General features: G+C 33.5%; 4 protein-coding genes, 1 long non-coding RNA gene and 1 other non-coding gene across 7 annotated transcripts; 3 read left to right on the top strand and 3 right to left on the bottom strand.

The window, feature by feature from the left end:
* The first annotated feature begins 25,434 nt into the window (after nt 1-25,434).
* On the top strand, nt 25,435-33,798 carry LOC107920941 (uncharacterized). Its single transcript, XM_016850774.2, has 4 exons — nt 25,435-25,662; nt 31,538-31,713; nt 33,392-33,517; nt 33,607-33,798. The coding sequence occupies exons 2-4, from the start codon at nt 31,551-31,553 to the stop codon at nt 33,675-33,677; spliced, it is 360 nt and encodes a 119-aa protein (XP_016706263.2). The 5' UTR covers nt 25,435-25,662; nt 31,538-31,550; the 3' UTR covers nt 33,678-33,798.
* On the bottom strand, nt 28,376-30,293 carry LOC121213632 (uncharacterized). The gene is made up of 3 exons (XR_005908995.1): nt 30,056-30,293; nt 29,784-29,839; nt 28,376-29,558 (listed from the first exon to the last, which is right to left on the bottom strand). It is a non-coding gene; the product is annotated as an uncharacterized lncRNA (long non-coding RNA).
* Nucleotides 33,799-35,639: 1,841 nt separating the features above from the next.
* LOC121214325 (small nucleolar RNA R71) lies at nt 35,640-35,745 on the bottom strand. Its single transcript, XR_005909908.1, has one exon. It is a non-coding gene; the product is annotated as a small nucleolar RNA R71 (small nucleolar RNA).
* A 4,560-nt stretch (nt 35,746-40,305) lies between these two features.
* Nucleotides 40,306-42,831, top strand: LOC107921198 (uncharacterized). 2 transcript variants are annotated; one of them, XR_001690968.2, is made up of 4 exons: nt 40,306-40,440; nt 40,645-40,882; nt 41,851-42,026; nt 42,317-42,831. XR_001690968.2 is itself a non-coding variant. In XM_016851080.2 (3 exons), exons 2-3 carry the CDS (start codon nt 40,661-40,663, stop codon nt 41,962-41,964), a joined length of 336 nt encoding a protein of 111 aa, XP_016706569.1. In that variant the 5' UTR covers nt 40,306-40,440; nt 40,645-40,660; the 3' UTR covers nt 41,965-42,182. The 2 variants fall into 2 exon arrangements, 1 of the variants encoding a protein (XP_016706569.1); XM_016851080.2 differs by lacking the exon at nt 42,317-42,831 and having other exon boundaries at nt 41,851-42,182.
* A 9,277-nt stretch (nt 42,832-52,108) lies between these two features.
* LOC107922615 (ATP synthase subunit d, mitochondrial) lies at nt 52,109-54,353 on the top strand. The gene is made up of 5 exons (XM_016852727.2): nt 52,109-52,410; nt 52,632-52,713; nt 53,672-53,736; nt 53,834-53,920; nt 54,018-54,353. Exons 1-5 carry the CDS (start codon nt 52,240-52,242, stop codon nt 54,117-54,119), a joined length of 507 nt encoding a protein of 168 aa, XP_016708216.1. The 5' UTR covers nt 52,109-52,239; the 3' UTR covers nt 54,120-54,353.
* Nucleotides 54,354-62,442: 8,089 nt separating this feature from the next.
* LOC107922131 (mitochondrial substrate carrier family protein C) lies at nt 62,443-69,298 on the bottom strand. The gene is made up of 8 exons (XM_016851983.2): nt 68,870-69,298; nt 67,321-68,546; nt 66,482-66,902; nt 65,918-66,062; nt 64,938-65,053; nt 64,768-64,846; nt 63,619-63,852; nt 62,443-63,029 (listed from the first exon to the last, which is right to left on the bottom strand). Exons 2-8 carry the CDS (start codon nt 68,492-68,494, stop codon nt 62,691-62,693), a joined length of 2,508 nt encoding a protein of 835 aa, XP_016707472.1. The 5' UTR covers nt 68,495-68,546; nt 68,870-69,298; the 3' UTR covers nt 62,443-62,690.
* Nucleotides 69,299-72,089: the final 2,791 nt, after the last annotated feature.

The raw sequence follows: 72,089 nt of genomic DNA, 5'->3' as shown, positions 1-72,089 counted from the left end.
GTGTGTCCGCCCGTGTAGGTATTCAAAATAGGGCCACACGGCCGTGTCGTAGGCCATGTGCCAAACCGTGTTACATACTGACTTGAGACACACGGTCGTGTCGCAGGTCGTGTCTCAAACCATGTGAAACCGACACCAAAAACAATAATGACACACGGCCGTGTGGGGTGACCGTGTGTGGCACACGGCAGTGTGCTTCTCAAAATGACCCTAAAATAAGCCAAAGCATTAACCTTTTCTTGCACAACAAACCATACCATTTCCAGTCATTTTCACATGACCAAAACACTTTAAAACATACAAAAAAAACATATCAAAACCAACCAACTTAGGTGCCTAACTAATATGCCATCAATTGACACCACAATTCAACACATCAACTTGACCCAATTCAACATTTCAAGTTCATTCATTAAGCATAATTCATAAATATCAAATAACCATTTCAAAGCATACCATTCAACCATATTTTACCTACTTTCACATGAGCATACATAAATGTCACATACCATATATTTACACTTTCATTCGCAATCTATCAACTAAGGACATTAAAACACATATAAGCTTGGCACAAACTCAAAAGAAACCAGGTTATCAAATCAACATTCAAGCCCTATTACATGTCAAAACATACACATATCATTTAATCCAAATGTGTATCAACTATACCCTTATTGGTACCACAATTTAACATCCAAATCAATTCAAATCCAATGCCATAAATTCATACCTTAAACTTACATCACACATTTACCATTTAATCACTTCATTCATATTTCAATGAACCAAAAGCCATCTAAATCTCAAGACATCTAAAAGTGACCAAAACACATACTTACATATTTACATTTACAAGTTAACATCAAAGCATGTAGGCAAATAAACTTAAACCACATCACATTGGTAAATAACATAAAAACTCCTATTGCATGCCATTTATTATCATTAGCCGAAATAACTAAAAACTACCAAAATGGTTGACGGATTGTGTGAGAGAGCTCCGACAAGATTCCAACCGATCAAGCTTTCCGATGATCTACAAGATAGGGAAAAAAAACTATGTAAGCAACTAGTGCTTAGTAAGCTTGTATAAGGAAACTTAAACTCACCAAAAATTTTAAGTTAAACAACCAAACATAATTTTATTATGTCATAAGCCAACTTTCCTTTCCTATACACACCACCTCACAAGGTTAGTTGGTGTAACATTGCATCTATCATAAAACATATCTAACATTTCACTTTCATAATTCATCACTAATACATATACATTATGTTGACACCATTTTTTGGATGAAAACGAGGTCGACTTGGGTTTTGAAAAATGAAAACGAAAACGGGAGTCGCCACCGATCCTTTTTGATGAGGTGTGATCAGATCACCTCAAAAAGTGGTTGTTTTTAATAAATGATTTAATTTTATTAAAACAACGATTTTGGTCCACGAAATTTAGAAAAACGGGTTCGGGAGTCGGTTACGCACGAGGAAGGGTTAGCACCCTCGATACGCCCAAAATTGGTACCTAGTTGATTACTTAATGTCTTAGTGTCAAAAAACTGAAAACTTTAGAGAGATTTAAAATACGATCCTTAAAAAACTCGGATGACATGGATTGAAATTCGAGAGGATATTTGGCTATTTGGTTAAACGAGAAATATCGACACCCAGCACCTTAGGGCACGTTTTCTCGAATTTCCCAAATGCAAAACATTGCCTTATTTCGAAAAAATTTTAAAAGGATAGTTACCCATTTGGTTGAACGAGAAAAATCGACACCCAGCACCTTAGGGCACGTTCTCTCGAATTTTCCAAACGCAAAACATTGCCTTTTTTGAAAATTTTTAAAAAGATATTTAGCCATTTGGTTGAATGAGAAAAATCGACACCCAGTACCTTAGGGCACGTTTTCTCAAATTTCCCAAACGCAAAACATTGCCTTATTTGAAAATTTTTGTTTTTGATGTATGGTGTTAATATGTGTGACGATTTTATATAAAATGTGGATATATGTATATTATAAAATATACATCAATATTACAAAAAATATATGTATGCATGTACATATTTTAAAATGATAGAACATAAAAATATATATTTAGGAATTATAAAATATATGTATAAAGCATAAGAATGTATATATGCATATATATTTTTTAAGTTATAAAGTATAGAAGACGTCTGTATATACATATATGTATATAAAAAATGCATATTGATGATAGAATATATATAAATATATATATAAGTATGTACATATATTGATTGTAAAAAATATATACGTGTATTAAGAATGTATGCATGTATATGTATTTTTAAAGTTATAGAACATAAAAAAACATATGTATGTAAAAATATATAAAACATAAAACATAGGTGCGTATGTACATTATATAAAAATATGTAAATGTACGTGTATAATAAAGTTTAAAATAAAGATATAAATAAGCAAAAAAAACTAAATAAATAAATAAATAAGATAAAAAAGGGTTTAAATGTAGCTTAAATTAAATTAGCAGGATAGATTAAAATAAAAATAAATAAATAAAGGGACCAATTTCGAATGTGCAAAGTAAAGCGGGGATTAATTAGAAAAATACCCATTGACCTCCTATTTTGCGTTTCCAAGGACTAAAATGAAACAAGCAGTAAATCTTGCGGCCCGAATCAAAAATAAGAAAGAATCCAATTGCACTATGTTGCAAAAGCGGAGGGGCTGAACATACAATTAGCCCCTTCTAGCAAAACACGCGGATCCTAGCGTTACTGGGTCGGGTCGCGGGTCAACCATCAAAACGGCGCCGTTTTGGCCACTGATGCTAAGGCCCAAAACGCCGTCGTTTTATACCCAAGATAAATACTCTAAAAAACAAAAATCAGTTTAAACCCACTTTAAAAAAAACCAGAGAGCTTTCAAAGTCTCTCTCTAACAGCCTCAAATCCGACCAAATGGGGCCACCGTCTGCGCCGCCGTGGAACCACCGTAGGCCATTGCTGGAGCGATGTGGGGATCGGATTTTCAACCCATTTTAAAGACCATTTTAAGGCCTAACCTTCTAGGCTCAAAAGCCGAAAGAAGAGAACCCCCCACACCCCTTCGAGGTCCAATTTCAGTGACCAAACAAGGCCACCGGCGATGGGATTTACGGCGAACAAGTATGGCCCTCTTCTCTTCTTCTTTCTATTTATTTTAATATGTAGAAAAAGAGGATAAAAAAAGAAAAATGAACCGAATGAAAATAAGAAAAAACGAATCTGAAATAACAAAAAAAAATCACCTTTCAAAATTGATTTCTGTTTTTATTCTCAGAATTTGATCTATATTCTTTTATTTCAAACTCTCTTTTTTGATACAAAAATCCCCCCTTTACAAAGAAATCGTATTGGCTTTTTATAGCCAATATACAATACTTTTGCTGCTACTTGTTCTTGTTTCTGCCTCTATTCGGTAGTCTTTTCTTTCTCTTTTCTTGCAGGTGGTCAGCAGAGGCGGAGCTTGCTATTTTGGTGCAATGCTTGGCTGGCGATGGCTAGGGTGTCAGGTAAGCCTCGGGATGAGGCGCGGATGGTACGCCCGAGGGAGCGGTGCACATGGGAAAGGCAGGGAACCCTAGGGTTCCCTGATGTTTTTTAATTTTTGGGCCCAATTGGGCCAATTTAGATTTTGGGCCTTGGGCCGGGTATTGTTATTGGGCTTCGAGATTGGGTTAACCATTTGGTTTGGAGGCCCAGGAAAATTTGGGCTGTACAGCTGCCCCTCTTTGCTTCATTATCGTGTAACGGGAATGAAGCAAAGACTAAGAAAGACCAAATTTTCTCGGTCTTGCCGAGTCTTGACTTCTCTTGATACTTCTCTTCAAGTAGCATTCTTCCAGCCCACTGTGTCTTGTTGCTTCAATCCATTCCAATGCTCTTCAAAAAGATCTAACTTATAGCTTCGATCTTCTTCGCAGCAACTTCAGGGGATGAAGTTTGTGATTTTAGTCTGCTCCACTGTAACTTCAAGGAGATAAGACTAGATGCAATCTGCTCTACTGCAATTTCAAAGAAATAAGATCTTTGTTTTTAATCCGCTCAGCTATAACTTCAGGGAGATAGGATTGGTTTCTTCTATCTACTCCACTACTACTTAGGGAGATAGGATTGGTTTCTTCTGTCTGCTCCACAACTGCTTAGGGAGATAAGACTTGATGCGATTTGCTCCACTACTGCTTAGGGAGATAGGATCTACCATCTTTGACCTGCTCCACTACTGCTTAGGGAGATAGGACTGGTAGTTTAAATCAGCTTCACTACTGCTTAGGAAGATAAGATTTTCCGTCTTTGATCTGCTCCACTACTGTTTAGGGAGATAAGATATGTGGTCTTCAGTCTGGTCTGCTGTTAACGCAGGAAGGCAAGATCTGTTTCTATAACCAGCTCCACTGCAACCGGTGGAGGCAAGGCTTTGTTTTCGATCTGCTTCGCTGTTAACGCAGGAAGGCAAGATCTGCTTCTTTAACCAGCTCTACTGCCCGATGGAGGCAAGGCTTTGTTTTCGATCTGCTTCGCTATTAATGCAGGAAGGCAAGATCTGCTTCTTTAACCAGCTCCACTGCAACCGATGGAGGCAAGGCTTTGTTTTCGATCTGCTTCGCTGTTAACACAGGAAGGTAAGTTCCAGCTCCACTGCAACCGATGGAGGCAAGGCTTTGTTTTCGATCTGCTTCGCTGTTAACACAGGAAGGCAAGATCTGCTTCTTCAACCAGCTCCACTGCAACTGATGGAGGCAAGGCTTTGTTTTCGATCTGCTTCGTTGTTAACGCAGAAAGGCAAGATCCAGCTCCACTGCAATCGATGGAGGCAAGGCTTTGTTTTTGATCTTCACTAATCTGTTCTCTGGGAAACATGACCTGTCTAATGAACCTAATTATGCCTAATGATTAGGATGACATGCTCAAAATGAATCAAACACTCCTAACTAGACATGTGTGAATGGTGTTTGCATGAATGTAGAATTTTATCTTTCCGAGAATGCTCCCGCTTAGGTTGTCATTACTTGAAGTTTATTAAGGCTTTGTGACCAACGTGCTACGATGCCTTCTCGCTTGACTGGCTTTTCTGAAGAAACATTTAGCCAGGTTACCCTCCAAGTTTAATTTATGGGGCGCAGAACTTGTACCATCATTCTCCCACTATAATCCAAGGGTAGAAATATGGCTTTTCCTCAATCCTCTCTTATCACAATTCAAGGATATAGGATCTGAATCATTTTGGTTTCTTACACTATTCTCAAGGTGTCGTACCAAATACTTATGCGCAAATGAGGGCTCTCTTCTCTGAGGTAACCTCTTCCTCTTGCCTGGTGATCATCGTTTGCTTGTTTATGTAAGCTTTGTCACCAACGTGGCGTCTTGTCAATCAACGCATTTGACAACAAGAATCCAAAGAGAAAGTCTAAATTTAGACTATTCCTTCCCAAATTTCCAACCTTTAAAATTGGTGTGTTCTAAACAATAGTCCTGCTTCAGGCTCCTATATTATTTAGAAACTTTTCAGAGTAATATGTAAAACTTCCTTTGTGAAAGTTTTATTAGTCAATTAATCATTATTCCAATGCAACATGCTTGCAAAAAGGGTCATAACAATGGATAAGAATAAAGTTGGTTCTGAGCATAGCTCGAAAGAACAAGTTATTCAAAAAATAGTAAAGAAGGATGACAAAGAAATTGATTGGGAATGTATATCTTGGAAAAGAAAAAAGGTATTCCAAGAACAACAAATAATATGAGAATTGGGTGCCTTAAATATCGCAACTTGAACTTCTCTGTACAAACTTTCTGAAGACCATTTTGAGTTTGACATGAGTTTAGGAGATCTACAGTGCTTTGTCGATGCCCCAAGATGTCGCCTATCCCTTCCTGTTGATTCAGGTATAGCAAGATCACCACATGCCCCAATATGATCAAAATTTGAATCACTCTAATCACCTCATGCCCCATTTTGAACAAATATTTGAGCCGCCCTTTTCGGGTTTTCAACTCAAATCCCCATTGGCCTAACGCGCCCTTTCCGGGTTTTCCCCTTAGCCTCTCCATTTTTCATTTTCATTTTTCATTTTTCATTCTCATTTTTCTTTTCTTTTCTTTTTTGACTCAGAGTGCCCTTTGCGGGTTTTCGCTTTGGCCTCTCCTTTTCTTTTTCTTTTCTTTTTCATTCTGATTTTTTCATCTAGATTTCTCTTTTTTCATTCTTCTTTCTTTTTCTCATTTTCATTTTGATCTTGATTTTGATTTTTTCTTCTTTTCCTTTTCCTTTTTCGAATCGGATCTGAACTCTTGGGATTAGGCAAGTCCTTGCTATCCCTTTCAAAGGATCTTCTCTGATATTGGATTTCCTTTATAGAGCCTTTTGGGGTGAAACTACAACTGGAAACTTTTGATCTTTCTTTTCCATCGGGATAAAATCCAACAACATCTTGAAGGGATATAAACTCGACTTCAAACGGGCAAAGCTATGCTGAATCGACGAGAACGGCATTGCCCTGACAAAGAATTGTATCATTCATACAAGTTTTGACATCGTGCTGTTGTGCAGATTTCATTATCAGTGCTTAACCCGGCATATCCTGGTATGATCCTACAAAGACCTCTTTGAACAAGGTATTGCTTCATTTTTTAGGACAAGTCAATTCCAAGCTTAGAATTCTTAATGATTCATTGTGAGGTAAGATCTGTTTATCCTCCTGGTCAACCATCCTCAATAAGTCCGGAGGTAAGCTACAATCTCTGTTATTTTCAAAGTCCTGAGATCCCTCTGAACACATGCCTTGCTCAAAAGGAAAATCTGGGTCTGTAGCAGAGTCATTCACGTCATTGATATCTGAGGACCCATAATAAGCACCGAGGAATATACAAAAGAATGTATAAATTTATGAATGATTATTTACAATATGATTATGAATGAATGATGGTTTGGAAGAAAATCTAAAAGAATGAAAGAGTATAGAATTATTCATAAAGAATGAAAATATCGGCTCAAAAATAATCGTAAAGATGTATTTCATTAAAATAATAACGTTCAGACATAAGCCTATTTCACAAAGGAATTTCTATCATTTCTAGGCTAAGAACAACAAAAATGTTCTGAACATTACTTTAAAAAGCTCTAGAGACTATAGGGTTTTCTTCCGCAGTCGAATTGCTTAGAACACTTCCACGTTTATAAGGGAAAATATCTAACAAGGTCCCTTCTTCAGTTGCTTCTTCATTGCATTCACTCCACTTATCAATTATGATTGGGTAATGGAGTTTCCGCACTGGAGGAATCATCAAATTTAATGACGCCCATACTGATAAGCCTTTCAATCAATTTCTTAAAGGCAATACAGTTTTCTATGGAATGCCCCGTATTTTCCGTATGATACTCGCATTGTGCATACGTATCGTGCCATTTGGGGTACGAAGGCTGTGGAGGTTTCGTGTAGAGAGGGGAGACAATACGTACGTTGAATAAGCTTTGATACAACTCCTTATACGACATCGGAATTGGCGTGAACTAGAGGTTTTTAGTGCCTTGTTTCACATAAGATTCTTGTCTTGACGAACCTTGTTGACTAGCGACCCCTTTACCTGGATGACTTACTGACCTTGGGTAACCTATGTTGTTCACCTCATTTTCTCTTCCCCTTGGGGTTGACCTCTTATCACTCTCTTCCGCCTCAATTTTTCTGGCTCTTATAGCGTTTTCAATCATTTCACCATTCATAACTATGTCAGAAAAGCTTTTTGTTGCGCTTCCTAATATATGCGTAATGAACGGGGCCTTCAGCGTATTGATGAAGAGCATTGTTGTTTCTTTTTCCAGGAGTGGTGGCTGAACTTTTACGGCAATCTCCCTCCACCTTTGTGCGTATTGCCTAAAACTTTCATTAGGCTTTTTCTGCATATTTTACAGGATAATTCTGTCAGGGACCATATCAGCTACATCACTGTATTGTTTCATAAAGGCTTGTGCTAAATCCCTCCAAGAACTAATCTGGGTACGTGTCAATTGATTGTACCACTTAGACGCTGCCCCTATAAGGCTATCTTGAAAGCAGTGTATGAGCAGTTGGTCGTTGTTGACGTATCCAGCCATACGCCTATAGAACATAGTAATATGTGCCTCCGGGCAACTAGTCCCATTGTACTTCTCAAATTCTGGCATTTTGAACTTATGGGGCAGTACCAGATCTGGGACCAAGCTTAAGTCTTTAGCATCAATCCCTCGATAATTCTCAATGCTTTCCATGGCCTTGAACCTTTTCTCGAGCCATTTGCATCTTTCTTCTAACTGCTTTGGCAATCCTTCTGTCGTTTTCTATTTCTCAACCACTTCGTCGAAATCTGGGACGATAGGTTTGGTAGGGTTTTCTCCGGGGTTAGAGCTTACTCCGATTTGGAAGTTCGTTGGCATCGAGGTGCCTGTCGAAAATAGCTGAGGTCTAATTGTAACAGGGGATTTGTGTAGGTACACCTCAGTTTGAGCTTCCGCGTGCGGATGGGTGAAACCTGGGGGATAGAGAGGGCTATCATTATTTCCTTCTTCTGTATTAACCACGGGGTCCTTTCCTTTGTCGTTTTCTCCTTTCAACAACTGTGTCAATTCAGCTATCATGCTTTTTTGAGACTCTATCATTTCATTCCTCATATCTTGTTGAATCTTCTCTAACCGCTCTTGTATTTGTTCTTGCATCTCCTTTTGGAGTTGTTCGAGTCTTTCGAATCTTTGATCCATGGCTTTTGTCTTGCGACGGGTACCGTAGTAATAAACGGTTGGCAAATTTTTGTTAGTTTCCAGGGTAATTCTATCATAATTTTAAATTAATTAGGCTCCCTTTTTAAAAAATTTAATGCATATGATGAATGATGATATGTAGATGCATGAAATGAATGCCTAAAGAGACGTTGATTCTAATTCAATTACATTTAGGAAACTTTTCTAGAAAGCAAATTCCTTTACATAAAGCAGATTCATGTACGGCCTCACCCTTATATTCCAAGAGGCAACATCGATCTTTTTCTTCATCCGCAAGTTTGAGATAACCTCGCCAATTTCCAAAAGATGCCACTACTAGCTCCTTTTCTTGATCTTGGTCGCGATCCATCATCTGTCCATCTTCATAAGGCTCGTCAGCTTCTTTAAGAGAGTTGGAATGTCAAAGGCTCTTGGACAATCGTCTTGAATCTTTAGGCCATGAAGTAAAGGTCACGAACTCTTTCATCATCCTTCTTGTGTTCCTCAGAATATATTCGAGAAGTCGTATTATTTCCCACTTTATCAAGGAATTCGTATTTCATGACAAGCTTTCTAATTTAGTAATCGAACTTGAATCCATATCTCTTTCCTAAGAAGCAAATGCAATGTAATGCAATCATAATCAAAACACAACAAGAAGGGTTAGTACAAAACATAAGCAAGCACAGAAAACAAAAAGTACCTAATCAGGTAGATACTAGGGGTTTGGAGTGGCTCTACCTAGGTTAAGTTCCTAAGTCTACTATATGAGGGTTGGTTCTAAAGTCAAGGTACCCGAACCAGCAGATTCCTCGATCTTCACCCATTATAGGCTCATACAGACCGAGTTCGGTTCAGGGGAATACATTTCCCTATGGCTGCACGGACATGAAAATCTCACGAAGACATAGGTATAGATGTATTCCGGAAGCGATCCATTATCCTGCACGGAGGTGAAAACCTCACGAAGGACTAGTTTCTCACTCCCACTTAAAAGGTGTGACTGACGGTCATGCAGTGCAATGTGCAGAAAGATATAAAAATTTAAAATACAAAACATGATGAAAACTATAACTCAAAACAAATGAAATGCAATGAGAGGATCGTATATTTAAATCACATTTTCAACTTTCGACAAAAAGACAAGAAATAATCAACTCGTGGCTTGACTCTCTTATTTTATGTTCCCCAGCGGAGTCGCCAAGCTATTGACACCATTTTTTGGATGAAAATGGGGTCGACTTGGGTTTTGAAAAATGAAAACGAAAACGGGAGTCGCCACCGATCCTTTTTGATGAGGTGTGATCAGATCACCTCAAAAAGTGGTTGTTTTTAATAAATGATTTAATTTTATTAAAACAACGATTTTGGTCCACGAAATTCAGAAAAATGGGTTCGGGAGTCGGTTACGCACGAGGAAGGATTAGCACCCTCGATACGCCCAAAATTGGTACCTAGTTGATTACTTAATGTCTTAGTGTCGAAAAACTGGAAACTTTAGAGAGATTTAAAATACAATCCTTAAAAAACTCGGATGACATGGATTGAAATTCGAGAGGATATTTGGCTATTTGGTTAAACGAGAAATATCGACACCCAGCACCTTAGGGCACGTTTTCTCGAATTTCCCAAATGCAAAACATTGCCTTATTTCGAAAAATTTTTAAAAGGATATTTAGCCATTTGGTTGAACGAGAAAAATCGACACCCAGCACCTTAGGGCACGTTCTCTCGAATTTTCCAAACGCAAAACATTGCCTTTTTTGAAAATTTTTAAAAGGATATTTAGCCATTTGGTTGAATGAGAAAAATCGACACCCAGTACCTTAGGGCACGTTTTCTCAAATTTCCCAAACGCAAAACATTGCCTTATTTGAAAATTTTTGTTTTTGATGTATGGTGCTAATATGTGTGACGATTTTATATAAAATGTGGATATATGTATATTATAAAATATACATCAAGATTACAAAAAATATATGTATGCATGTACATATTTTAAAATGATAGAACATAAAAATATATATTTAGGAATTATAAAATATATGTATAGAGTATAAGAATGTATATATGCATATATATTTTTTAAGTTATAAAGTATAGAAGACGTATGTATATACATATATTTATATAAAAAATGCATATTGATGATAGAATATATATAAAAATATATATATAAGTATGTACATATATTGATTGTAAAAAATATATACGTGTATTAAGAATGTATGCATGTATATGTATTTTTAAAGTTATAGAACATAAAAAAACATATGTATGTAAAAATATATAAAACATAAAACATAGGTGCGTATGTACATTATATAAAAATATGTATATGTACGTGTATAATAAAGTTTAAATAAAGATATAAATAAGCAAAAAAAGTAAATAAATAAATAAATAAGATAAAAAAGGGTTTAAATGTAGCTTAAATTAAATTAGCAGGATAGATTAAAATAAAAATAAATAAATAAAGGGACCAATTTCAAATGTGTAAAGTAAAGCGGGGATTAATCGGAAAAATACCCATTGACCTCCTATTTTGCGTTTCCAAGGACTAAAATGAAACAAGCAGTAAATCTTGCGGCCCGAATCAAAAATAAGAAAGAATCTGATTGCACTATGTTGCAAAAGCGGAGGGGCTGAACATACAATTAGCCCCTTCTAGCAAAACACGCGGATCCTAGCGTTACTGGGTCGGGTCGCGGGTCAACCATCAAAACGGTGCCGTTTTGGCCACTGATGCTAAGGCCCAAAACGACGTCGTTTTATACCCAAGATAAATACTCTAAAAAATAAAAATCAGTTTAAACCCACTTTAAAAAAAACCAGAGAGCTTTCAAAGTCTCTCTCTAACAGCATCAAATCTGACCAAATGGGGCCACCGTCTGTGTCGCCGTGGAACCACCGTAGGCCGTTGCCGGAGCGACGTGGGGATCGGATTTTCAACCCGATTTTAAGACCATTTTAAGGCCTAACCTTCTAGGCTCAAAAGCCGAAAGAAGAGAACCCCCCACACCCCTTCGGGGTCCAATTTCAGTGACCAAACAAGGCCACCGGCGATGGGATTTACGGCAAACAAGTATGGCCCTCTTCCCTTCTTCTTTCTATTTATTTTAATATGTAGAAAAAGAGGATAAAAAAAAAGAAAAATGAACCGAATGAAAATAAGAAAAAATGAATTTGAAATAACAAAAAAAAAAATCACCATTCAAAATTGATTTCTGTTTTTATTTCTCAGAATTCGATCTATATTCTTTTATTTCAAACTCACTTTTTTGATACAAAAATCCCCCCTTTACAAAGAAATCGTATTGGCTTTTTATAGCCAATATACAATACTTTTGCTGCTACTTGTTGTTGTTTCTGCCTCTGTTCGGTAGTCTTTTCTTTCTCTTTTCTTGCAGGTGGTCAGCAGAGGCGGAGCTTGCTATTTTGGTGCAATGCTTGGCTGGCGATGGCTAGGGTGTCAGGTAAGCCTCGGGACGTGGCGCGATGTTTTTTAATTTTTGGGTTCCCTGATGTTTTTTAATTTTTGGGCCCAATTGGGCCAATTTAGATTTTGGGCCTTGGGCCGGGTATTGTAATTGGGCTTCGAGATTGGGTTAACCATTTGGTTTGGAGGCCCGGGAAAATTTGGGCTGTACACATTAAACCATCTTTTCCTTTCAATTACACATTACATCATAATTCATATCATTACTTAAAAATCATGGTTCATTTCATGTAATCACATACCCTTTAAAGCTTTATTTACCTGTTGAACAAAATAGAATATTATCGAATACTCGGGAAAATACTCATATAACCATTTAATTCTCTAAACACACCACAAACACAACTAGATAACATATTTATAGACATATGAAACATACAATTACACCAAGGCAATAATATTCATTATCAAACTATACTAATCAAAACATTCATCTCATCTTCATACTTATGATACATATCTCACCTGAAACATGTTACCTGAATAGCGAATGGTTGAAGGATGAGATACCGACCTTTTCATTTTTTGGGGGATGTCATGGTATCTTTTAAAAAAGGTCTTACACAATCCCGAAGTGATGTCATAGTATATTTTAACTATGGTATTTTCCTTTTCGATTAAAATGCCATGATATCTTTCAATCAGGGTCTTTTCCTTTTTCACAATTCAATAAATCCAATCACCAATTTATAGACATATATATAAGTATCAATTTATTTCTAAAAATCAAATAAATTACTTAATTGAAATACGAACTTACCTCGATTACAACTGTTGCAAAAGCAGAGTTGATAACTAATCCGAGACATTAGCTTTTCCTCGATTTAAATCCGATTGTGGCATTTCTTGATCTAAATAATATTTTCATTCAAATAATATCATTTCAGCACTTAAATAAAAAATTTTATACAAGTAAGCCCTTACAACATCATTTTACAAAATTACCCTAATATTTTAAATTTTATACTATTTAGTCCCTAAACTCGAAATTCACAAATTAATCGTAATCAATGAAAAACCATGTTAGCAGATTTTCCTAGGGGTCCATTACAGCCCATATTTCTCATTGTTGCACACTATTTACATTAAATTTTATCATTTAAACAATTTAATCCATAAACATTAAAATTACTAAAAATCACTTTACAAAGTAGTCATATTTAACTATCAAGCTTGTAAATCTATTATCAAACTTCAAAAACACTACAAATTCATAAATGACAAGCTTAAAAATTTTTAACAATTTTGAAAACGGAGATATAGGTTAGCTGGACCTAGTTGCAACGATCTCATAAACATGAAAATTACAAGAAACGGGTGAAAATGGCTTACCATGCATGAGAATATCAATGGCCGAACCTTGGTTCTTCTTGCGATGGTGTTTAGGTTAATAAATTCTCAACGAAGGAGTTGACAGTTTTGAATTTATGCTTTTATTAATTAAATTACCATTTTTCCATTTATTAACCATTAAATTTCATGAAATTTGCCATCAAAACCGTCCACTATAATGTTAAATGGTACATTTTCCATTTAAGTCCCCTTATTAATCCTTTTCTAGCCATTTGACACCATTATCTAATAGTAACTTACTTTTGAAACTTTTATGATTTAATCCTTTTCGCTTAATTAACTATTTAAACGTTAAAATTTCTTAACCAGATTTTAATATGACCCTAATAACACTCCGTAAATATTTAATAAAACATTTGTGGGATTGATTTATAGAAACGAGGTCTCGATACCACATTTTCTAAAACCCCTTAACTTTAGCGACATACCACTTGAACCTAATTATTCTTTCAATTAATAAAAATCATAAAATCAAATTTCAACGTAATTCTATATTTGACTTGTAAATATTAAATAATAACATTTACGCACTCAATCGTCGGATTTGTTGCCCCGAAACCACTGTTTTCAGCACCATTGAAAAACGGGCTGTTACATATCATAAACATTACAAGTAAGCACATTTAAAACTCAATTCAACCATCACCTATTCATTTAACAACTCACATTTTATTTCAAAGATCTATATCCAATGTTCCATTTCATATATCTATTTTCATATAATCGATTCATATAATTATTTCATGACATGAATCATGCACAAGTAATCACATAAAAAAACTCAATTCAACCATCTCATTTTCACTTAACATTTCAAGTTTTAATTAAAGTTATATCCATAGTCTTTGTTCACATATATATTTTCCATGTAACCATTTCATATAACATTTTTCCATTATTACATTTATCACCCTATGAACCAAATGAAACTACATCGGATACACGGAAACGATGCTCACACAAGTTGCAACTGTAACTATAACTGTATATGCTCGCACAAGCTATGAAATGGGCCTGCTCACACGAGTTGTGGGTTAGGATGGTAAACTACACAGTGCTGCTCACACGAGCTGTGGAGAATCCAGAACAAATGCAAAACCTCAGCCATCAGTAGAACATCCAAGACCAACACCCGAAATGATAAATAACCCTAATGACATGTCATTTGTATCCTAAGAATTCACGAGGTTCATTCGAGCCATGTTTCATATCTATATCATTTAGTCATATACACATTATTTCATCACAAAAGTTCATCCATGTAGTTTCCCATTTTCAAACATAACCTCGAATTTAATTAGTATTACAATTTAGTTTATTTCATCCCTACCATTTAATAAGTAAATGAACTCAATCACAACATATATTGATAGATATTATATCACAAAAACAAAAACTAATTAGCTTAACCAATTTACGAAGTTACCTAATGTCAATAGCTACGAACACTTCAACAACGATTACTCGATGATTTTTCCAATCCTACGATTATCAACCAACTGATCCATTTCTTAATATAAATATAATATTTTCATTCAATTAACCAATTAAAATACTTTAAAACACTTAAATTCACATATATAACCCTTTATCAACATTTTACACTTTTACCCTAAACTTTTACCTTTTATTTAATTTAGTTCATAAACTCAAAACTTTCAAATCTATCACAATTTAACCAAATCACTACTACCCAAATTTTATAAAGTCCCTATACAGCCCATAATTATCAAATTTTCACAAGAATTTCTTATAATTTACTATTTTTATCAATTTAGTCCTTAAAATTAAATCTATCAAAAAATCACTTTACAAAATAGTCATATTTAACTATCAAGCTTAATAATCTATCATCAAACTTCAAAAACATCACAAATTCATCAATGGCATAAATCAAGAACATTTAACTTTTTTTTGAATTAGTCCCTGGGTTAGCTAGATTAAGCTACAACGATTCCAAAAATATAAAAATTACTAAAAATGGGCTTGAATTTCATACCATGCGAGGAGATTAAAGCTTGGCCAATTCTTTTGTTTCTCAAGCTATGGAGGAATCGGTTTTGGGAGGAAATTTGATGAAGTTGAACATGTTTTCTTTTGTTTATTATTTAACATTTAATTATTATAAAATAAACATATTTCCATCCACTAACCGGCCATTAGGAACATTTAAGCTCTAATTGCATTATAAAACCTTCATTTCATAATTTTATAACATTTAATACAAATAAATCTATAACGATTTTTGTTTGTAATTTTTACGATTTAGTCCTTTTTCTTTAATTAACTATCCAAACATCAAAATTTCTAGACCAAATTTCAATATACCTATATAATCGCTCCGTAAATATTTAAGAAAAATATTTATAAGCTCGATTTATAGAAATAAGGTCCTGATATCTCATTTTCCAAAATCACTTGACTTTAAGGACAAGCCAGTTGAACTTAACTATTCATTTAAATAAAAAAATTATCAAATCAAAATTTAATATAATACTATATTTGACTCATAAATATTAAATAATAATATTTACGAACTCACTCGTTAGATTTGTGGTCCTGGAACCACTATTTTCAACACCACTAAAAATGGGTTGTTACATGAAAGCCGAAAAACGTCAATGATCCACTTATCAGAAAACAAAAATGTATATTCGGTAAGGTTTATTGCTATAAATATCACAAACCAAGTCGATTTTCAAAATTTTAATTTTTCACGTGCAAGAAAACTATTTTCAAACTAGTTTTTTCTAACAGAATCTTACTTAGAAGGTAAGATAACTAAACTATATTTTAATGCAAAAGGAACGAGGGCCTCGAAACCCTTAGAACTTGTGCACACTGACGTATGTGGCCCCATGAACGTCAGTTCAAGAGGTGGTTACGAGTATTATGTAACATTTATTGATGATTATTCTAGATATGGATTTGTGTACCTAATGTACCGCAAGAGTGAATTCATAAATTCAAAGGTTTTAGTGCAGATGTAGAGAAACAAATAGGTTTACCCATAAAGGCACTTCAGTCTGATCGAGGTAGGGAATATTTATCAGATGAGTTCTTAGGGTATCTCATAGATAATATGATTCTCTATCCCAATTAACCACACCAAACACTCCACAATAGAATGACGTGGTAGAGAGAAGAAATCGAACTTTGTTAGACATGGTTTGTTCGATGCTAAGTTATTCAAAGTTGTCAATCTTCTTTTGAGGATATGCGTTACAAACGAATTTCTATATTCTGAATGACGTACCAAATAAGTCAACAATTAGAACTCCATACGAATTGTGGCACAGTAAGAAACCAAATCTAAACCATTTAAGGATTTGGGGATGTCTGACCCACGTATTGGATAAAGATGTGAGGAAGTTGCATTCATTGACAGAATTGTACATGTTTGTGGGATATCCAAAAAGAATAAAGGATGGTTTGCTTTATAACCCAAAAGAGCAAACAGTGATAGTTTCAACTCATTCTATTTTTCTTGAGGAAAGTTACATGAATGACTTCAAACCTCGAAGTAAAGAAGGACTCAAGGAACTTTAGAGAAATACACAAAGCCCTATAGAAACTGTTCTCAAACCAACTCTTAATAGTAAACCTATAAACGGTCAGCAACATACAGTGCTTCATCACAATGAGAAAGTCTCTCGCAGGCCTAAGTTCTTCCAATCTGGTAGAAGTTTTTTAAACATTAATACTGTCGAATGGGAAGATGAAGACCCACTCACATATGATGAAGTGATGCATAGTGCTAATTTCAAGCTCTAGGAAATAGATATGAAAGCTGAGATGAATTCTATGGATTCAAACTTAGTGTAGGAACTTGTAGACTTACCAGAAGGGATAAAACCCATAGCGTGTAAGTGGGTCTAAAAGAATAGTAGAAATACGGATGGAAAAGTGAAAACTTACAAGGCCAAACTTGTAGCAAAAGTTTATACTCAGAAAGAAGGTATCGATTATGAAAAACCTTCTCTCCAGTTTTCATGCTCAATTCAATCCACATATTGTTATCCATTATGGCTGCTCTTGATTACGAGACTTGGAAATGGATGTCAAGACAGCGTTCTTGAACGGCTATCTTGAACAGAGCATCTATATGATATAAGGAAATGAGCATAAAGTTTGCAAACTGCTTAGCTCCATATATAAACTTAAGCAAACACCCCACTCATAGAATCAAAGATTTGATCAAATGATTAAAAATTTTGGATTTGAGCAAAACATAGATGAACCTTTTGTTTATAAACGTATTGGGGATGGAGGGGTGGTCTTTCTCATACTATATGTCGATGACATTCTACTAATTGTAAATGATGTAGGGACATTGTCATCGGTTAAACTGTGGTTAACCCAATAGTTTAACATGAAGGACTTGGCAGAAGCTAATTTTTTTCTAGGAATTTGAATCCTAAAGGATCGAAAGAATAAAGTGATAGAATTATCACAAGATTCATACATGAAAAGATATTGGAATGTTATGCAATGACTGATTCTAATAAGGGAACTCAAACCTTTGTATCGAGATTTCATCTTTCTTTGGAGGATTGTCCTAAGATAGTGAAAGAAAGAAAAATATGAGAAAGGTTTCTTATGCTTCTACGATAGAAAGTCTCATGTATGTTATGTAGTGCATATGTCCAAATATTTGTTTTGCAGTGGGTTTGGTGAGTCGATATCAGGTGAATCCATGTCCAAGACACTAGCAAGTAATTAAGCATATACTCAAGTATTTAAGAATGACCGCCACCAAACGTACGAACGTTCGATTGAAAAATACTACACCATATATATTTGAAATTACAATAGCACTGTCCGCAAGTATACAGGTCAAATTGTAATATAGTATTGTGTTACAACGGAACATAAAAAAGTATTTTGAGGATCGTACCCAACGGAGGATGAATTATATCTATTGAAAATCTCTTTACAATAATAAGTCTAAATAGTAATAATTAAATTATATATTAGGATTATTCATAAAAGAGATAAATACACAATAAAATAAACAAATAACTAAACCAATTAGGAATATTAACTCGTTTTAGTGGTTGTAATTAACTTCGTATTCGAGTTTTAGGGTGAATTAGTTATTAACTAACTAATTATTACCTCCCAACCTCTAATTAATTAATTAATTGATCAATACTCGCTTATCTCCCAACCTCACTTTCTTAACCAAGATAAATCACAATTTACTCGGTAAGCTAATCTACCAACCTCGTTTAACCTTTGATTTCTTCATAAGGTTGTCAAGCTTAGGGTTTAAGAACACGTAATTTATACCAACTAATTCTATAGGAAACTTTTATTTCTCTGTTAATCGCTCCCACATCCACTCATTAATTTCCCCTAAGGGAATTAGCTACTCATGATATTCATAATCTCAATCTCAATTGAAATAAACATGTAAATAAACACAATTAAATCAAAAGAGAAAATAGATAAAGAAATAGTCAAGTCGATGTCGATTGAGTGCAGAGTAGTAAATCTCTCGACTGGGAAAAGGATATTGTCGCTTGCAAAGGAAAATAAACTGAAATACTTATATATTATAAAAGAGATCTTAGATCAAAACTAATTTCAAGATGAAAGAACAAAAGAGTTTAGAAAATCAAAGAGAAAACTAAACTAAAACAAATCCTAAACTATTAGGGTTTTTAGATGCGTCCAAGAAGACTTGGATACAATGAACCCTTAGCATCATATTTATAGAGTTGTTAGTAGCCCTAATTAGGTCCTTAGCATGTCCTAAGTCTTCGTATAAGTTTTATTGTGTAGACAAAAATAGCTTTGAAGGGCCTAGGCTCACGTCAGGTCCTATGTCATGCCATAGACATTAAATTGTGGCGCTCCAAACCCGATTGGGATGGTCCGACCAGAATTTCAAATGTCACATTAGTCATCGAAGTGACTATCCATCAAAACACCAATGAACCAAAGAACACACCATTCAACCAATCACACCTCACATAGTTATTCATTTAAATATGTAAAGTCCTAAAGTCATTCATTCACTTCACTACTCAAATCATCAAGTCATCAGCATAATTTGTAAATTGAATTATTCATAAGCAAATATTCTAAAAGATTCAATTGAACATTCATGTAGGTGATAACGTATTTAAAAGGTTATATTTGACAAGATTTTAGAAGTCGTTTTATTTAAAACAAAATGATTAGATCTAAATCGTAATGTAGTAAAATGTTGGAAAACACCATTTCACAAGGTTGAAAATAGTATAATAGAGTAATACGTATAAATATTGTTTAGAAAGATTCATTAAAACATTATGTGTCTCTTTATAAAACCATCATAATTTTATTAGTTCACAAGCCACCTACTATTTACGTAATTTGTCCAATTTTACATTCCATGCAAACTAAGCTCATGAATAATTTCCAAATCATACATAAAACATATAAGACTTACCTCTATAACTAGTGGCTCTTCAACCTGTACTTTTAAGTTAGTCGAACAATTACTCATACCATTCATCAAGCATTCACAATCTACCATTCAATCATCTATCTGAAGCACTAATAAAAGTTCCAAATCAAATCAATTAAAAAGTCCATAATGTCCAATTACAACCCAACAATTATAACTAGTTCTAATTCTAAATCCCATAATTTGGTCCCATATTGCCTTCCTCAATTTGATTTGCAAACACATCAACATACCAAGGTATAGCCTCGTTATGTATCACTTGGATAACTCACTTCCCCACCTTTCTAATAGCTAAATCACTACAATGATATAAAAGAGTGGGTGAGCTTTTGAAAGCTCAATGAGTGCTCAAACATACTACAACTAAACACATCAGTCAGGTTAGGTGAAATAGGCATACTTAAACGATTCACTTTTTATCAAAGCTCACATAAGATAGCAGTTCACACGAATTAAAAAACTTACATAGAATAGACAGTTCACATAAAATAATAGTTCATGCATAATAACAGTTTATTCAATATAATAATTCATTCATACGACATCATAACTCATATATCTCAAATAATGATAAATTGACATTTTTGTGATTATGAAACATATAGGGGACTCTATCACCACCTATAAGTGGACTCTATCACCACACATTGGATAAACGGATCTCCTTATAATGCCTCACTTTTGGACTCAAAGAGCCCTACGTTGTCTCTAATTAAATGTAGCACGAATGCTCACACTCTCTAACACTCTCGACTTATAGAGCCCTACATTGTCTCCATTGAATGGAGCTAAGCTCGACATTCCCTTATCTCTCTAACGCTATCTCCGGGCACAATGCCCATTGCAATAATGAGGGTGAGTACTCAAAATCCCATGGCATGCCAACTATATCCAATGGTTCTATAAGGTCACAGTGCCAACATATCTCTTTAACACATTCACAATATTCAGTATAATAGCGTTCACAATTAAGCAGAGCTCGCACTTTATAAAACAGTTAGCAATTCACAATTCACAATTGAGCATGGTTCACAAACAATATAACCTTCATGCAACATATATTGCACACATAACACAATTCACATATCATTCACGACTCAAAATCACTCACATAAATCATTGTTCGCATATTTTATTTAGCATAGGGCACGCAATAGCTTAGCTTATATACAATACAACTCAAAATCTCACAATACATAGTTTGGCAAATTAATACAGTTCGCCATATTAATACAAATCACCAAATTAACACAGTTTTCCATAATAATATAATTCACTAAGTTAACATGGTTCACAATATAACACAGTACACAAAAATAATTGGCTCGTATTATAGTTGAGCTCGCACCTAGCGTTTCTTGATAATATAATTTTGGACTAATCGGAGCTTGCATTACCGTAAAGCTCATAATTCACATATTGCTTCGTGCATGCATAGATGTACATTATCACTAAAATTCGCATGTTATAAGAGTTCACATTATATATTTTTCTTTATTAGTTCGCAAACATTACAAAACCCATATACATATATATTATATATAAAATAATACCCATATATGCATATATATATTATATATAATCAAGACCCATACACATATATGTATTATATATATAACAAAACCCATGCATATATATATATTGCATATATACACATACCTTTTTAATACATTAGCTCGCCTTTAATATTATGCTCACACACACACAGGCAATAATTAAATGCACAATTCACACAGACTTATCACGTCAAGTACATTGTTTATAGCTACAGCCTGCCTATTTTATTCCTATAACTACATGCACATTTTAAATTCATGCATTTGGCTCATTAAAATTGCACAGCATGCATACCCACACTCAAACAAAATTGTAATGGTTTGCACCAAGAGAAATCAAGGTTCGCATATTAATTAAGCAAGGGATTTTCATATGTTACCTTAGCCTACGTACTGGAGTTTAAATGCAATATATTAGACCACTCACCTTAGCAATCATTGCTTCAACTACCAAGCTCAAGTAAGCTTTAATTTGTCTTATTCCATGCTTGTGGAAGCTCCCAAATGAATTGGTACTTTTCATACACATCAAACACATTACCAATGCATTACTAACAACAACAAACACCATTCAACCATTCCAAAATCATAGATTAAAGCCTCTTAACCTCTATACCAAAAACTTAACTAAATTTGCCGAAATAAAGTGTTTAACCGCTTAAATCTCACTTATAAGCTTAGATTTGAACTCCGTACATCTTAAATATCATTTAATTGCATATAAAAACCATCAATTTCATCCAATTTCACCAATCTAATTTTTCCAAAAAAATCAAGCTTATATGACCTTTTAAAAGAGGAAAACATTCAATTTGCTTAAATTCATTAAGGATTTTGTTAAATTAAGATCAAATATCTTTTAATTAGATAAAAATAAGTTATAAATCACTTTAAAACCAAATCTTAGCCAAGAAATACGAGATCCACCATTTTCAAGCCAAAATCAACTCCTTTTACTGAAATATGAAGTTTCCTGACTCGATTTTTGTTCCTAAACCTTAATTCAGTTTCTAAACATCCTATTTAACCTATTATTACAAATATAAACCTTTCATTTTATCTAATCTCATGAATTTAAAATTTCCAAAAAATTAAGCTTGTACGAACACACAAAAATGGGAAACTCAAAATTCATTAAAATTGTATATCGATCTATCAAATTGAGTTCAAATACCTTCTATTTAGTTAAAAATAGACTAGAAATCAATCAAAAATAGTAGGTTTACTCATTATTTTGGATTTCACCATTGTTGAACAAAAATTTAATTAAAAAGTTTTAATCTTAAAAATTCTCAACACACTTGATTAAATTCCAAATTAGAAAACAACCTTAATCTAATCATAATAAGTTAAGACACTACCTCAATTTGAAGAAAAAAAAGTTGTGGAGCTAATCCGAAGTTGAAAGTAAGAAGAATAATGACAAATTTGATGAGGATTTAATATTCTTTTAAAAAAAATTAGAAAGTGTTGAGGAGTTTGAATAGCTCGAAAATCACTAAGGATAAGTTAATTTTGGGAGAAAATATCAAGTTTGAACTTGGGAAAAATTTTGAATGTGAAGCTAAATAGGAGGGAATGAGGCAGGGTGTTTAAAGAAGCAAGGAAGATGAAAAGTTTTTTTTTAATTATGGGAAAATTGCCTTTTAAAGACTCCCTGATTTCCCTTATTTTTCTAATCATTCCTTAGTTTAATTACAACACATTTTTCTCAATTACTTTCAAACCTGATTTTATTTTTAAAATCTGTTTTAAGTTATTTAATAACCTGTCACCTAATCCAAATTTTCACCACCTAATTTTAGACCCAATAATCATCTTAATATTTTATTATTACCATTATTATTTATTTAATTATTTTATCCTATTTTAATTTCTATGATATTAAACTCAATTTTTCTTTCGAGCCCACAACCTAATACCCAATTCTACTAAACCGATTTTTTGGATGTAACAACTCTTCCAATCTAAAAAGAATTTCATCCTCAAAATTACCTAAACTAAATCGATAAGGTTATTGACGTCTCCTTGCATACCCGGATTCCTAAATAGCCTCTATAGTTTTGCAGTTATGCCACAAAATCCTCTCGTTACGCAGTACCTTACTTCCTTGTGCCAAAATCTCTATCAGTACCCTCTATTCACTACGACTCTCTCTTCTAATGAACTCTTAATCATTATTCCTAATTTAATAGTCTCTATTGGAATTCTCAACTAGAATTTCCCTAAATATCTGATTCCGTAGCACCTAGATCAACTAGAAAAAATGAAAGGACTGATGGCAAGTAAAAATACCTACTACCTCGTCGGTCGAGTCTTGGTCTCTACTAGGTGCAGAATCCTGAGTCTAAGCAATCTCAACCTTCTTCGAATAGTCGTTCAATCGATGCTCCTTTGAACCACATCGGAAACATGCCCAAGTCAACCTCTAACACTTACCCGAATGCTTACACCCACAATGCTCACAAAATGACCACCCATTATCACCTTGTATTCGGCCTCTGGCTCTCACAAATGCAATTTTTTGAATCAGAGGAACCATATCTCTCTTCGGGCAGTACCTAAGTTGATGCCCCTCCGATCCACAACTCAAGCATGCTTCTGTCTGCCTCCAACACTCACCGAGGTGTCTGCGATTACAGTACTCACATAATGGCCACTCTGAATTTCTCGATGGTCCTTTAGTAACAACCACTTTAGCGTTCTTCGAATGAGATTGACTCAGCCGGAACTCACGCCACACATTCCTATCAAACCTTCGAAACTCCTGACGCCTTTCATCTAACCGTTTCGAAAAGCCAGACTAATCGAAAATCCCTTTTTTCGTGCTCAAAACCAACTTCTAAAGGAACCTGCTCCGTAGAAAACACAAGTGGCACTGACGACATACCTCGCCTGGGTGCACTCTCACTACCTTGACTAGAAGGCATATCGGACATACTATAAACAATAAATAAACATTATCGAAGAGTGGGAAGTAACAAGTGATCCAAGGCATAACCTGCAAAGAAAGCATTTTTGAGGAAGGCAATATGTTCCCATTCCTACCCCAACTCAAGCAATTAATTTTCATGCAAGGGTATTTTCATCCAAAATTTTAATATTTCTAATTTAATTTTAAAATCAGTTTGTTTATATTTTCAAAAATAATAGTTTTACAAAACTCGTGGCTCTAACTGATTTTTCTGTAACTTGACTCTGATACCACTAAATGTGGTGCCCCAAACCTGACTGGACGGTCCAACCCAAATTTCGAACGTCACATTAGCCACCGAAGTGACTTTCTATCAAAACACCACAAAACACACCGTTCAACCAATCATACCTCACAAAGTTAATCATTTAAATATGTAAAGTCCTAAAGTGTTCGCTTCGCTACTCTTATCATTAGGTTGTCAGCATAATTCGTAAATTGAATTATTAACAAGCAAATATTCTAAAAACTTCAATTAACATCCATGCAGGTGACAGTGTATTTAAAAGGTTATATTTGGAACGATTTTAGAAGTCATTTTATTTAAAAACAAATGATTAGATCAAAATCGTAATGTAGTAAAATGTTGGAAAACACCAATTCACAAGGTTGAAAATAGTATAGTATAGAGGTGATCAAGGGCCGGGCGGCCCGGCCTGGCCCGACGGCCTGCCTGAAATATAGGAGGGTTTGGGTAAAATATAGGCTCGAAATATGGGCTTGGGCAAAAAATTAGGCTCGTTTAGAAAACGGGCCGTACCTCGGGCAAAATTTTTTTTACTTTTTTATATAATATATATTTTAATACCTTTTATTTTTAATACATTTCCCAATTCCCCCATTAACATTTTTACTTTAACACCCATTTCCCCCATTTTCTGTTTCCCCTCTTCCACAAATCCCTAACCCCGTGCCCGACTGCCCTCCTCCCTTTTTTTCTCAACCTTCACCTCTGGCACTAATCCACCTCCACTGATCCACCTCCGGTCCTCCACGGCTCCACCCATTTCCAGAATCAGAGGTTAGAGCGAAGCTACAAACGTCTTCTACCTTTGAATTTCAAAGGTATATTAATAGTGTTTTTTTTCCTCTCTTTTATGGTGCTTAACTGCTTATGTAATTTGTATTTGTAAAATGTAAATCTTCAGTTCTCTAATTATTTCCCCTTTGATTTGTAAATCTTCAGTTCTACAGTCTACACCTTTTCTGCATGTTAATTTGTTAAATTATTTTTCATATTTTTTGCTTTTTGATTTTAAGACACTAAATATTCGGGGGGGAATTAAATCTGGAATTTTGGAATCTGTATTCTGGATTGTATGTTCAATTTGTATTCTGGATTGTATGTTAAATCTGTATTCTGCTTAGTTTAACAAAATTATTATTATTTGTTCTTTTTAAAGTTTTCTAGTAACATTTCCAGCAATAACCTCAAACATTTTGACCAAAATGGAATTCATTTTTGTCTAAATAAAATTATATTAAATTAATGAAAATATTTGGGAGTTAGTTCCCCCTCCTTAATCGGTCTCATAGGTCGGTCAGAGTACCTTGAGCCTTGAAAAAGGATCTCAAATAGCCTTTTGTAGTAAGCCTATTAGGAACCATGCAGGTTAAAGGAGACAAAATTCTAATGGGAGATTTTAATACATACAGTGGCTGTTAATGATTTCTAGAACTAAACTTGTTGTAGTGTTGTGTGATTTTTACACCTAATGTGGATTTGTTTCGCTTGTGATTCTCCCCATATCAATGTAAATAAGGAAACATACTTTTGTAGAAACCATGTTGTGTTAAAAATTCAAATTTCTGAACCTGATAGTCTTCTCTGCTACCTGTTGTTTTTCATCTTCGCACTCAAATTTTGTTTATTTTGTTATTTGCTAACCAAATTTCTTCTGTCTTCATATTCATTCTTTTGTTTTATAGTGACCAAATTTAAATTTAAAATTTCTTTAATTTTTAATATCATCCATTGTGGGCTATTAGTAGCTCGTACCGCTTCTCTAGTTCAGGTAGTTTAAGAGTTAAGCTAGCTTAGTGAATCGATTTCAGTATGCAACTCTTCCCCTTCATCCCTTGCTTCTTTGAAAGTGTTTGAGTAAAGAGTTACTAATTTTAAATAATGTAGTAAAGTGTTATGTTACTGTATTAATCCTTTTCTTAAAAATAAAATAATTTCCCATGAACACAAATGTCGGTTTAGATGCTATATTTTTCTTCGAAATTAAGATCTTTAATTACCTAACACTCATTTTTTTTTTTTTAGCATATGGTTCCTAAATCCTGACATCTGGAAACTTGTTTTTTTCATTTTTAGAAAGCAACTTATATATATATATATATATGTATATATATCATTACCGTAAAATTGTCTTGAGGTGAGTTTTGTATTTCAATACGAGGCTATAGGATTAAGGGCACGTTTGGTTCACTGTAATAGAATAGAGTTGTAATGGAATAGAACTGTAATAGTTCAATTGTTTGGTTGAATGGAATGGAATAGAACTGTAATAGTATTCTTATGTTTGGTTGAATGGAATGATGTTGTAATAGCATAAAGAAAAAAAACTAAAATGACTAGAATACCCTTAGCAGAAATTTTTTTAGGTAGATGATTATTGTTATTGTTATTAAATTTTAATAAGATTATTAATATAAATAATAAATAATTTAATCATATTTTAACATAATTATTATTAAATATAATTTAATAAAAAATATATAATTTAATAAAACTCTTAATATAATTATTCTTATATGAATTTACTAAAATCATAATATATAATACTATAAAAATAATATATAATCTACTTTATTATTTTTAAACTGCAATACATATTTAATATGCTAAAATATCATTAGTGAAACAAATAATTTAATTATTCTACAATAAAAAAAATATTAGAAGTAATAAATAACTTGAGAATTATATTTTGCATAAACATAATATTCATATATTAACAAAAGGTTACATGATTTCATTAGTTTATATGTCATAATCCATATGTTATAAAATTTTATTATAAGAAGATACCCAATTGATTAATATAGTGTTAAATAAAAAACGGTATTTTATTATAAGAAACCGTCAATATTGCCAAATGAAACTGTCTATGTATTTTTTATATTATCGAAAACAACACTATCATCATTTAACACATTGTAATTTACTCATATATTGATAAAAGTAAATTGAAATTTCAAAGATTTTAAAATTTACTCATAATAAATTATTTTTGTATAAAATAAAAGCACCTAATTATAAATTCTCAATCTCGTTTATGAAATTAATTTTCTATATCCGTCTATTAAATAATTATTCTAAGTAAAAATAAAAAAAAACTGTAATATATCACCTCTTAAAATATTTTAGAATTTCGTCCGCAAACTTCTACTCGAATTATTAGTTAATCAATACAAAAATTATAAATATAATAATATTTAATATTTTAATCATACAGCCAACTATTTCATTTGATAATTTACTAATAAAAAAGCAAAACTTTTGAACAGAATAGAAATTCATTAAGTCTGATTAATTCAAAATGGCATTTAAAAATATTAAATAAATTTTAATACAAAAACATTTTTTATAGTAAAAAAACTAAAATGAATTATAAAATAAAGAAAAAATGATTTTTATTTTAAACTTGTAAACGAAATCAGATGCACAAATGAAGTAAAACGAAAAAGGAAAGCTTAGAAGAAGATAACTTTATGAATTGTTTAGTGTAATAATAGTTAGAACAAAAATAATAACATAGAGAAAAAAGAATCAACACAATCCATATTTGTTTTTATTCAATCACCAAATGAAACGAGAGTACAGTTCTTCCCCATCGGCTAAAGCTCAATACTTTTTCTTCAAGTAAGTCTATGCAGCCCCGATCAATAATTAACAATCCCACAACTCACAATAGTCATTCAATACTGGTTTCCACAAACTGTTACTACCACCTTACTCAACTAAACAAATAATCAAACAAGAAATAAAACAAATAAGGGTATATCAACATATCAGACTAAAACCCTTTTTAGATGTATTATATTTTCTTTTATGAGATAAAAACTGCTAGATAAAAAGAGTTGCTCTGTTTTTCCCCCTCCTCATGAATACTCACTAAACTCCCAAGAAATAATCACAAATGTAATATTAAGCGGGCAAAGCATAATAGCAACTAATCATTAAAGTAAATGTCTGCCTTTTTCCTCAATCAATTGAAAGCAAACTTCCACAACACCACACAGCAAGATTATTTCAAAATCACAACACATAACATGTGATTCTATACCAAGAAAAAAATTATAAGATATAGTTGCTCACTAAACAAAATAAATTCTAGCATATTTTGTGACTTTGGAACTCAAATAATCCAATGGTTGGGCTTAGTACAGCAGAGTGATCAGTATAATTTTCAAGAACTCTACACTGAATGAAATTGACCCTAGCTTCTCAGGACAAGAAAATGGACCCTGTGAACTGTACATAACTGTGGCAGGGATTACATGCAACCAAAAAATAGCAATACCTCTATCATCAATATTGATTTGTTGTGATAGATTTTCGTTATAGCAACCCTTGTTCACCACATCTACACCATCCTCGTTATTTATTCTTAAAAGCACTAATTTCCCATGCACAACTTCTCTAATTAGACGAGTGAATAACCATATCCGTCCCTCTATCGAGGCTAGCCTAAAGCGCCTAGTTTTGACCCTTTCCTTCATTCTTGTTTTCACAGGAACAACAAAGATAAAAAAAATCTGTATAGTAACATTGATTCAGTAAAAGTAAAGATCACAGCAAAATATTTGAAAGAAATTTCTGATGCAGTTCCGATAAATGAGGTAGCAGGTGATGTTTTGCCTGATAGATTTAGTCAATTACACTGGAAGTTTGGTAATACACCACCAAAGGGGAGCAAGGTTTCAACCTGAAAAAACCATGGATGCCAAGCCTACAGCAAAATATGAGGTTTTGGATGAATGGACTGTCCAAGTATCATTGATCTAAACTATCATCATTACATTACATGCCCGATTAAACAACAACAATAGTGATAATCCATAAACACAAAAGAAGGCAATTCTGTTCAATCGAACATGCAATAGAATCAGTCAAAGAAAAACCCAATGGAAATCATATAACAAATATTGCAGATTAGAGGTGAAACAAAACTAACCTGTAAAATAAACAAGGAAAGAGTGTGAGCTGCTAAAGAGTGAAACTGGTAATGACCTGTCAGGCAGCTGTGGAGTTAAGAGTAGAAAGAAAAGAAAAAATGATCTTCCCGGCCCTAACCCAAGAAATGGGTTTTAAGCAAAGAGTGAAAAAACATTTTTTCGTTCCTGATAAAATGAAAAAAAGAAACGTAGAAGAAGGAAGCTGAGGGCAGAAAAGTTTCTAACTACCCAAACGTAAGAAGGAAAAATCATAAAGAAGGAAAAAAATTACCTCTGCAATCTGGAAAAGAAGGAAACGTAGGAGAAGATGAAGCTGAGGGCAGAAAATGGAAACTAGGAAAGAAACGGCGGATGGAATCCCTATTCAGTGCTGAAGGGAATGAATGGCTATTACAGCAGATGGGTGTAATAGGGCCTGAATGGAATCAGGCTGTAATATCATTACAGCCAACAAAACTAACGTTTGGTGGTGGGCCCACCGAATTGGGGGAATGCATTCCTATTCCCCGCAACCAAACATGATGTAAGAGTAGTTGAGCAATTAAGAGCAAAATTGTGTTATTCAATTATTATTGGATGAGAATTGATTTATGTTTTATAGAGCATGTAATTTGCAGGTTGAGATCACAAGCTTAGTTTCTTCATTTAATCTCATCATTTTTGTTTTTGCTTTGTTTTATTGAAGAAACAAGCTATTTAGTGAGGCAGAAAAACAGTAGGCCTAGGCAGGTTGCTATCACTATCTCACACCCTTTCCTTCGAAACAATCAACCTTAGCGACTTTTCCTAAATGATGTGTGTTTTTTTAGTATTACTTAAAGACATGTGACAAATTTGATCTTGTATCACAAGGCTAGCATAGTTAAATAACTAGTTTATTATCTCGTGCAATATATGAGTTCGGTATTATACTATTATGTAATATGTATTAATTAAAATATATTATATTTATTTTCTCAAAACAGTTATAAAATTTGTAACTTTTTGAAAAAGTAAAATAATATAATTCTTCACTTTTATATTTGAAAAGTAAAAATAATATAAATATATCACATATAGAGCATTTTCTTTTGGTTTTGGAGGTTGAAATAATCTTACAAACTAACACATGATTTTTTTTCTTCTAGGTTTGCTATGTCTTACCCCTTTTTGTAATTTTGGAAAAAATGAATAAATTTTAATTTTGGTCTCTTTATTATGCCTAAATTTGATATTTAACTACTACACCTTAATTTTTAAGGTAATATAATGTTTTAATATACTGTTACAAAATTTGTAACTTTTTGAATTTTTAGTTTTAAGTTATATTTTTTCTACCAAAAAGAAATTCACACATTAAATGTTGATGTCATATAAATATAGTGTTACATGTCAAACATTAAAAATATTTAAATTTAAAATAATTACTTACCGTTTTTAATAAAATACTAGAAAACTATTAACTATGTCATTAATTGCCCAAAATGAAATTTAAAATCCAATAATTTTATGATTAGATGTCGTAAATTGTAATTTACCTACAAATGTAGGGCCATTTCGAAGGTGCATGACATTGATGAATCCTCAAATATATTTAGTTATTTAATTTTAATACATGTATATAAATATATATATAAATATATATATAAGATTTATATGTATATAAATATATATAAGATTATTTAATTTTAATACATGTATATAATTTTAATACATGAATATATATAATATATTCAATAACCGAGTTATAAATAAGATTATTTTTGGATTTCAGGACTTGAATTTTTATGACTATGGCTAGTTCGAACACTCCTATACCTGTGGACGATGGGTTTAATGAGTATGAAAGTGCTCTCAAATGTCAAAAGTCTACCACTTCAAAGGTGTGGGATGAAATGACAAAGCTTGATTGCGAGAACAAAAATGAATTGAAGGCACAATGTAATCACTGTAAGACTATCTTCTCTGCTAAGTCTTCTAGTGGAACCTCTCATTTAAGACGTCACCTAAATAGGTATTTGAAAAAAGTTAATAAGGACATCACTCAATACACCATAGTCACTCAACCATCACCAGAAGGTGTTCCATCTATAAAAAAACTACAAGTTTGATGCTGATGAGTGTCGTCAAGCTATTTCTACTTTTCTTGTGTGTGGCAAGCATTCATTTAGGACAGTTGAAGAACCGGGATTTAGATACATGATGAGAATTGTTAGTCCTAATTTTAAGAATATAAGTAGACATACAGCTGCTAGGGATGTCCTAATGTATTATGCAAAAGAGAGAGATCATGTTAAAGAAGAGTTGGCTAGAGCATCTGGTTTAATTTGTCTAACTTCCGATAATTGGAACTCGGAGCATACTAATGATGAATATATTTGCATTACTGCTCATTGGGTTGACAAAGATTGGAACCTACAAAAGAGAATCATAAGGTTTAGAGCTTTATTTCCTCCGTATGATGGTTTGAACATAGCGGATGAACTTGTTTTATGTTTATCTCAATGGGTTATAGATAAGAAAAATTTTAGCATCACTTTGGATAATGCTTCTTATAATGATGTTATGGTTTCTTGTCTTAAAAAACATTTTCGTGCAAACCGAGCTATTTTGTGTGATGGTGCTTTTTTTCAAGTTAGATGTTGTGCACATATATTGAATCTTATAATTAAAGCTGGTTTGGAACTTGCTAATGATGTTGTTGGTAAGATTCAAAATAGAATTAGGTAAAAGTCAGGAATTCGTAGGAAAAGATTTTATGATGCGACCGACAAAAGTTTTCATTTGAATGTGACCAAAAAGTTGCGTCAAGATGTGTGTGAGAGATGGAATTCTACTTATTTGATGCTTGAATCTTCTCTTTACTATAAAGATGTGCTAGATTATTGGGGCCAACGGGATAAAGATTATCAAATGTTTTCACTTTCTAACGAGGAGTGGAGAAATATTGCTATTCTTTGCAAATTTTTGAAAGTCTTTTATGATGTGACTTGTGTTTTTTCTGGTTCTAATTATCCAAAGGGTAATCTTTATTTTAGAAGGGTTAGGAAGGTTCACAAGGTCTTGCTTGATACAGTTAAAGGTCCTTATTCATTTTTAACTCCAATGGTTAAGCAAATGCAAGAGAAATTTAATAAGTATTGGGCTGAGTATTCGTTGATATTGTTATGTGCTGCAATTTTAGATCCTCATTACAAGTTGAATTATGTGCAGTATTACTTTAAAACAATATATGGTATTCATGCTTCAGATTTTGTTGAAACCATTCTTAGCAATCTTAGACTCTTGTTTGATGAGTATGTTAAGAAATCCAAATCCACGTCTTCCTCTTTGGCTGAGAGTTCTAATGTTTCGGATAAAAATCCTGTTGATTCTGGTTTGGATGAACACAATGTTAATAGTGCTAATTTTGGGGGATATTTTGATGAAAGTGATGATTATAAATGGTATTTAGATGAATCTAGCACTAGGACTGAAAAGTCACAGTTGGACATTTATTTGGAAGAACCGGAGCTTGAGTTGAATAGTCAAATAGATGTTTTAGATTATTGGAGCAAAAGTTTAGTTCGGTACAATGAGCTTTCATTATTGGCTCGTGATCTTTTGGCAATTCCAATATCGAATGTAGCTTCCGAATCGGCTTTTAGCATGGATAAGAAAGTTATCACACCTTTGAAGAGTTCACTTACGCCAAAAACGGTTCAAGTCGTTGTTTGCTTGGATGATTGGATGCGAGCTAAGGGATTTTCAACAAGTAATTATTATTCTCATTTTATTGTTGTAATTTTATATTATTTTTTCATCAATTTGATTATCTAATTATTTATTCTTATTTCTTGTTAGAAATTGGTTGCAAAAAGGACGATAAGGACGATGAGGACAATGAGGATGATGTTTCTTCGGTTGCTTTTTAGGATATTTCCTTTCTAATTGTTGAAAATTTAATTTAGTTTACAATTTATATTTTGTTATAAAATTAAATATATAGATTGGATAATGTATGGATATTTTGGTTGTTTGCTTATATTTTGCAAGTTTTTTATACAATTTTAGTGTTTACCAAAAAAACGGGCCGAGTCGGGCCCGGGCCTAGGAAGCGGGATTTTTTTGGGCCCGTCTCGGCCCATGATCACCTCTAGTATAGCAGAGCAATACGTATAAATATTGTTTAGGAAGATTCATTAAAACATCATGTGTCTCTTCATAAAATCATCATCATTTAATTAGTTCACAGGCCACCTACTATTTACGTAATTTGTCCAATTTTACATTCTATGCAAACTAAGCTCGTGATTAATTTCCAGTTCACACATAAAACGTATAAGACTATTATTTCAGTTTCTTTTTCTATGTATATAAATAAATTGATCAATAATAAAGTCCTAAGAATAATATGATTATTTTTAAAAGGTCATTTGTCAAGTATTATTGTGGGCTTAGACAATAATAATACTTTGAGACTAATGTGTAGTTAATTGATGACAAAGTGTTGTCATTGATATAAGGATGTCAAAATTAATACATGAGCATGTGTTAGAGAACATCATACCGGACTAACCCACCATGAGTATGTTTCTTGGATTATTATGTAATAGTCACAAACATTACTCATAGTTATAACTATGTATATGATCCTCAGACTTGAGATCATCATTGTTTCAACATCGTGAGTTGTATATTTTGATATAGTCAAACGTCTACCGTAACAGGTTGAACTACAAATACTAATGTTAGATATAGCATAATCTATGTAGTGGCATATGATTAATCTAGATAGGGTTTATCTCTCCTACATAATGAGAGTAATATTTTGGGTCACTTGATAGAGTAAGACTAGAAATGCATGGCCATGCTCAAATAAGTTTATATGAGATATCACACTTATTTGTTTATTGTAGTCTACTCTAAATATCAAGAAATATGATATTGGGCAATACAAGTGTGACTATACCATGACTTGTGTCCAATCTAGATATAAAAGATAAAAGAATATGATACATGAAAAGTTTATCATAGAAAGGTTATATCGAATCATGACTTCTTGTAACTTGGGTAGCAATGTTGCATTGTTAGACACCACTTATTACTTGTAACATTAGAAATTTTCTAGTATTACTACCAACGTTACAAGAACCTACAGGGTCACTCTATGATTAAAGTGAATAGACTTCACGCCAATATAATGGGTGTATACCCTCCTACATATGATTACGTCGGATTCTTATCCTTGGCAAATAAATATTGCCTGGTGGACAAAATAGCCCGGCGAACAGTATTGCCTATCAAATAGCATCGTCTGGTGGATAAAATAACTTGGCAAATAGAATTACTTGGAAAATAGATTGCCTGGCAAATACGATTCGCAATATCTTTCTAGAGTTAATATTTATGGAAGTTAGTATTGTTTTGGAAATAATATAATTTCAATTTCTTCTATGATTTTCTCTAAAAAGTAAAAGGGGAATTATTTTATTTTTAATATACATGATATTAATAAAAAGAATACAATCCCAGATTATGTAGTGTGAGTAAGAAAATCAAACGAGGCCTAGCAGCCAAAAAGTTCAAAGAGTTTTGTTTTTCATTCTTAACTGGGTGGACTACATAGAGGCCAAGACACTTTGTTGTGGCTAGGACTGACATCGCACAAAGGATTTCAACCAACAACGTTATTCGTCATTTTTTAATTTTAAGAGGTATATCTTCAACCCTATTTCAACTCGATTCATTCCTCGTACATGGATTCATGGTTGATGATTGTCAGAATAATTTTTCTACTGCGCCACAAGACATATCGATGGTCAAACACATAACCACATGGGACGAGTTAGTAGAAAAATTTCTACATAAATTTTTCCCTATCAGTAGAACCATCCAGCTTAGACGTGATATTGCCAACTTCAAGCAATTTGAAGGTGAAACACTATACAATGCATGAGAGTGTTTCAGATCAGTGCTACAAAAGTGCCCTCACCATGGATTGCAAGAGTGGCTTCAAATTTAGGTATTCTATCATGGTGTAGATAGCAACATCAAGTCTGACATAGAAGGAGCAGCCAGAGGATCTCTTATACACCATACTTATGAGCGAGCATGTCAAATTATAAGTGACATGACCATGAACTCGTATATGTGGTTGAATGAGAGATTCACGTGCAAACCAAAGCCTCCAACAATGAAAGCGATCTGTGAACAAGATAAATACCAATAAATTTTAGATAAGTTGAACCATTTGGAGACGACTATCAAGCCTGTGAGAGTGGATTCATACTCGAAAAACCAACCGTATGAGGTGAGCTATATAGGTAATAGAAGTGGAAATCCCTATTCAAACATGTATAATCCCAGTTGGAAGGATCACCGAAATCTCAATTAGGGAGGTAATAAAGAAGGAGGAAACCAATGGCAAAATAGACCTAACCCTTCATACCAACCTCTGCATTTACAAATACCTCAAGAGAAACCTATGGGAAATGACCGCATTATATGTGGTCAACGATTAGATCAAATCAAAGTGGAGATGCAAGTCATACATTCATAATGTACTCAAACCTGAGCGGAGATAAACGACATAAAAGAGTAGATACGCCAAATAATGGGTTTGTTACAAAAACAAATTATTCAAGGCATCCCCAGTAACACTGAGAATAACCCTCGGAGAGGTAGGAAGGAGTATGTAGTGATTGATAACTCTTGAAAAGAGTTATATTTTAGGCTTCTAGATAGAATTAATTATTTGAAATTAAGTAAATACATCTACATTTTTAGGATAATTTTAGAACATTGCATAACAAAGCTTGGATTGCGCTATATTGTTCATCAGTTATTACTTTTATTACTTGGGGAAGGAAAAGTTGTGGTTGTGGTTGGACACAGGTGCAGGTAGAAGAAGAGGATAAAGAGGATGTAGAAAGAAAATAAGGGAAGTGAAACATTACTGTGGCAAATGGTGAGATTGATTGTCAACACAATTGCCATGGCAATTATAGGTAGATGACTCAGTACTCTATCCATGTCACTCTCAGCCAGTTGGACGTGTACCAGAAAAACCACCCTAAAAAAGAGTATAAACAAATTTGTGCTGAGAGGGACGAATCCACCCAATAAAAGAGGAAAGAGAAGAAGAAACAGGGGGAGAATTAGTGTGAGAAAGAGATTGGTGATAGTAATTTTCTCTCTGCACAAAGAAGAACTCCATTGGAGAATTCCAGAAAAAGAAAAGGGTGGAAGCTTAGAAGAGAGCAGAATACAGATGTGAGGAAGGGGAAGAGAAATTTATCCTAGATTCACGAGCAATCTAAAGAACTAAGAGGAGAAGGAGTGTGGAAATAACTTCCTGCAGTTCTGCCTTTATTTTCTAGATTCAAATTTCTGTGATTCAAAATTATTTGAGAAATATTGATGAATGATTCTATTTTGATGTTTACTTTTCCACCAATGAACTAAGTCTTTTATGGGTTGGAGTTGTTTGGGTGAATGTTTTATCATTTTTAATGCCTAGGATTTGAGATTGTCTATATCACTGTTACATTTGATTTATGCTTATTTTAAATACATGCATGCAAGCTCTAAACATAATTGAATGTATGGTGTGTTCTTAGATGTATTTAATTCTGAAAAGGTTAAAAATATTGGATCTTGAATCGTTTGATGCAAGCGACTACTCGACAGAATATTCGTAGCACTCTAGACATAGATGTTGCAAGTTGTATAGAGAGGACGTTCATTGCAGTTATCAATCCCAAGTTCTGTAGACGTACATGAACTTAGATTTTTAGCTTGAGATCTAGCTACCGAAAGAGGCAGATCGCAATAGCGAATCTCTGGGCAGTAGATTAGGCAATATTTTGCCATGGCATAATTTTGATATGAACATTTCACCTAAATAATTCCAACCCTATTCATTCAACAACATAAATACTCTTGATATTCTCTGTGAATTGAATTGCCACATCATTTTATTTGCCATATCAATTCTTTGTTCTTTATCATTTAATTTCAGTAATTCATTAGTCAAGTTTCTTATTCACTCTGAGATTATTTCCTAATATTTAATGTACTCAATTTCTTACCAGTTTCCGATCCTTGTGGAGACGATACTTACTTATCACTTTATTACTTGAATAGCGTGTACACTTGCACAATTGTAATAGTTATTTTACGCGCAACAGTGATCACCTTGCGATCAAGTAAGACACTTGATAACCCAAGTACACCCATACATGAAGAAGAGGTTGTATCCGAGTTTGTTGATAAGCTTGTGGAGGAAACCAAGCATAAAGATCCAATCGAAGAAATAGCGAAAATGATGGTTGAGTCAGCAATTTCAAAGCTGAGCACAACAAATGTACCATTCCTGTCAAGGTTAAAGGACAAACAGAGGAGGGAAGAGGCAGATTTTGTAAGTTTTCTTAACTTGTTTAAATCCCTCAATGTTAATTTGTCACTCTTAGAACTCATTGATAAAATCCCGAAATATGCTAAGTACCTAAAGGAAATTATGGCAAGGCATAAGAAATTGAAAAAGAGTGAGCAAATCAATATTGACGCCTTATGTAATGCTATCATCACGAAAAAGATACCCCCAAAATTAAAGGATCCGGGTAGTTTTACAACTCCAGTAGAGATAGGGGATAAGCATTTCAATAAGGCTCTTTGTGATTCAGGTGCCAATATTAATTTAATGCCTCGATCAATCTATTAGAAACTTGGATTAGGAGAGTTAAAAAATACTTCGATAACACTACAGTTAGTCGATAGGTCCCTAGTACGCTCAAAAGGTGTGCTAGAGGACGTATTAGTTAAAAGTGAGAGGCTTCATAATCCTGATAGATTTTGTAGTCTTCGAATTTGAGGAAAATCAAAAGATCTATATTCTGTTGGGCAGACCATTTTTGGCCACATCTATATCGACCATCGATCTCGAAAAAAGTGAATTAATAATGAAAATCGATGGTGAAATAAAAGTGTTCAAATGCAGTCATGATTCCCAAAGTGAGAGATTACTAGGGGAGGAATGTTTCATTTTATTCAATATAACCCCTAACAACCTTGATTGAAGGTACTTGTGTAAGTGCAAGTAAGCTAAATTCGAAGGAGCGGGACAAATGGAAAGATCCCGGTTGGAAGGGACTATGTTGGACGGACTGTGATGATCAATAGAGGCAAAAAAATTCGATTGTAGAACTCAATGAGTTATCGGACGGTTCTGGTGGCAATACATAATTTTTAAACCATCAAATTTCAATTAAATTTGTAAATATTATAAATTAATTTTTGTTTTACAATTTTTTTATTTTAGTATTTTTTATTGGTCATTTATGTTAAATTTAGTAGGAAGATGGCTTCAAGCAGCAAGAATTAATTGTAATTTTCTATTATTTTTCTTTGTAGAATAAAATTTATCTAGCAGTTTTCATTGTAGGTGTTTAAAAAATTAAGTTGCTGAAAATATTAATTCTTAATTGATAGAAATTTTTCAACACTTTATCAAAAAGTGCATTAGTAAATTTTTAAATATGAAATATATTTTTAACAATTATCTTTTAATGTTGACAATATTTAAAATATTTTACACTAATTTGTTTAATTTAAAATATATTTTACACTAAATTTTGCTAACAAAATAAGTAAGCAATAAGGCATTTTGTTGGCACCCAAATACCAAGGTTTAAACTCTACGTGGTGGGTATGCCTTGCATGTATCGAACTTTTTGCAGGTAATTAGAAAGACAATCGACGAGCAACCGATGAAGGCCCAAAACAGGTCTGACGCGACAACGTTTGAAATAGTGAAGCAGAGACGACGTCGCAATGTGTTCCCACAAATATCGGGTTTCTTTTCCTAATTAAACTCTGCAATCTTTTCCTAGTTGAACTCTGATTAATCTATGATATTTTAATTTTATTAACACTCCGTATTTAGCCTATTTAATGGGTCTTTGTAACATTATTTAAAGATTTCATAGATATATCTGTTGTGTGAGATTTGATAACGAATTTTGGGGAGAGTTTTTTAGAGAGCTTTGTTGCATAACGACAAATTTAGCTCCTAACATTTATCCATTTTGCTAATGGGTTCTATTTTTTTATTACTTTAACCTTAAGTTTCAAATTTTAGTCAAATTTCTTTGTTTGGGAAGGAAAATTTTATTAAATTGTTAACATTTTTAGAGAAGTTGACGTGGCATCTTGCATGGCAGTTTACATATACTTCATTGATGTCATACATATATATTTTTTTAAAAATTATAACCTATTGGAAATTTGTTGAATTATTTAATAATTTTTATTTTTTTAAATATTTTTATGAAGTACATGTGAATTCTGGCATGAGTTGTCACGTTAGTTTGCTAAAATTTTTATGGTTTAGTCAACTTTTCCATCTAGAAAAATGAAATTTGATTAAATTTTGAGAGTTAGGACCAAATTGAAAAATGGGGTAAATATTAGGGGTTAATTTAACCATTATGCCAAAAAAATTTCGAGATTAAAAGGATAGAGATTAAATTTTAAATGAGCAAAGAGTAAAGGGACTGAAACCTAAATTAGACCAAACAAACGAGAATTGCAAATCTAATATAAATATTAAAGCAGGAAAAAAAAACCCCCCGAAAAACTCTCATCGAATAGAGGGTAACTCCCTCATCAGTTATCACCTTGGGACCTTGATTATAGGTAGTCTTTCATGTTTTTGCGCTTTAATCTTTAGTTTAGTGCATTTCTAATTCTGGGTTTATTTCAAAAGTACAATTGGTAAATACTAGATTTCAATCAGACATTGATACCTGCATACTGTTCGATGAAATGCCTAAGAGAGAGAGTTAGTGTCGACATTGCTTAGTTTTGACATTGCAAAGTCTTTTGCTTGTTTCTTTTCAGATTAAAGGGCTTGAAAATGGGTTCTCAACAAGCTATGGAAGCATTCAAAGTATATCGTGTCCTTCTTAAAGCAGTGAAAAACCACATTGGAAAAGAAGAGTATAAAAAGCATTTTAGCCAGTATATAGCAGAGCAATTTAGGAAAAACAGTCAACTTTCAGACCCTTCTTTAGTTGCTCAAAGAATTAAGCTTGCCAATGATTATACTTATTTGCTTAACAGTGTGCATCATCACAAGGTAATTGCTATGTTTCATTGCTTTGGTTTTAGATTCACATATCTTATTTTGTCTGCTAGGTTTATACAACATCTAATTGTTGATATAAGTAATATTATGCATTTTCTTAGTTACAAAAGATGATATCTTTTTACTTCTAATTATCCAAAGATGTTTATTTTTATATTTAAAAGCCCTTTGCTTTTTTTGATGCGCTTCGGCTCTGCCAAGAGCCCTACGAGTCCAAGGGATACATCACACAAGTCAAGTATTGTCTTCGGTTGGGGTGTTGTCTCTTGACTTTGCCGAAAGCCTTGGTGGCCTCATAGAGTGAGAGCGTTTCAGAATGAAACCATGCACAAATTGAAGAGTTTGCTCACAGTTGGACTCAAGCTCATAAGCTATAAGGCTCTCAGCTGAGTTGGGAGACAAAACTACCGGGGACAATATTGAATTTTTGAGGGTCTAATCCTCAACAACTTTATTTTTCATAAAATAAAAGCTAAAACTGCAAAACTAGTAATCAAAAGGAGTCTATTTCTCCTAGTTTAGCATTGACTGTTGCTTGTTAGACTGTGGACTCTGGTGTGAGTGTTGGAATCGGGTTTTGTGCCTAACACAGGTATATTCAATTTTTTAAAAACTTTTTCTACGGATGGTTCTAGGAAGGCTATATCTTCATGTCCATATCCAAACATATTGGATGATATGTTATGGGAATGTGACATGGTTTTTCTAAGATTGAAACAAGCCTTTCTTTTTGGCCAAGGATTAATAGAAGGCTTTAAGATGCTTGTTCATTGGTTTTTCTAATGGGAATATAGCTATAGTGTCCCTGTTTTTTTTTTCTCATGCTGCTTGTATGGACTATGGTAACTTGTATCAATCCATGCTACCTACCAATGCTTCATTTTTGTGCTTTTGAATGCAAGAAGTTTCCCGAAAGAAATGAATGTGATTTGCTTCCGGTTTTGCTACTTATTTGGCAGGACTTATTGTTCTCATACAACATAGCGGTTGATAGGTCAGATGAAATGAAAAGATTACTTGGAAAATCAGCTGCAAGTGTTGGTCTCAAGCTTCCTGAGGTTTATCAGCCTTGATGTCGGTGGATAATAATTTTCATCTTATTATTTGTCTAGGGGAGAATAAAATTCTTCATCAGGTATCATTTTATTTCATATAATTCATATGTTAGTTTTTACGAGACAAATTCTTGATTTATCTTTATCCAAGATGTTCTGCATGATGTGTTGTATTTTTTAATCGAAACTCTTGACAGTAACGAGGTTTTCATCGTGAGCATAGTCCTCTTGTTTGAGTTTGGCTTTCATATATTTCGATTTCCCAACAGTAATTTTCCTGTTGTGGTTGTTTTGTCAATACCGTGATCATGAGTTTTGCATGTTTCAAGACACAAGATAACATGATTGAAAGTATTCTTCTTACTGACAGAAATCAATTGCTAGCATTTGGGGTCTATTTGTTCAGTGGAGGATTTTTTCGTATTGAATGTTTGTTTCACGGAAGATAGTTTATCGACAACAAATCCCCTGAATGACCCAAGTCCTTAGAACTTGGGGCAGCATTGGGTTCTGCCATTGATGCTGTCTTTGCGTGTAACTTGTTCTTACTGATGATGATGATTAGGAGTCGTCGAAGTTGGTGCTTCAATGCGTCAATAAGTATGGTGAATAAGCGGAGAATACCGTTATGGGTGGGTCTGGTTGGTTTTGGGTCAATCATTTTGATTTTAAAAAATATTAGGTTTGGATTATTTTTTAGTTGAAGTTGGGTCATTTCGAATTTGAGTCTAATCAAATTTGACAGTTGGATTTTTCGAGTTTGGATCATCTTGGAATGAATGCTATTATGATGAATGATGAAAACGTATAGGTATCCAGATATATTTGGTAAAAGTCATGAACAATGTCATAAGCTAAAAATAGAGTAAAATGCAAATTTATTTATGATTTTCTTGTTATATTTTATACGCAGTTATGAAATTTAATATTATCTTCTTTTTTAATTCATTTTAAATTCGTTGACATAGTCATTTAGAATTATAAAATGATAAATTATTGTATGATATAAAAAAAGAAAACTATTTTGAATTCAGTCAACAATTATTAAATATTGGCTAAATGTTCAAATTGAGCTCAACATTTTAGGGGTTGCTCATGTAAAGTTAAATTTTTTAAAATGGTCATATAATGGTCTAATCTTTTATAAAATGCTCAAATGAATGTCAAATCTTTCCAAATGGTTTCTCAATTATCATATACGAAGTCTCAAATTATGTTTTTATTTTTTTTTCTTTTTATGCAGTAGTTATGTGTTTTATTCTAAACATGTCATCTTTATTTAATTTTCACTATAAATTGGATTGAAGTGCATGAAAAATTATTATTTAAAGACTTTTGTGAATGTTAGGTTTTTATATGATCATTTTGAAAGGTTTAGTCCTTAAATGAGCAACTCTTAAAATGTTAGATTCTAATTTAAGCATTTAGCCTTAAACTTTTAATATTTTTAGCTCAAAATAAAAATAAAAAGGATATCGTGAACGGGTAATTTACCAATAAAAGTCCTATTTTTTCAAAAATTACCGAAATTGGCCCATTATTTTATTATTTACCGGAATGGTTCTTTTCCGGGAAATCGCGTCCACGTCAGCGCGATGTCAATGCACGCGCCAGGACATTGCGTCCACGTCAGCACGAGTTGCTGACGTGGAAGCAAATCGCACATGGACGCGATGTCACCCGCGCGTGAACAATGCCCAATGGTCAAAAATTTGACCGTTGTCCCCCCCAATGGTCAAAAAAAAAACTATAAATACCCCCACCTCTTTTTATTTTTTCACAAACAAATCCTCTTTCAGATTTCCTCTCAATCCCTCTCAAATTCCTTCCAAAATTCTCTCAATTTCCTTCCAAAATTCTCTCAATTTTCTTCCAAAATTTCAATTTCTTCTCAATTTCCTTCAAAAATTCTCTCAAATTCATATTTAATTTAAATTTCTTCTCAATTTTCTTTTTTAAAATAATTTTAAATTTTTTTTATATTTTTATAAATCGTAAAAATTTGTCCGATTTCATCAATGGTCGTATCATTGACTCGTCTTGATAGGCATCACATATCGGTGGAACAAATGAAAGTTGTAAGTATTAAATTTAATTTTTAAATATTATTTAAGAATTTTTTATTTATGCATTTTTAGATAATTATTAATTTATTATTTGTTATAAAAGGCTGTAGATCGAGTATTGGAATGCAATATCCGGAATATGTATGCTCCTCCATCACCGTTGGTAGAGAACTACCTGCGGGAAGCGGGTTTCTGGCACGTGGCGACGATGGGTCGGGGATGCAAGTTGGACCCGAAACTGATCAGTGCGTTGATCGAGAGGTGGAGACCCAAGACGCACACATTCCATCTTCCATGTGGAGAGTGCACTATAACTCTAGAAGATGTTAGTCTGCAATTGGGATTGCCGGTGGACGGGCACCCAGTCACCGAGTCTGCCCAATCTAGCAATTGGGAGGCTGTGTGCTACGAGTTTTGGGGCGCTATTCCGGAGAAAATGGAGGGAGGTAAGGTCGAGATGGGCTGGTTACGTGACACATTCCCTGATCCGAATGAAGATTCAACCGAAATTGAAAGAATCTGATATGCTCGGGCATACATTCTTCAATTAATTGGAGGTTATCTGATGCCCGACACGTCACAGAGCCGCGTACATCTAAGATGGCTACTAAAACTGGTTGATTTTAGAGTAGCCGGTGAATTTAGTTGGGGGTCTGTCATCTTGGCAACATTATATCGGGAGATGTGCGCGGCGACGCGACCAAGGAGAGCAAACATCGGAGGTTGCCTGTCACTACTGTAGTCATGGGCACGGTTTCGATTTCCATTTCTACGTCCTCGAGTGAACCACCCATATACATTCCCACTCATAACGAGGTAAATTTTATTATATTACATTTTACAATTATTAGGTAGATTTTTAAAAATAAAAGTATGCTAAAAATTTGTTTAATTAGGTGGAACCATCCGGCAAGTTATGCTCGATTACCGTCCTGTCTTGAAGATATACGGCTTCTATTGGACCAACGGTCGGAAGCAGAAGTAAGTATTATTGCAAATAGATATTTCCATACATTCGCTATTCGATTGATATTTAGTATTTAGTATTTAGTATTATGTATATAACTAATATTTCTATCATGTTCATATAATTTCAATGGACACCATATGAGGATCCGGCAATTCGGGCAGTAATCCCGGAAGAGTTTTTACAAAATCTACAAGCTTGGCACGTGAAAGTCGTGTTGGTCAACTACGCAACCGTGGAGCCGCACCAGACAGATAGAGTGCTACGACAGTTTGGATGTATACAACCGATTCCGGTGGATCTGAGGTGTTTGACGATCAACACAAAATCGACCTTCGGTAATTAAATACGGATTGACCGAGATACTGGTCTGAGTACACGAAAATATGGGAAGATTGGTATGAATATCTACCTACTCGGGAACCAATCATCGTTTCGGAGTTATCGTGCGTTCCAGAATACATGCCATGGCTTAGGATCCATGGCAAGCCGTATTTACTGACGCCAGAGGAGAGGCAGCGGCAAATACGTGTCGAAAGGGTAAGGTGCGGGCCTCTAAATCCAAGACGACAAGACAAATGCAGCCCCTCAACGAGGCCCAGACATTCACCCGGGTCATCATCAGCGGCCATGCAATCACCAGGCCCAACGAGAGCACCGACACCTCCACCCGATGCAGTAGTTGAACCGATGATACCCACGCAACCGCCTTTTCAAATGATGCCAGGTGCGTTTCCTAGTCCTTATATGTACCCTAACCCTTATATGTATCCTTTTCCGAGTCCTATGGCAGGTTGGAGCCAAATGCCACGTTCAGCTCCATTTCGTGTTATGCCGATCGGACCGCCGATGTATAGGCCAGCTGCGCAAGAGGGATCGCAAAGGGGGCTGTCGGGGAGCTCTCCTTTTTACCAATCCCCACCAACGTATAGGTTTCAAACACCGTCCCCGTTCCTGATGCAAACACCTCCACATACATTATTCTTTGAAGGTGGATCATCGTCCCAAGTCCGACAACTAGCTGCCGAACCGGAAGAACCAGAATCCCCACCGGAGGAAGAACAACCGTTGCCGGAAGCTAGAGAAATGAGGAATCCAGCGTGTAACCGTCGACGGCCGCCATGTGGCACTGAATCCCCCGGGCATAGACATTGATGGCCTAGCCTAATTTTTTTGTACAAATATTTTGAATATTTTGATATTATTATATGTGAAAAAATATAAATTTGTTGAGTTATTTTGATATTATTTGATGTAATAATAATTAAAAACCCTGGCCTAATTGTCTTCAAAACCCTTAATTAAAAACCCTAACCTAATTTAATTAAAAACCCTAGTCTAATTTAATTAAAAGCTCTAAACCCTTAAATAAAAGCCCTAACCTAATTTAATTAAAAACCCTAATCCTAACCTAATTCATTTAAAAACCCTAAACCCTTCTACCAATAACCCTAACCCTAATCTAATTTAATTAAAAGCCCTAAACCCTTAAATAAAAACCCTAACCTTAACCTAATTCAATTAAAAACCCTAAACCCTTAAATAAATACCCTAACCCTAACCTAATTTAATTAAAAGCCCTAAACCCTTAAATAAAAACCCTAACCCTAACCTAATTCAATTAAAAACCCTAAACCCTTAATTAAAAACCCTTAATTAAAAACCCTAACCCTAACCTGATTTAATTAAAAGCCCTAAACCCTTAAATAAAAACCCTAACCCTAGTCTAATTCAATTAAAAACCCTAAACCCTTAAATGAAAACCCTAACATTAACATAATTTAATTAAAAACCCTAAACCCTTAAATGAAAACCCTAACCCTAACCTAATTTAATTAAAAACCCTAAACCCTTAATTAAAAACCCTAACCTAATTTAATTAAAAGCCCTAAACCCTTAAATAAAAATCCTAACCCTAATCTAATTCAATTAAAAACCCTAACTCTAACTTAATTTAATTAAAAGCCCTAAACCCTTAAATAAAAACCCTAACCTAATTTAATAAAAACCCTAACCCTAACCTAATTTAATTAAAAACCCTAACCTTAACGTAATGTTAGATTTGGGAAAATGTTTTGACTGGTACTAGCAAATAATAATTTTACTAATCATTAATACAATTTTTTGACTTAATAATTTTACATTCACATAATGTTAGATTTGGAAAAATGTTTTGACTGGTACTAACAAATAATAACTGTATATAATTTGATAATTTTACTAACCATTAATACAATTTTTTGACTTAATACAATTTATCAATTAATAATTTCACAAACTTATTTTTTTTACAATTACATTCAACTATTGCGATTAGGGCATGATCGACTTGTATGGCCTGGATTCCTACACCATCCGCACAACTTCGTTTGGCTGGTTGTTTCTCGGATATCCATATTGTTACATATTCTAGTCGAGCAAGGTCGACCCTTTGGTTTGCGACATAATTCTCTATCCGGTAACAACTTAAAAGGAGCAAGAGATACGGGCAGCCACTTACGTTCATCTAGGATCGGTGGAAAAACGTGTCTCCATACGTTGTACATGTTTTCTAATTTGTACACTTCGTCCACATAACTCATCGGATCCAGATAGAGTTTCTGACAAGCTACAATAACATGAGCGCATGGATACCGAAGTGCATCAAACATCCCACAGTCACAAGTCCTATTTCGCAAGTGTACACGATATTGCCCGCTAACAACACCTTGGTGCGGTCTGTCAAACTCTGTCATGCGAAACCATAAATTGTCTTGATCGTGACACACTGTGTGCATGGTGTTTGCCCTCGCCTTGACCTTGTTAATTTTTTGAACTACCTTACTGCACCATACATGGCCTCCCTGCATCTGGCCTGCATAACTTGCTGCTCGCTTTAGAAATAGCGCCGCCAAATGAAAATATGTCTCTCGCACAACCGATGTTATCGGTAGATGGCGCGTTCCTTTAAGAACAAAATTTATGCATTCTACCAAGTTCGACGTCATATGGCCATATCGTAGGCCGTCGTCGTATGCTTGTGCCCACTGTTCGAAACGTATGTTACAAAGGTAGTCCGCCCTTTCGCCGTTTTGGGATCGTAAAATTGCCAACATCTCGTGAAAACGACCTTTATTTATTTCATACCCTGCCAATATAATATCATAGCGAATAATTTATACCACTTCTACCAATAAAACTAATTCAAATTGACAAACGAAATAACACAGATATAGACTAAATACCCATGTTGGTCACTTGTCGTCGTTCGCTCTTAGATGGATATTGCCTGTAGTAGTTCGAAGCAACATGTCTTAGGCAATATCTATGGTGTGTGCGCTGCCATAAGCTTCCCTCTCGATCAAATGCAGCTAGTATACCGGTGCCCCGATCTGAAATAACACAGATATCAGGTTGGGGGCATACATGCCTCCTTAACCTAGAGAGAAAGAAATCTCAGTCATCAGACGACTCCCCCGGTGTTATTGCAAAAACAATTGGAAGAATTCTCCCACCGACATCCTGTGCCACTGCAAGCAATAGCCGATGAGTATACCTACCGAACATGAAGGTACCGTCAATTTGTACCAACGGCTTGCAGTATGGAAATGCGTCTTGGCATTGCTTAAAGGTCCAAAACAGGCGTTTGAACACTTGGCATCCACGTAGCAATCGGCTGTTGTAGTACGCATGTTCCGTTTCAAGGTCTGTGATGGCACCGAGGACGTTTCTCTCTAGCACCTGACACCACTGTCATATTTCATTATATGAGGCGTCCCACCCACTATGCATCTTCTCCAACGCCTTTTGCTTAGCTAACCAAGCCTTGCGGTAAGAGGGCATGTACCCCATTTGGCTACGGATATTGGCATTAACACCGGCACTGAAGTCCTAGTATCTGCCTTTATCGTGGGCAGTATCAAGCTAGCTAACATAGCTGAATCCATTTTCGGATGATCTTGTGAAACACCTACAAATGGAGTACATTAAATAATTAATAATTACATAATAAAAGTATTATTCAGATACAGTTAATACTGTACCTGCAGCGTATGTATGTCGACCTTTGTACTTTTTTATATCCCACAACCCTGTCCTTTTCCTTAACGAGGCTAAATTTTCCATGAACATGTGTCGTCTTGCACCGTACACTTCGCCTCAAACTTATCAGATTTTGATTTAACGACGTGGTAGTTAACGCCATTTTTGATGCTATGTTGTTTCAAAGCACCAATAGAACTATCCTTGTTGGTAAACTGATTACCAACTTCAAGTTCACCGAAATCTACCCCCGAACTTGTACAATCACACAACCGGTGTGGTAGATCTGGAAACTCTAATGCATCATCTGCTGACAGATCGACATTATACATGTGGGCTAGATGTGAGTATGCTCTGAATCGTGGATTTTCTTCCTCATCTGAACTCCTGTCAGCATCTTCAGCCTCTGTTGGAATAGGCTCCGGTTCAGAAAATAAGCCAACTTCTGCACCATCCGGCCCGGGCTCTCGAGGTGGATCCACATCCGAGTCATCTTCTAACCCATAATCATCTGCAGTGTACGAGGTCCCCTCACCGGTTGACGTCGTAGGGAGTACATCATCCCTTCTTCTGGGCATTTGATAACGTCCCTAATTGAATGTAGATTGCCACCCGCTAGAACTTGATGCCGCTTCCCAGTACGTATTTCCAGCATCAAACATTGAGCCACCAACGTACATGTCCCATCCACCGACAGAGTGTCTTGCAGGGGATGTGCAATCGACACCGCTACCGAACATGGGCTGTTTCGTATTTTGTAACCCGCTGACCGAGTGTTGGCCAGGGTTGGTGTATACATCTCGAACACCGGTCGCTGGTACATCAGTTGGCGATGTAAATTGTACATATTACTCAATATAAGTTGTTCCACTAGCAAGATGAGTCTGCACCATTGCCTCTAAGCTACGAGCACCTTTTATGTCGAACGAGTCACATGTAACTGGATCAACAGAAGAACAAAATCGATAAGTGATAGACAGAACTTTCATTGGCGTCATTCCAAAAATTTTACGTCTAATCCTTTTACGAAGTTCTGTCAAATCTATGTTCTGGTTAAAAACCAGTCGCACCGTATTCTCCGACAAAAAAACAACACCATTCTCGGTGTGGCAAACCTCACCATCGTAGTAAATAATAGCACTAATACGTTCACTCATATTTGAAACTCTAACCTTCTTAGCCTCTCTAAATTGTTTCTACTGTGACTTATGCATTCTGAGAACATTTTCTGCCTAATTTATAGCCTCAGCCCAAACATGCTACTGTAGCAAAATCGCGTCCATTAGGGCGCGATTTCACAAATTCTTCCCAAATAGCATCCTGGTATAAGCGATTTTATGTTATTTGCTCAGAAACGTCAAAAAAAATTATAGATTAAAAGACCTACTGTAGCAAAAGCGCGCTGACGAGGCCGCAATTTCATAAATTCTTCTCAAATAGCATCCTGCTGGAAGCGATTTTATACTATTTGCTCAAAAACGTCAAAAAAATAATTATTTCTTCCGTGACCTACTGTAGCAAAAGTGCGTCCACGAGGGCGCGATTTCATAAATTCTTCTCAAATACCATCCTGCTAGAAGCGATTTTATATTATTTTATTAGAAATGTCAACTCGAAATTATTTTTTCCAGGACCCTAAAACCTTAAAAAGCTTGAACCCTAAACCCTAAAAGCCAAAAATACCTAATGTGGGAAAAACCGCGAAATCGTGTCCACGTCAGCGCGATGTCAGTGCGCACGCCAGGAAATCGCGTCCACGTCAGCGCGAGTTGTTGACGTGGACGCAATTTCTTGGCGCGTACACTGACATCGCGCTGACGTGGACACGATTTCGCTGTATTTGGACCATTCCGGTAAATAATAAAATAATAGGCCCATTTCGGTAATTTTTGAAAAAATAGGGCTTTTATTGGTAAATTCCCCATCGTGAACATAAGCAGCTCTAAAGTAAATCTATTTATGGTTTGAGCTATTCATCTAGACCTAAAGACCTATCTAAATTTTGAGAAGGTTTGTGCAAGAATAATAGACTTGTTTAAAATATGGACTGGACTTGAGCATTCAAGGCTTGAGGTTGATCCAACTTGTTTTTAAGTTTGTAATATTTTATATTATATTACTTTTATATATTATATCATGTATAACACATCAAAATTAAATCTATAATAATATATAATACTACTACAATATAAACATTAAAAAATGTTAAGATAATTTTATATAATATTTTAATAAATGAAAAAGTATATAAAATTTTAAAAATATGGATGGTTTTGGGTAAAATTGTAAACTTATATTTCGAGCCAGGCAGAGCTTAGGCAAACAAAAAGTGTGTTAATATCATGCTTAAGCCCAGATCGAACTTGGATCGGACTAGCTCAACCCGTGAATTAAATTTAAAAATAAAATATTATACAATTTTTTTGTCAAACTATTATATCATTTGAAATTTAAAAAATTAAAAAAAACTCCTAATATTTTTGTAATTAAATTTAAATGAAATATATTTTCATTAATAAATAGTAATTCGAGTCAGGTTAAATTTGTTAGAGGTCAAAAAAACCTTTTATCCATGTTTAATCTAAGTCGAGCCCACCTTATCAGATTGATGGCGGATTGTTCGCCTTTTAAACAATTTTTCACAAGAGAGGAATCTACTTACATCGGTGATTTTACACTTTTTCATAATTTTTGATACAATTAATATTTCAACAATCCAACTATTAAATTTATCAATATTTTTGTACTTGTCATGCATGTAAAATCAATTCAATATTTCATCTTATCAATTTTAAAATATTGACAATATATATATAATGATTGAAAGGTTTTTTCATATAAAATAAATAGTTAATTTTTTTTTAATTTATACCAAGCTGGATAGGCATGATAGAGAAATTATTAAAATATTAATAATATAAAAAGTTATATATATATATATTTTTTGCGTGTGTTTTAAACAAGAGTTTTATAAATTAATGAACCCGGTCCAAAACTTCCAATTGGTTGACACATAAGCCCGATCAGAGGTATTTGGATTAAGCCCAAACTAAGTAGATCGAACCTGTCCATCTTAAAATTCTCAAAATTCCAATTTTGTCCACAATTAAGCATCAAAATTCCCATTTAAGATTATTATTTCATTTCCCTAAACAAGAAGCAGCAGCCTTCATCAGTCAATCTCCAAAAAAGTTGTGGAGAAAAAAATATTACGTTTGGGAAGCGAGAAAGTGCGAGAAAATGAGCGGAGCAGGAAAGAAAGTAGTGGATGTGGCTTTCAAAGCAGGAAAGAGCATTGATTGGGAAGGGATGGCGAAGCTTTTGGTCTCCGATGAGGCTCGCAAAGAGTTCGCCACTCTTCGTCGCACTTTCGATGAAGTTAACTCCACTTTGCAGACCAAGTTCAGTCAGGTTAGGGTTTTCTATTCTCTCCCATCTCTTTTTTTTTAATAACTTAGGACCATTGGGTTAATCTATAATTAGATCTTTAGGGTTTTAGTCTTTTTTTGGTTTATTAATGTTATTTATTGAAATAAATAATCATTTTTGAAGCTTCTATTTGTCAGTAAGGGTGATTTTTCATTTGATGCTTGTATTAACTTTCTTGGTGATAATCTGATTCTGTTAAGCAGGAACCTGAGCCTATCGATTGGGAATATTATAGAAAAGGAATCGGCTCGCGATTGGTGGATATGTACAAAGAGGCTTATGAGAGTAAGTTTTTTTTGTCATGGTTGGGTTTTCTTTCTATACTATTTCCTAGTTGCCCCCTTTATTCTTAGATCTGTTGTAGGGTTCCTAAAAGCATAAAAATGGTCTGCTTGCCTCATGTTTGAGGCCCTCACATGGTTGCAGTTTCCTTGATTTGTGAATTGAATTCACTTTTGTTTAAGCTCTGCTTCTTGTTATGAGATGATAATTTTATGATTCGGATGATGATATGGTCACCTTGACTAGCTACAATGTTCCTTTTTCGTTTTTATTGTCTCGGAATAATTAGTGAAGTGTGGAATTTAATTCTGTCATCCATTCTTCGATTGTGGATTTTTTTATCTTTGTTAAACATATTCCGATGGCCCTATTGCCTATATGGATGTTGTGTTCATCGATTGTTATATTTTTTTTATAGGAAAGTTCTTAATATTGTATATAAACGTGATTCTTGTTGTATATAAACCTGATTCTTGTCCAAAACGCTGTAAAAGTTTCTATAGAACAACTATGATTCTCATTACTCCTATGCTTTGGATGTTTGATGTAAAATAAACTTTAACTCAGACCTTTATTTGTTACAAAAGAAAAAAGAAAAGAAAAGAACAATGTTTCTCAACCAATGAACTAGATGATTTTCAGGTTTTTTTTACGGTAAGGTGTTCCTCGAGCACCTTCTTGGAATTAACTGTGTTAAATGGAGCTGCTTCCTTTTCACTGTTTACTTGGCATATTGGTTGGTTACAATGTATAACTCTCTCTTTAGTGTAATTTCTTTGCTTTGATTATAGTGATTTGTCTAACCGGGTTGTCACTTGGCTACAACTTTTGGAATCCATGGTTTATTGTGTGAGTGGTTTCGATGAAGCTGTGGGGAGTTTGCGATTTCATCTGTTTTAATTTTATCTACATTTTGAGTTATTAACTCTCATCTTTACACATTTTATATGCTTCCTTTCAGGCGTAGAGATCCCCAAGTTTGTTGACACAGTCACTCCTCAATTCAAACCGAAATTTGATGCATTGGTGAGAATCAACAGCATTCTTGATCCTCTTTTACCTGCCTCAGTGGTTTTGGTTTTCTTTTTCATCATCTGATTTGGTTATTACTTGTGGTTAATAGTTGGTTGAATTGAAAGAAGCAGAGGAGAAATCTTTGAAAGAGTCCGAGCGTTTGGAGAAAGAAATTGCCGACGTTCAGGAACTGAAGGTAATTGCAAAACACTGCCCAAATGAATCTTCTCTTTATTGTAATTGTAGTTGCAATTGTTGATTTTTGTTCTATTCTTTTTTCTTTATTTGAACAGCAAAAGATCAGCACCATGACAGCAGATGAGTACTTTGAGAAACATCCCGAACTGAAAAAGAAATTCGATGATGAGATCCGCAATGACAATTGGGGCTATTGACATGTTTGGTAATATAAGGGTCAGGCTATAAAACAGTCCCAACCAGTATTTCTGAGTTGGTCTTATTATTTCTTTTGTTGTTTTAACCCCAAATGATGATTACCGAAACTCTGTTTTTTGTGGTAATTTCATCGGGAACTAATAATATTATAATTCACTTGAGAACCAAAGTGGATATTGCAAGACATGCTTTTCATTTAAGTGGCATCCATGTTCATGAGGAACATTCTTTTATTTCATCTGCCTCATTTGGGATGTGCAAAGCTAATGAATAAATCCTTATTTTTAGAGTGGAACCACGTACAAGTTGTAATGTTGATTCTTAATCTAGCTTAAATAACTTTTGGCATTGCCTTTATGGTTCAGAAGTGTGCAAAAAGTATGATTTGTAAATTTTAAGTGGATGATGTTGTGAACGATGTTAGGGTGGGTTTGAATGGATGGTGTGTAAACAACAGTGACGGTGAGATTAGATGCCGTAGTAATATTGTTACGTGAGTGTAAAATGGCAGTGAAATTAGATATTGTAGTAATATTATAACGTGAGACAAAAGTAAGCTAAATGCATTGCATTTCATCGTCTATACAAACTCACCCTTTAATTTGATAATAACGATTACTGTGAAATTAGTTAATATTATTAACTTAGTTAATTTAAGTGATATTTTCAAGTAATTTAATTTAAGTATATAAATTATATATTTGGTATTATTAATATTATAACGAATACTTTGAACAAAATAATAATGATAACAATTATTATTAGTTTGAGAATAACAATTATTTTTAGATCCATGCATCTATGCAATTTAATTATTACAAAAATAATACATAATCATATTTTCAAATTAAAGTGAACTCATTAAAATACAAGTAATGACATCTTATAGCTTTTATTGCATAATCAAGTGCATTGTCGAATTCACTATCATCATCACTTTCACCATCATGCATATCGTTTGGCTTAGTAATATTTCTCATATTCGCTATCATTATTTCCATATTTCATAACATTTACATTATTTAAACCTTGATGTTTTCGAATAAAACTGTGTATCGTCATTGTAGCAACAACGATAAACTTTTGTTATTCAAAATTATAACTTGGCATGTCCCTTAAAATTGTCCATTTTTTTAAGTATGTCAATAGTTTGCTCAATCACACTACATACTGATAAATGTGCATGACTGAATACTTCTTCTTTACCAGATATAAGTCTACATTTATTAAAGTCAAAGTAAATGATATCCTTCTCCTTTATACGGTTCAAAAAAACCTTTCATTTTTAAGATGTCCAAAATCAACAAAATAATATTTCCTATACGTCATTAGATAATAACCAATCAATTAAATCACATTTAACCATAATGTTTTAAGTTGAGACCCGTTTTCGTTCGATCTCAAGAATTTATTCATTTGGTGAAAGAATCGTCGCAATATGTGTATTATCAATTGCACATATACAACCCCAAATAAATAATCATATTTAGTATTCATGCATATTCAAAGCAAACAAGCATATTAAAATATAATATTGTACTCTAATATGTTACCTTAAAATACAACATATCTAAAATTCATTGTGTATTTGTTCACGTTTTGACCTAAAAGTACAGTCATCAATTACAATTCTATTAATAGTCAACTTTGAAACTTTCTCAGGCATGATTGTAAAGTATTAACTTATTGATCCGAACCTTTGAAATGTCCATTGATATTGAGAAACTTTTGCATCAACACTCAACATATGCAAAAAAAAAAATAGTACAAACAAACATTTCATGAGAAAAAATGTTTCTTACAACTTTACAATTATATCGTTTTCAAAACCCTCAACAATCTTTTAACACCATGTTTGGTTGGGGGAAATGAAATATCATTCTCCCTTATTCATTGAATAGTAAATCATTCCTTTGTTTGGTTGAACGTAATACTAATTTAATGGAATGACCATTACTTCCCTATTATTTGTTTTCTCGTAATAGCTATTTTTTGGAATGGCTATTCCATGAAATATTAAATAACAAAAAAAAAAGATTAATTTCTAGATTAGTCCTTTAAAACTTGGACTTAGAAAATATAAAGATATATTTTAATATAATTTAATATAAAACTAAAAAATTAATATAATTTAAAATAAAATATTTTAATATAATTTAATATAAAAATAATTATATTAAAAATATTATTAAATTATATATTATTTTATTAAATTATATTAAATAATAATTATATTAAAATATGATTAAATTATTTATTATTTTATTAGATCTTATTAAATTTTAATAACAATAACAATAATCATCTACTTAAAAAAATTCTGCTAAGGGTACTTTGGTCATTTTAATTTTTCTCCTTGTGCTATTACAACATCATTCCATTCAACCAAATACAAGAATACTATTACAGTTCTATTCTACTCCATTCAACCAAACAATTGAATTACCGATTATAGCCCTTACAACTCTATTTCATTACAGCGAACCAAGCGTAGTACAAATACGGTTGATAACATTTTGAAATTAATCATGCAACGTGAATCATGACCATCAAGAATCTCTTGGACTTATGTTTCAACTGATTTTTTCTAATTCATACATGGTTATTTCAATAAACATTTCTTATAATATAACTTCACAACATATGTTGCAACACTGAATAACCTATTAAAACTTTTCGTATGGTATCAATACTACCATAGCAGGTATCAGTGCCATAACTTGATTTGCTTATGTATTGATACTCGTTCTATGAGTGTCAATACCTTTGTTCAATTAAACATGCTTTGTATGTGTCGATACTTGATTGCAGGTTAGTCCCAAAACATACATCATACAATTTTAAACTATGCCATATCAATTTTTAACATTAAACTAGCACAAGTTAAAAACCCAAACAAAAAAAAAAAGAAATAACTCATTAAACAACTATCATACCTTGAAGAGCCATGTCTGCAATTGTTTTTGAAACATGGGTCTAAAAATTGGTTTGGTAGTAACTGAATGTTTGTAGATAAATCCTAAAGTTATGCTTGAATGAAAAAAATTGTTACTTCACTTTGTATTTGGGTGGATATGAATAAGTTTAATATAAGTGAATTAGTATTTTTGACCTGAAAAGTACTTTTTGAAAATACTTTTGGTTCTAAGCCCAATCTATTTGGGTTTGCTACTGCAGTTAAAGTGTTTTGTAAAAAACACCCTAAAAGCAATCTCGAAGAAGCTCTTAAACGCACCTTTAAAATCACAATTTTAAATTAAACTTATTGTAACTTAGAGTTCACTCAACTCGAATTTATTATCGCATGATACCAAATAATATTATATGATTTAAATTTTGTTTTGATCTAAGTGTTTCAATTGTTTTGGTGTACTCATATTCATGACCCGACCATAGTAGCAGGTAGACCTATTCATGGGCCGGGTCGCCCGACTTGGCCCGAATGATTGTCCGAAAAGCGGGAGAGTTTGAATAAAAATATAGATCCAAAAAAAGAGTTTGGGCAAAAAGATAAAGCCCGTTTAGAAAACATATTGAGCCACATGTAAGACTTTTTTGGCCCGAGCCCGGCCCGACCCAAATATACAAAAAATTGATGGGTGTCGAATCCACCAATATAAACCTACACCTAATTTTGCAAATTTAAGCAGTATAGGGAGTAGGGTCGATCCCTCAGAGACTGGGTTTACTGCAAATTGTTACTCTCTTGACCAGATTTATGTCGGAGCAGTTGTCGTGCCCAAGAAATTTGGGGGGAGGATAAAATAAAAAACCTAGAACCTGAAATAAATAAATAAAATGCGTAAAAAGTAAAAGCTGAAAATAAATAATAAAAAGCAGTTAAATAAATCTGAAGAAAAATTAATTAAAATAAGCTCAGCTTTAAGCACTGATTTTTCCTCGTCTTTGAACTGATCCTCGAAATTAGATGAACTCCTCTTTTCCAATAAGCTAGTTATAGCTACCAAGGACGCCTCGGACACCAACTCTTCCTTGTGTAAATTAGTTATGGAACGTCCAATAACTAACCCTTACCGATCGAATAACCACGAAACGTTCGTGATTTAGAACTCCGGCAGCTTTGCGTTCTAGAAGAGCCTAGCTCGAACCAATGCCCTCAACCGCGTGGGACATTTAAATCCGGTTACTACTTCCCTTGACAGAACCAAACAGCAATCTCCACTTGGCACGCCAATGTGTTCACAGAAAATCGATTAGAAACGTTCCTTTCGGAATTCCAACTGTACGTCTAACCACACTAAATCAAACGACGTCTTTTTTGACTTAATGTTGATCTGACTTTGTGAGTTGACAAAATCGTACTCTTAATCCGAAGAAATAATAAGTACTAGAATTTAGGAGTTAATTTGCTCGGGTGCATAACTCACGGGTTTTGACGAGGCTAATTCCGGCCTAAAGCTGAAATGGATACTTAATAATAATAAAAACTTGGTAATTAAAAACTTGATTAATGACTTGATTCAAGACTTGATGATAAAATGAACAAAGTAGTCCACTATTTATACTAGTGGCTTTGCTAAATTAAGAGCCAACTAGTATAGAAAATCAAGGAATAAAATATTAAAAATCCCTACATAATCTCCCACTAAGTCAACAAAAATTTTAGCTAATTAATCTTAAAAAAATTCTGCTTTGGTCCTCCTTCTTTTCTTCTTTCTTCAATCTAGCCCAATTGTCTCATTTTTCTTATATTTAGCCCCAAATTGCACCCCTGCACAAAATTCAACAAAAACATGGAAAAATTAGTGGTGCACTCTCATAAATTAACCAATTTAATTACATAAAATATGTAACTTTAGCATTTAATCAAATCCCCCCTACTTAGCTTATGCTAGTCCTCGAGCATTTTGTATGTATCTGCAAAAAGAAAAAAAATTTCTCCAAAATAGGACTTGACCACCATTGTTTGCACAATTCAACAATTTAATCCTAACACATTAACATCTCAAATAACCTAGCCTAAGAAGTAAGTAAATATATTTCAAAATTTATTAGAGCTTGATAGACCTACCCCTAATTTATTTTTATTTATAATAATAATAATTTTTTGTGTACTTAGGATATTTTCAATTTTTTTTACGCGAGACAAGATGACAACCCAAGCACCATGTTCTGGTTACTCGATTCGGATGTCTCTAAGTGGGTTATTTCGCCCTACTCGTGATAGCTTGTTAGCGGAGTGAGTGCAAAGAAATTAGATAGTCACACAAACCTTTTTGCGCGAGATGTGATGACAACCCAAGCACCACATTCCAGTTACTCAGCCCGATGTACAACCTCAATTTTTCACTCTTAACATTCGTATCAGAGGAGTATTTATTCATTTCTTCTTCTTTTTTTCTCTTTTTTTTTCTTTTTCTTTTTAAGAAGAGAAGGCAAAAAATTGACATGTGATATAAGGTAGGCAATCAAGAAAATTCATAATTCCTAAAAAAAAAAAAATTCTTATCCACTAAGTCTAGGCTATTGAAAAGTTTATGTGTAAAGAACTAATAGCTAAATAGGTCAAACCATAAGTGTACCATCCTAATTTATCAAAAGAAAAATTTTACCTTTCACGGAAAACATGCAAAAACAGCGACAACGAATAAGTAAAATAGAACCAAAATATGTTCCCTTCCCCTACCTATTTTACATTGTCCCTAATGTAATTTGAATTGAATTAAATGATAAAAAGTAAAGGTAAGTAGGGAAAGGAAAAAGAAACTCCCCATGCATTTCATCGTCGTGGAGGGTTGCCTAGTAGGTGTGTCCACGGTGTTAAATGGTGGGTAGGTGGATTAGGCCTTGGCTGAAATTAAAAGAATTTTGTGGGCTGACATGGGGGATTTAATTTTGTCTTGGAATGTCTCCCTACAAAATAAAAATAAAAAAAATAATAAGAAAAAAAATTAAAACTAAAATGTGTATTTTTTATTTCTTGAATTTATTAGCTAAGCTATAAACTCGAGAAATAAATTATTAAAAACCAAGATTACGAGATTTGATAAAACTGTCGTGATACATGCACCAAGTAAGTTCCTAGGAAAGAGAGGTGAGTCACAATGGACATTCTTAAGTACCAAGTCTTTCCTTAGACAGAACTGATCCTCGACATGCATTTTCATTTTCCGTTTTACCAAAAATTTTATTTGCATAAAGGGAAAAATTTGGGTTGCCTCCCAACAGCGCTTTGTTTAACGTCGTTAGCTCGACGACCTATTATTCAAATTCTGGGCTCCTCGAGAACAATTGTAAGTGTTGCCAGTCCCCGGCAATGGCGCCAAAACTGATGGGTGTCGAATCCACCAATATAAACCTACACCTAATTTTTCAAATTTAAGCAGTATAGGGAGTAGGGTCGATCCCTCAGAGACTGGGTTTACTGCAAATTGTTGCTCTCTTGACCAGATTTATATCGGTGCAGTTGTCGTGCCCAAGAAATTTGGGGGAGGATAAAATAAAAAACCTGGAACCTGAAATAAATAAATAAAATGCGTAAAAAGTAAAAGCTGAAAATAAATAATAAAAAGCAGTTAAATAAATCTGAAGAAAAATTAATTAAAATAAGCTCAGCTTTAGACACGGATTTTTCCTCGTCTTTGAACCGATCCTCGAAATTAAATGAACTCCTCTTTTCCAATAAGCTAGTTATAGCTACCAAGGACGCCTCAGACACCAACTCTTCCTTATGTAAATTAGTTATGGAACGTCCAATAACTAACCTTTACCGATCGAACAACCACGAAACGTTCGTGATTTAGAACTCCGGCAGCTTTGCGTTCTAGAAGAGCCTAGCTCGAACCAATGCCCTCAACCGCGTGGGACATTTAAATCCGGTTACTACTTCCCTTGACAGAACCAAACAGCAATCTCCACTTGGCACGCCAATGTGTTCACAGAAAACCGATTAGAAACGTTCCTTTCGGAATTCCAACTGTACGTCTAACCACACTAAATCAAACGACGTCTTTTTTGACTTAATGTTGATCTGACTTTGTGAGTTGACAAAATCGTACTCTTAATCCGAAGAAATAATAAGTACTGGAATTTAGGAGTTAATTTGCTCGGGTGCGTAATTCACGGGTTTTGACGAGGCTAATTCCGGCCTAAAGCTGAAATGGATACTTAATAAAAAAAAAACTTGGTAATTAAAAACTTGATTAATGACTTGATTCATGACTTGATTCAAGACTTGATGATAAAATGAACAAAGTGGTCCACTATTTATACTAGTGGCTTTACTAAATTAAGAGCCAACTAGTATAGAAAATCAAGGAATAAAATATTAAAAATCCCTACATAATCTCCTACTAAGTCAACAAAAATTTCAGCTAATTAATCTTGGAAAAATTCTGCTTTGGTCCTCCTTTGCTTCTTTCTTCAATCTAGCCTAATTGTCTCCTTTTTCTTCTATTTAGCCCCAAATTGCACCCCTGCACAAAATTCAACAAAAAACATGGAAAAATTAGTGGTGCACTCTCATAAATTAACCAATTTAATTACATAAAATATGTAACTTTAGCATTTAATCAAAAATTCTGCTCCTTTTACTTAGCTGTTTTTTTTTGCTATTTTCTTGTTATTTTTTTTACTATTTTGCTACTATTTCATTATTATATTGGTACTATTTTGTTGTTATTGTTTAAATATTGTACAACTATTGTTGTATTATTAATTTTATTACTATTTTAGAGGTATTTGTTTGTTAAATTAGACCTATTTTAGTATTATTTAAGTATACATATATATTTATTATCAATTTGTTGACAAACAATTATTTTAATATTTTTAGTATTTTTGATGTATTATATTTTTTAAAAAATTTATAAAATAAATAATATAAAAAATTAATACAAATAGACCAGACCAGAACCGAATTTTAATAATTTTATCCGGACTGAGTTTGAACAAAATTTTAAGCCCTTTTTTTGGACTAGACCAAACAAATATCCTAAACTTTTGGCTCAACCCAACCCATGAATGTCTCTATCAAGTAAAAAGCTTTAATATCTTAAACCAAATATTAGTATTAATTTAATTAACATCACGATGAATTTGAGAATTTAAGGATTCTTTAAAAATTGTATAAATATAATATAAATAATTTAATTAAATTATTAAAAAATTAATAATTTCATATTTTAATTTTATATGCATGTAATTGAAATATATTAATATATTTGGGCTACAATATTTATAAAATATACATGTAATATTTAAAAAATGTCCATAAACCAGATTCATATAAAAAGGCATTTTCAATCTATACAAGTGAAAAATAAGAACGATATATGAAAACTGGATTTAAGATACAAAACGTAACCTAAAAGCCCATCAACCAATCATCCTTGGCACCGGCATATACTAAATATATAGTTCAAAAACAAAGTCAAGTAAGGTTACAAAAATGAGTAGTAAACTGCAACAAAAATTACATGTCTTTTACCCCAAAAGAAAAAGGTGTTGTCAACAAATTAAATTTGAAGAACTTGCTACTATACCCCAAGTGCACAAAATTTTCTAACCAAAAAAATCCAGAGGTCTTTTGGAAGGATTTTTAGCCTTACTCAGATTTTAGCCAATTTCTTTTGGGACAGTTGATCCTCTTCATTTTTTACCATGGCTTTCTTTGCCAACTCGTAGCCGGCAAAGTTCATGGCGCCTAAGGGAGCAATCCAGAAAAACCGGGGTACTGCTCCTTTAAACAGACCGAGAGGTCCCTCGTGACGGAGTATAGAAAAGGCTACCACTGACATAGATATGGGTCGGCCCCCTGGAGCAGTCATCATTCTAGTTTTCATGACATCAAAAGGTGTAGTGACAACGGCAGCTAACCCTCCAGATACAGCTCCAACGGCAATAGTTTCCCATGGTTCCAGTTCCCGTTGAAGAAGTTGTTGGGCAAGCTAAAACAAGATGCAGAACCCAAATGATAATTCTTATAAAAGGTAAGCAACAAAGTTGTAGATGAAAAATATTTTTTGATAGAGTCCATTTACCGCGGGAGACTATATCAAGTACACAAAATTTCTAGGAATATTTTCCAATAAAAGACGGCCTAGACCAACGTCATATAAATCTGTAGTTCATTAGAGATCTATATACATACTGGTTTTGAATGGAGTTTTATAATTATAAGGAGCTTGCTTATCTAAGACAAAGCACCTTTTTAGCACTGATGCATGGGTGATACAAACAAAGTTCTAGTGCCTTGAGCATGGGCTTTGACTACACCAACAAATGACTCTCGGGATAAATAAAAGTTCTCAATCTAAAGACAAATATCTATACCACCAACAAATATTGAGTGTAACATAAATGACATTGCACTCCAAAGAGAACACAAGTTCAAACTTGGAGACAACATTCTTGAGAGGGGCACTCACAAATCCCCAAAAGGATTAGTTTTCATGGACCATAGAATGAACATGGAAGATACCTTGGTTATACAAAAAAAAAAAAAAGAAGAAAAGAAAAAAAGACAACAATCAATACCTTTTTGGATTCAGCATAGAGGCCCATTCCAGCAACATAGAATGGCACCTCACGGCAGAGAGTGGCTCCAGTCCCACGGAAAAAACCTTTTAGACCGTCTTGGTTCCAAGTACCAACAATAGCTTCTCCAACGTTGTCAAAAAGACCAGCTTGCAAACGCTGCTTTAGTACCTCACAAGGAATCCGCACCGCTGTTCCCAAAAGTGTACTGCAGAATGATGCCATGGATTGAACCTACATAACATGTAACTACAAATTTTAGCACGGTTAGCAAAAAAAGTGTACCATACTGAAATTGGGAATTTGAGTGTTCAAAGATCAGTTCCTTCAGCATGAGCAAAAACAGAGACAAACCCACAAAAGCACATTAGGATGCACTAGCATACAAAGGAGTGATAAACTTCTTGAGCACATAAAAACACAAACAAAAAAAAAAAAAAACAAGAGGATTTGAAAACCAGAGTAATGGGTAAATGCTAACTTGAAGTTAGATGTTACTTTTCAAAGTGGTATTGAAGATAAAATTGTATTAAACAGTTTCGAGTTTGCTTTATTCCGTTCCCCTCAAAAAACAAAGTTATGTTCTACTTCATTCATAGAGTGTGTATCAAAAGTTCACTATGCATGACCTCAAGAACCCCAGACAAATATTTGAATAAGGTAGCCCGTTCAATATCGCTTACGCAACAAAGAAGAGACTTCAGCTTCAACATGCGACTTTTACTTTTTCTTAGGAACGGCACTTGTAAGGAAATTTGAGCAATGTACGATAAATTCCTTACGATAGGAAAACCAAGGAAAGCTAAAGCTTAGTGTTATAAAGAAACAAGAGAAACCCAACCACAATTTCTTAGGTTATTTTTTATGTTCGTGCATAGAGTGCACATCAAAAGTGCACCATGCATGACTGCAGGATCCCTGGACAAATATTTGAATAAGGTAAGACTGTTCAACATAGCTTATGCAATGAGAAGAAGAAACTTCAGCTTCACAAGCAACTTGTCCATTTTCTTATTTCTAAGGAAATTTGTGCAATGTACGATATTCTTTCCAATGGGAAAACTAAGGAAAGCAAAAGCTTAGTGTTATAGAGAAACAAAAGAAACTCGATCACTATTGTGCATTGAATAATAGTGCAACAAGAAGTACCTGGATGTCTGGGAGGTTTGGAGCAACATTGATCAGTACAAGTTTACTTGCTTCAAATATTCCTGTTCGCAGGCCATGGCTGCAATGTTGAAAGAAAGCCAATCAGACAAATAAATGAAAGAAAAGAAAAGCCAAATCGAAGTCAGAAAAGAACAGAAAATATATAAAACCTTGAAAACTGTCCAAGAATTGCAGGGATTGAACCCCGATATAACCCCCGTACTCCAATTTGTGGAAGCTTTGAAATAATTTCAGGGAAGGTAAGCGTTGATGCTTGAACTCGAGTCTGATAAAAAAAGAAGCAGAAAGAACAGAAAAAGATATATCAAGAAAAGCCCTGTTGATTGTCACAAGATGTATTCCATAAAAGAGAATGGCATAGCCTAATACTAACAAAAAAAATGAGCTGTTTCAGAAAGAAAGCATGCAAGACTATGTGCATCTTTAAGCATACACTCCTTTGACCCCTTTTTGAGCTTAAGTGCTTTTTACTATTGATACTTTATTTTGTTTAATCATGAACAAGGATCAGTGAAGAGTCCGTAGGGGAACTTAGAACTACCAAAAAGATGCCTCTACCAAATGAAGGAGACAAAAAAATCTTATAACAAATATTGAAGTAAACAACATTACATTACATAATAAGCAGGGGCAAGAAGACACGTAGAACCAGTTACACAATAAGTTGAAAATGTTCCGTTACTTGCACAACTAGGCCAAAGCCCGAACTATATTTATCAAAGAAAATGGACAAAACTCAGGTACCAGGAAACTGTATCAAATTATGGAGTACTTGAATAAGGCTTCCAGAAAATGTACGTAAAACTGAAAAGCAAGTGTCTAACAGCATTAGCAGGTTTATATTGCACAAAAGCAAGCACAAAAAATTTTAAACAAAGACCACCTGTAATATAACTTAACATATTGTAAGTTTCACAAAGACTATTTCCACCACATGTGAAGGAATATTAATGGTTATGAAAGTGAATGTCACACATGAGCTCTCCAATCTCCATACTCCACACAGACAAATAAACACTAAGATGGCAGATTAGATGTGTCCTTGCAGAAGAACAAAAAGATATGATGACTAGATGTTAACAGTTAGTAGATTTTATTATGTAAAACAGCAATCAGCTGAAGAACGTGCCTTTATAGTATCAACTGGGTGCAGTAAAGATGTGGAGAGTGCACATGAAAGACCCCCAGCCAACGCGGATTTAAGAACACTTCCAGCATGTATTTCCACAGGTGGTGCAACAGCAACAACAGTTGCAGCTTCAAACCAGATATTCCTTGATGTAATATAAAAGGAAGTAATGTCAAAGTGAGTCGCTACAAAACTAGTGAAAAGGAGTGCACATGCAAAGCAAAAAGTATATGTTTACCAAAGGAGAAAGGAAGGTGAAGGTAGCCACTAGTAGTATTAGGCTGCCAAAACTTTAGACTAAACATATACATGGTTCAATTAGAACTAATAGCTTTTTTAACAAGATATCCAAAACAGGAAGTACAGAGCAGTACTGCGGTAGAAAAAAACAATTTCACAAAAAGGACCTACATACAATAACTGGGTAGCCATGATCCAAATTATAAAGTTTTAATTTTGAAAGATACAGCCTGAACAGAAAGGCAATCCAATCATAAATAAAATTAGAACTTGAGCTTCAGCTGCAGTTCCTAAATAAGACTAAAATGGAATTATTAATCTTACCGAGGGTCATCTTGAAGTAGGCGATCAGAAGGCAACAGAAGCATAAAATTGCGGAAGTGTCCATATGAAATAGATTCTTCAGTGTCTGCATTCAGAAATCGCATCATAGCAACAGCATTGTCTTCATTTGCAGGAAGTCCAGCATTTTTAAGTGAGGCCAATATTTCACTTTTCTGGAGGGTCCCAGACTTGCTTAAACAGAGAGAAGTATAAGCTCGAAGAATAGTTGGCTCCTTCTGTTCCATCAAAGACAAAAACTGCTTCCAATTGAAAGATTTAGAAAACAGATGACTTCTCGTGCGGCGCATGAATTCCCGAGCATATCTCTGTGGCAATTTTCTTTTTCTCATAGCAACTTCAAGATCTTCTAAAGTTACATGTCCGTCACCATCTCTATCCAATTCTTCAAAGAACCTCCTCCCTAGAAGAAGAATACATGAGTAAAATTGGTGCATAGCTAGTTTACTGTACTAATCTTAATCACCATGGCAAAGTACCCAACATGAAATTAATGCTACAAAAACTCAAAGAATATGAACTCATTGAGGAGAAAGTTTGATAAATCTAATGAGTAGAAGACAAATTATCAATGATAAGTCATAAAAACAAAAACAGAACTTATGTTATGCTGGAATATTACAATCTGAAATTCAGAATCTTCAAGTTCAATTAGGATTAACGGAAAGGAGTTAACCAAAATCAGAATCCTACATACACAGTTCATAAACTTCCACCATGAAGAGAAACACACTAACGGATGCTGCAATTCAAGGAACCAAACAAAGTGAAAGAAAAAGATGCAACAGTAGTTATTCACTAAGTTGCCTGAGAAACCATACCTTCAGACTCTGTGTATCTGAAGAAATCCTGCACAGAGAATAATTTCTTCTTGTCAGGATGGTCTTGTGAAGAGCGGCCCAAAAGCGGTAGAAGCTCAACCAATTCTGTCAGTGAGACGGTGGATAAGGTGGATCTCAAACGCTCCACATTTGATAGAGGAATGCTAAGAATCCCACTGGCCAGTTTCTGTGGGGAATTACCAGTCGATTCTTCCCTACGTCCGGTACTAACATCATCATCACCCTCTTCATTCACATGAGAAGCAACTCCAACCATACCTGACGGAACACCTCCCACTCTAGCAAACTTCAAATTTCCCAAAAACCCATTTACATCAGCTTTTTGACCTTCCCAAATGCTTGCCACTACTTTAAAGTAATCAAACTGAGAGGGAGGAGATGGAGTCTGTGGACATTCACAGTGCTTACGATTACTTTCCTGTAGAAGTTGATCAAACTTCTGAAGATTTTGAGTCAACTGATCAAGAATAAGCCCTATAAAACATTCAACATGTTTCCCATCACTATGTTCCAAACCCTCATTCTTTGCACTAAACTGAGCCTTTGCCTCTCTATGCTTACACTCAGATGAAGCCTTTGATTTCATGTCATGAGTACTTGAATGTCGACACCCTTTATCTTTGTCACCCATTTTCTGAATTCTTTTCCTACCCGTGTTAAACGAGCTTGGTATAGCCTGAACAAAACCGTTAACCAACACTGACCAAGTAGCAGAAAACTGAAAGCAATTCATACAAGACCCTTCATCTCTATCCACATCCTTTTCTTTCAATCCTTTCCTAACCGCCTCAACCTTCTCGTCGTTCTTGCCATTTCCTGGCGAAAACATTCCTATAAAAGCCTTGATCGGAACTTTAACAGACGGCCCTTTCTTTCTCTCTTCACTACCAAGACAACATTGCCCATTATTAAGAATACTACCAAAATTACCATTACTCTTCTTCATACCAAATATTTGAACCTTATCATTCCTATCACTAACATTCAATTGGGGAACCAATTCAACAAGCTTTCCTTTATCATTCGACACCCCGAAACAACTTTCGACATCTTTTGCAGCTTTCTTAATACCCAATTCAAGAGGTAAAAATGCTTCTTTTACAAATTGAATCGAATTCGAAATCGATTCAATTGGATCATTTTTAGACAACATTACTCTTACCACCTCAAAAAACTCCTAATTCTTCAGTACAATGTTCTCCCCTCTGGAAATTCAACAAGAACCATATTCAACACACTTAAAAAATAAAAACATAATAATTGAAAAACCAAATCTTCAAGCAACTCAAAGGATGAAAAAAGATTATACTTCTAAAAAATCATATCAAAAAATAGATTCGAACAACCCGAAATCTTTAATTTCCTAAAATAAAAAGCAAAATTTGCACTTCTCCTAAGATTCTTACACCAACTTAAAAAGAACCCAACAAGCTAGAACCACAATAACACAAAATAAAAAAACCCAGAAGGAAAACTAAATCTATAGCCAATAAAAAGGATATACAAATGAATTAAAAGGAGAATTTACTTGGGAGGAGGATCCGTTGAAGAAACCGATGCTGCTTCTTAAAGCAAATCAAGCTTATCCATACTGACAAAATAGATAAATGGGGTATTAGTTTCTTGTCTGTTCCGTTGAAGAAGATACTATTTTCACCCGACAAAAAGAGCAAAAAGAAAAAAGAAAATTATATCTCCAAAATGGGTTCTTCAGAATTCTGAGTTCTCAGTTCCTCTTGAAGTGAAACAAAGGGCTGTTTCAAAAAGGAAAATGGAAATTCAAGGACTAAATGCTAAATTTAACCCCCTTTTTCGATTTTCTTTTAAAGATAGCGAGAGATATGGTTGTGGGGTGGCAAAGCAGGAACCTAAGAAGGAAGAAGAAGAATAGGCCTCTGGTTTTTTGTATTTATTTATTTATTTTGATATTTTATTTTTATCGAATTATGGAAATGTTTAATTGGGGATAAATAAGCAGGAATGGATAAAAGGCTGACGCAAGGCTCTGTAGGACCTCTGTTAGGACTTCCATTTCTCCAAAGTATAATAATAATTTTATTTAAATTTAAATCTAAAAATCGAAGTATTTATCCATTTGGTAAAAAATAATAATAATAATTGAAATACTGTATAATAATTTTTATCTTTGTCTATTTGTGGTTACTTTTAAGTAAACTTCTATTTTTATACAAAAACAATTATTATTATAATTTTCTTTATTATTAAGTGCTATCTGAGAAATAAATAAAATAATTATTTAATTAAAAAATATTAACTCAATTAGCATTATCGTAAAATTTTAAACTAAATTGTTGTTTATTATAAAAATATTTAAAATATATTAAGAAACCCAAAATATATATGCTTGTGAATAAGCATAAATCTTGCTACATATGCATAAAACATTTTAACAGACAATAAATTATTAAAGGCTTTAGTGTACAAAATTATTTTTGAAAAAATATGTGTGGGAAAATAAACAAAAGTTGGATTAGTGGCTAAAAATCGGTTGCCAAATAAAAATTTGACATCTACCTTTCTTTTGCACTTGTTCTTGACACGTTTCTTTTAAGACTTAATTTTACACCTGAGTTTTTAGTGAAAAATTAATTTGAAAAAAAAACCCTTTTTATCTTTCTTTTTTATTTCCTTTTAGAATTAAGGAAGAGAAAATTTATTTGTTTTTTTGGTTTTAAAGAAAAGTACTCAAGTTTTTATAGAAAAATTTTGAGTTTTTACCTGAAAAACCAATTTATTTGGTTTTTTTTATTTTAAAAAAAATTAATTTAGTCTTTTCATAAGAAGGAAAAAATTGGAGTTTTACAAAATTACCTTAATTTTATAAGAAATTTTAAAATTTTAGAGGAGAAATATATTTTATCTTTTTATTTTCTTTATATATTTTTCAGAATTAATTTTAATATTTTTTCAATAAAAGGAAAAAACTTAGAGTTTTACAAATAATTCTTGAATTTTTACAGGGAAAAGCTTGAATTTTTACATGGATAGGTGAAAATTTTGGTTTCATCTCAATAGCTAAATGACTCAGTTTCTTGTAAAACATCATTTTTTTAAATAAATTAATTCTAAAAAAAGAAAACACTTGACCAAAATGAAAGTATACTAGAGTTGAGCAATTAAAATAAGTGTATGTAATGACAAATTCACAACGGTGACTAAAATGATTAAAGTATGTAATGACAGTGACTAAAATGATAAAAGTATGTAACGCCAATGTCCATTTTGTAAACTTTTTATATTTTATGCCTAAAATAAAAATATATGAAAGTTGGATGACTAAATGTATAGTTCATCGTTACAATAATATTTATTTTTAAATCTATGATTAAAATAGTTTGTTTTACATACAATTTTAAACAAGAATCAATACTATTAATAAAATCTCTAATTGAGTTGATATTACGGGTTAACCGGGTATCAACTCGGTTAGAAAATAACTAATATACCATTTCTCTTAAATAAGTACTATTATTATTTTTGATGGCTTTTTTTTGTCTTTTCATACTTTTATATAGTTTGTAAATAAAAGAATTAAAATTAATATATCTAGGGATTAAACCCATATTTAATGGATTTATAAACAAATTTTTTACCATTATACCAACAATAATTATTGAGTAAATTAAAAAAATTAACATAAAATGTTTCTCTCACTAAATTGTATATATATACCATTACTTAAGCCCTTGGAAATTATAGAAATATCTTTCTGTAATTAAAATAAGTTATATTATTCGAGGGTACTTTAATCTTTTTATTTTAAAAAATAATAAAAATATGCATATATGATGGGATTTGAATCCATGCCGGTTACATTAGTAAAATTTAAATTTACCAATAAACTAAAGCTTTATTTTGATTATTTTATACATCTTAATTTTATTATGCGCATTTTATTACTTCCATCAATTGTAAATGTTATTGATTGGGTTATTGTCACAAATTAACTCGGCACTGATTCAAGATTGATGAAAACATTATGATAAACAATTGTACTCATTTAGTATTCTTAACTTGATATATTTATATGTTTAAATTTCATTTTACTCACAATTTAATCTAATTATTTATTTTAATATTGTACATCTTTCATGTATTATTTTTAGTTAATTACATTTTATTATTTATTATATATTATTTTTAAACATATATTTATATTATAAATTTATAATTTCTACACACATATACGTGTGATAGAATTTTTAGTTTGAATAATTTTAGTATCATAAAAATCGTATTTAAATAAGTAATAATATTATATGTAGTTATAGGTCGAATGACTAGTCAATTATTATTCTTTTGTTTTTCTTGCAATAATTATTCATTTGATAGTAAGTTAAACTTATCATTAATCACTAAATTAATAATAAGAATTTGTTTACTTAACAGGAAAAAATTATAATTTAGTTATTAAATTATTCAATATTTTCTTTTAAGTGACAAGATAGTTAAAATCGAAGTTATATGGCTTTCTCTGTTCACACTGGTTGCACTAATCAAAAGCTTTCTTTCCCCTTCTATTCTACAATTTAGTTTTTTTTCATAAAATAGTTTACGATCTCCGACTCTAACCGCAAATTTGACTTGGATCTAAAGTATGTACTTCTACTTGTCGATGGATATTAATCTACTGAACCGATCATTGAATCATCCCTTAAAGCTCGTTGGTTAAACTTTTTTAATAAAAATAATAATAGTCTAGTGACTTAAATAAATTTTTTTAAATA

Source organism: Gossypium hirsutum, chromosome D01 (genome assembly GCF_007990345.1).
Source record: "Gossypium hirsutum isolate 1008001.06 chromosome D01, Gossypium_hirsutum_v2.1, whole genome shotgun sequence".
Lineage (NCBI taxonomy): Eukaryota > Viridiplantae > Streptophyta > Magnoliopsida > Malvales > Malvaceae > Gossypium > Gossypium hirsutum.
This window is presented reverse-complemented; position numbering and strand designations above follow the sequence as displayed.

Coding starts and splice junctions, on each gene's coding strand:
- LOC107920941 (XM_016850774.2), top strand. CDS start 31,551: ATGACTATGGCTAGTTCGAACACTCCTATACCTGTGGACGATGGGTTT. Junction 31,714..33,391: donor GAAGGCACAATGTAATCACT/GTAAGACTATCT, acceptor TATCGAATGTAG/CTTCCGAATCGGCTTTTAGC. Junction 33,518..33,606: donor AGCTAAGGGATTTTCAACAA/GTAATTATTATT, acceptor ATTTCTTGTTAG/AAATTGGTTGCAAAAAGGAC.
- LOC107921198 (XM_016851080.2), top strand. CDS start 40,661: ATGGGTTCTCAACAAGCTATGGAAGCATTCAAAGTATATCGTGTCCTT. Junction 40,883..41,850: donor ACAGTGTGCATCATCACAAG/GTAATTGCTATG, acceptor CTTATTTGGCAG/GACTTATTGTTCTCATACAA.
- LOC107922615 (XM_016852727.2), top strand. CDS start 52,240: ATGAGCGGAGCAGGAAAGAAAGTAGTGGATGTGGCTTTCAAAGCAGGA. Junction 52,411..52,631: donor TGCAGACCAAGTTCAGTCAG/GTTAGGGTTTTC, acceptor TCTGTTAAGCAG/GAACCTGAGCCTATCGATTG. Junction 53,737..53,833: donor AACCGAAATTTGATGCATTG/GTGAGAATCAAC, acceptor TGTGGTTAATAG/TTGGTTGAATTGAAAGAAGC.
- LOC107922131 (XM_016851983.2), bottom strand. CDS start 68,494: ATGTTGTCTAAAAATGATCCAATTGAATCGATTTCGAATTCGATTCAA. Junction 66,903..67,320: donor CAGATACACAGAGTCTGAAG/GTATGGTTTCTC, acceptor TTCTTCTTCTAG/GGAGGAGGTTCTTTGAAGAA. Junction 66,063..66,481: donor CTACTTCAAGATGACCCTCG/GTAAGATTAATA, acceptor TATTACATCAAG/GAATATCTGGTTTGAAGCTG.